Source organism: Emys orbicularis, chromosome 13 (genome assembly GCF_028017835.1).
Source record: "Emys orbicularis isolate rEmyOrb1 chromosome 13, rEmyOrb1.hap1, whole genome shotgun sequence".
Lineage (NCBI taxonomy): Eukaryota > Metazoa > Chordata > Testudines > Emydidae > Emys > Emys orbicularis.
Genome location: NC_088695.1, coordinates 27,674,808 through 27,745,808, shown reverse-complemented (window position 1 = coordinate 27,745,808; position 71,001 = coordinate 27,674,808). Strand labels below are relative to the sequence as shown.

Sequence of the window (71,001 nt, the reverse complement as noted above, 5' to 3'; positions counted from 1 at the left end):
TTGGACTGTGCTTCCTCTTTGATGTGCCACCAAGTCCAGTCGATCTGCTGAGTGTGTGTGTATGCATCTTACAACGTAACACTTTGGAGGATGAAATGAGAGAGCTGCTGTTCCATATGGTTGCCCAGGATTTCTCTGTAAGGGTTACATCTAAGCGCAGGCTAGATTCGCAAGGTGCTGTGCATTGCCTTTGGACAAGTGGGCAGGCAGGTCATGGTATTCAACCCAGATCGTTTTTGCACTATCTGAACTTGATTGCCGTGTTTAACCCGGGAGTGGAATTTCCTTGTAATGGCTGGCTGGTAATTGATCACAATAACAGGCAGAGCCTTTTCTTGCAGCTGAGCGGAGAGGTTAGTTAGGGGTGAAAGAGCAGTAGGAAGCTGAAGGACATATGCAGTAGAGGGCCTTTGTAACAGAGAGGGGTGTGGCACATGGTGAGCATGTTGTGTAGCCTTATAGGGGTTCTTGGGTAAGGTGACACCCACCTGTGCTATTCTTCTGGAAAGCGTGCAGTGTTCCACTAACTTAGATAAGTCAGGCCAGATCCTGGGGCTGGTCTGCAGCCGTTTGATTCCCCGGCCTGCTAGTCTGGTTCTACCAAGGAGCAGCTTAGAGCAGCTTTGGGACTATGCTAAATTGTGCCAGCAGGAGTGGCCCCCATGGGTCTGGAGAGCAAAGGGGCTCTTGTCCTTGCCCCCTTTTCCAGGATTCTCTCTCCTGTGCCAGGGGCTGCAAGGTTGGGGATTGCATAGGCCCGGTTCTGTGCCACTAAAGGACTCCTCTATGCAGGGGGACTCCTTAGCTAGCCATTTACAGGAGCTTTAAATCTGCTCTGCACTATTGGGTTGGCTGAAAGGGGCTGAGGATCAAGCCTATAGGCTGAAATCCGAGACACCCTTAAAGGAGCCTGATTTTCACAGGGTTGGGGCTCAGCACCCATAATCTCTCGACCCTTTTGGAAACTCTTAGAGATAGACCCTAAAATGTGGCCTGGCCTGCTGTTGGGCCAACCAGTCAGGATCTTCCAAGGAAATGACCACTCTGATCATGTCCCCAAGGCTCTGTACGCGGTTTTGCCACTGCAGCAGATGAGGGAATTAGGGTAGTTGCTGTATGCAAGATTATTTATCAATAGTCCCTCTGCCTCTCCCCCCCCCCCAAAAAAAATCCTGTAGTCACATTGTTCCTGCTGCTGAGTCATTTTGAGGCATGTTTCTCTCTTCTCTGGCTGATACCAAGAACAATACCTTTGGTGATTAGAGGATAGTTAAATTTGTACTCGTTAAGGATGACAGATGGGGAAATTCTCCCAGCTGGTACAGTTACTGGAATGAGTTTTGCAGATGAATGGTTAGAAACTTACAAAAGATGTGGCAAAAGAAATTTACATGTAGCATAACATTTGTCCTTTCAGAAAATGAAAGATCAGTTTTCTGCCCTAAGAGTAAATTGCTGTTTGATGCAAACTCTAGGTTCTAAGGAGTTTCTTTGCTAAAAGGATTGGGGATTGTAGTAGCTAATCTCATGCAATCTCATGGTTATTTGAAAAGTAGGGCGTGGTGCACATGAACAACCCCAGGGTGGCTAGCTTTGTCAATTTCATCGAATTTTGTGATATTTGGTGTCTTTCTGGTAGCTCCAGCTCTTATCAGCCACATGAATATGTGAGAATCTGACTTTTTTTTCCTTTTTAATGGACGTTGAGATTCTAACCCTCCTGGTTGCAGAGAAAAGTTGGAAAATGTGACTCCTGAAGGTTCAAACACCAGAAGGCAAATCAAAAGAGTAAATGTTGTTGTTTGGCTTAAAATCTTGTTGGAAGGGGGGAGAGGAGGAAGGCCTTACTTGAGGTTTTTGAATGCTTGGAATTGGTAACACTGCAGGCTCATTCTCTGAGTCTCCTTGATGTTGTGTTACAACAAGACACGGTGGTGCTGGGATGCAGCACCTGAGCTATTTAGCTTCTTTTGAGCACCCAAAAGTGTGTCTAGGCGTGTCACTGAAATAAGAAACAGTCTCTACTCCAAAGAGTGACCAGCTGAATTCAGACATGATCCGAGGAGTGAGGGTCATAGATCAATAAAATACGAGGAGGAGGAGGGGTAAGAGGAAGAACAAGAACCCCAAATCGTGGTTTTATACCCTTATTGAAGCAGGAAGAATAGCCCAATAGGGCGCTAGCCTGGGACGTGATAGCCCCAGGCTCAATTCCTCGCTCTACCACAGACTCCCTGAGTGACCTGGGGCAGTTCCCTAGCTATAAACTGGGGATACTAGCACTCCCTGCCTTTCTACGAGGATAAATATATTAAAGACTGAGAGGTGCTCAGATATTACAGTCTTAAAAAATGTCCAGTGATGGAGAATCCACCACTTTCCTATGTAAGTGGTTCCAATGGCTAATTACCTTCACTATTGAAAATGTGCACCTTATTTCTGTCTGAATTTATCTAACCTCATCTTCCAGCCATTGGTCCTGTTTGTCTGCTAAATTGAAGAGCCCTCTCTTATCGAATACAGGGGAGAGCCCAGAGACACAGGGCCTTGAAAACAAGGGTGAGGAGTTGAAACATGGCTGCAGAAGAGCGACAGTACTGAGGCAATATCTGTGTGTAGCCCCCAATGGTTCTCAGGGTCTGGCACCCAACTGTAAGTTCTCAGAGTCCTGCTCCTCTTCAGCAAGCTCATGTGAGAGACAGCTGGCGCGTAACTTAGCCACATCTGTGTTTGTGGCGTGGTGTTTGTGGAAAGGTTTGCTTTTTCAGCAACTGGGTTACTGCTCTTGACGTGAAGGGCAGGCTCAGTCTGTAGCCCTTATTTGACCTGCCTGGAAAGGATTCTAAATGGTAGTCTCTGTCTGTCTGTCTGTCAGGGTATGGATTGGGTGGTGAGAGGGATGGGACCATGCACAAGGAAGACCTGGGGAAGAACACGAGTGAGCCTTGACCATACAGCATGTCTGTGGGAGTGAATAAAGGAGAAACCCTGCTGAACTGGATCTAACAGGGTGTTTCCAGCTTTCTTCAAACTGCTGGCTGTGCTCTAGGGGTAAGGCCTTTGGCACGGCCGACCTGACTGTGAAGATCCTGCCCCGAGGTGCCAATCAGGGTGTTTGCCTGTGCTCCTGCCGACAGAGGGAAGGTCCCAATGACGGGCCTCCACAAATGGAACAAACAAAGGGCTTTTTGCCAGCAGCATCTTGCTGCAGCCTCTGCACTTGGCTGAAGTAACTGTAGTTTCCACCATTTCAGATCTGCCAAATTAGACACCAGAACTGGTTTGCATGTGTTGTTAGCAGTGCATCACCTGACAGCGCTGCAGTGTTAAACTGAGAGCCTGGTGCAATGGAAGCTCTTGAGACAACAACAGAAGCATGTGATGGGCAAGAACAATAATAGCTGGCTGTTACAGAGCACTTGTCATTAGTAGACCTCACGGTGCGTCACTCACTCTAGTGCATTTCTCTTCGCAGCACCCCTGTGTTGTTATCCACCTTTCACACGATAGCTGCAGTTGTAAGGATGGGTTGCTTTCCAATAATGGGGGTGAAAAATCCTACAAACTCAGACATATGAGAGCTGAACTGGCCCGTCCCCAGTGAGAGCCTCTTGCCTCATTGCTGCTTTAGGGTCATGTTCATCCCTGGTGTAACTTCATGGACTTTTAGTGGAGGCACATCAGAGGTGAATGTGTCCCTTCAAATCCAGACAGTCCAGAGCAGCTGTTGTGTGTTTTTTTTAATGTGTTGGAGCAGACGCCAGTATGGTATTATGGCTTTTAGTTTTGATCTGAACCTGGTTTGTTTGAATGTCAAGGCTTCAGTTCTTTTATTAGTGAAGGGAAGTTAAAAGCCCAAATGCATAACCTCTTCACCCTCCTCCATGCAAACCATGTATCACCATCACAACAATTCAATTTTTGGAACAAAGACAGAGAAAAGAGACAAAGCTAAAAACAGGAACTACTAGATAAACACCACTATGGGCTCTCTGCTTGTGAGACTAGCTTTTTCCTGCCCTGAGACATCTGTCGAGGTAGCAGTAGCTCTCTTGGGACCTAACAGGCTTGCGGAGTTCTGTTCTGCAGGTCGTCTGGTGTTCATTCTTGTAGTTACATCTTTCCCTCCAGCCACAAAGCCAGGTGGTTAAATGACTGAAAAGTTCTTCCATTCATGAGAAGTTTTAGGAGCATGATCTTAAGTATAGGCTTAAATATAACCCTTCAGCCTGTGTACAGGAGATGGTTAGGGTGCTAGTGGGGGACACCAGAGACCCAGGTCAGATCCCTGCTCCTCTGCAGGCTTTCTGTGTGACCTTGAGCAAATCAATTAATCTCTTGCTGCCTCAGTTCCCCATCTGTACAATTGGGATACTGCCCTACCTTGAAGGGATGTGACGAGGATAAATTCATTAAAGACTGTGAGGCTCGCAGGTACTACAGGCATGGAGCGCCAGGTAAATACCAGAGCCAGACATTCAGCTGTGATGTCTTGAATCCACTGTTACAAAAGAATTCTATGAAGTCTTCAGGCTCATGAGCCTGGTTTCTTTGTTAAGAGGAAGATTTAAAAAAACAGTCCTGAGAAGAAAGAAACTTAAGAAACCAAATAGGAAAAAAAAAAGGACAACCATTATTATTTGTGTTACAGTAATGGCTAGAGACCCCAACCAAGATCGGGGTGCAGTGGCGGCTAGGCACAGTACAAACAAAATGTGAGACCGTCTCTGCCCCAAAGAATTTACAAACTAAACAGAGAAAGGAAATATCCCCAGTTTACAGACGGGGGACTTGAGGCACAAAGGGCCTGATGTCAGAGGTATTTAGGCACCTAGTGGGATTTTCAAAAGCACGTAGGGGCCAAAACACCCATTGATTTCATTGCATCTTTAGGTGCCTTTAAAAATCTGGCCCAGAGGCTAGAGTAAAAATTTCAAAAGTGCATGTAGTGTACATACCCATGTAGCCCCCCGGCATGGGTATAAGTAGCAGTGTAGACAGTAAGACATGGTTTAAGTAAGTAAAGACACGCATGAAGGATGTGGGTATGAACCTGAGTACACACCCTAAATGGCTCTCCACTCACCCAAGCTCTGCCTGTGTTTACACCGCTGTTATTAGCAGTGTAGTGTCCCACTGCCTCCCCACTGCTGGAGCCTTTCCCTGCCTCAGGAATAGTCTCCGGCAGCGGGGAAAGGCTGGGGCTCCCTGCTGCTGGAGACTCTCGCAGTCTCCCCTTTGCCAGAGCCTTTCACTGCCACTGTAGCTATACAGCACAGTGTGGATGCAGCGTGCTTTCACTGTGGCGTGTAGCTGCACATATGCTACACGTCTCCGCCAGTTGTGTGTAGGGTAGACGTAGACTGAGTCTCATTGAAAGTCAATGAGATTTAGGCTTCTGTGTCACTTAGGTGCTTTTGAAAATATTACTCTACGTTATTTGCCCACGACACTGATTTGAGGCTCGCATAGCAATGCAGTGTGGACACTCCAGCACAAGCTTGAAAAGAAGGGGCTGCAGGCACAGGTCCCACAGAGCCGGGTTTACTATGCAATGTGGACATACCCGCAGGGAGTCTGTAGCAGAGCTGGGAACTGAACTCAGTCTCTGTTTTATTACCCACCCTGTCTAGTCTCACACAGGGAAACTGGCAAAGTCAGCCACTGAACCTAGATCTTCTGGGTCCCTGGAAGCCACGTCAACTTCTTGGATATTTGATGTTGATAAGTATGTCTAGTTTTGGTTTTGCAAGTTTGTGGTCCCTCCAGTGCACGAACCCTAGCATTAAGCGACTGCTGATGATGCAATTAATCTCCAGGGTGGAATTAGGGAAATCCTGGTAAATAATTCCTATTTTCAGCAGTGTGAAAGGCTTGGAGAGAGGAATTTATGTGGCGATGACATTTCTTAAGCAGCTCTCAGCTTCCTGTTGGCTTTCTCTTTTGATCCCCTTATCTGTAGGCACTTAGTGAAAGCTAAGCAGAAGAAGCTGTACCAGAGGGAGTTGGAGAAACCACACATGACTAACACATTAAAAAGGGCCAGCACTTTGGTATCCAGAGCTGGAAAATTAGTCACCCAGGTTCACTGGTGTGTGTTTTTTAAATATTTATCTCCAGCAGCTGGTAACGCTTCAGGAAGTTGCTCTTTCTTCTATTTCTGCTTAATAGGGAATATTTGCACTATAATGTTCTGGCTCTTTTGCAGGTCAGTGCACTTGGCCAACCTTCTCTTTCATGATCACAATACATGCCCCTCCTTTGGAAGGGCACCGTTGATTTTTACTTCCTGGATACCTAGTGCTGAGCTCCAATACATCCATAATATTGAGTTTGAGACAAATCATAGTCCCTCCCGTGCCTTGTTCTTATGCTGCAGTAATCCACATGGTGGTGCAACTTTCTGCCTTTACATTTCTACAGCACATTTCATCTAGATGGGTAGCAAAGCACTCTGCAGATTGATGTAGAATATTCTACGGGGCTTGACTGTGGCCAGAAAAGTAATATGAAGTAGTAAAATCTAATACACCACTAGCTAAAAAGACATCCCATTGTCAGTGTACATGACAAACTGGAGAAGAGCAGAAGCATGGGTCTCCATTTTGGATAATAGAAAGCAAGCATTATTGCAGGGTTATTCCATACTGGGCATGTGTGTGTTCGCTTTGTCCAGTTCAATCTTAAATGTCCCCAGTGTTGGGACTTGGATTGCTTCCTTGCGGAGTATAATCACTAGCTGAAGAGCCGTTGCTATTGGAAAGTTTTGCTTGTATTCTATAAATGATTCATTTCTTTAAGTTCTGCCCCATTATCCCTATATATATCTATACCTGCGTCTCCTCACCCTGAACTACATAATTTCTTTCCATATTTGGAATGGGATTCTTGTAGATGGCCACCCATGTTCCATATTCTTAGGTGTTGCTTAACCAAGCCGTACATCCTTAGCTCACTAAGGCCTGAGAGTTGCTCAGCAGCCTCAACGCTCAACTGAAGTTAAGATATTATAGGCTTCATGCTCCATTTAGGAAGAAAGCATGAGTGAGTGGCACCTGCTGGCCTAATTGGGATGGAGATAGCGACCTGCTCTTAAAGTCTCCTATGGCCCTTGAAGTATGAAGTAGACTAGTAGTAGGGAGCTGTGTGATGCAGTGTGGTCTTGTGGCTAAGGCACTAGACTCTGGCTCAGGGCAGCTGGATTCAATTCTTGGCTCTACCACAGAGTCCGTGTGTGACCGTGGCCAAGTCTGTTAATCTCTCTGTGCCTCATTTTCCCCATCTGTAAAATGGGGATAATGTTCCTTCCTTTTTGTGTCTCATCCACTTGGATCTTAACCTCTTTGGGGTAGGGGACTGTCTCTTACTATGTGTATGTACAGCATCTAGTGCCATAGGGACCTCCTCTTGGTTGGGGATCTATAGGCACTACCCTGTTCAAATAATCATATCATTCTCGGTGTACAGATAGGAAAAGTGGAGCAGAGATGGTCACACAGTGAGGGCCCAGTACTGCTCCCACTGACTTCAGCAGGAGATGGGTGAAGTCCTGAAGAAGACCCAGGAGCTGTTGATTTTCAGATTTAGGCCCATGCTTCCTCTCTGTGTCTGTGCTATTATTAGGGTTGCCAATTTTGGTTGGATGTATTCTTGGAGATTTCATCACATGACATAATCTTTCATTAAAGATTAATCTTTAATTCCTGGAGACTCCAGGCCAATCCTGGAGGTTTGGCAACCCTAGCTATTATAAACAGACCAACTGGGCCCACACAGCCACTTGTGCACTTGGTTTTTACATGATGAATCAAAACAAGTTCACACTTCTCTTATTTCTAGAGGACCCGTCACATGAGGCCTAGCCATTGGTCTGTGACCACTGCGACCTCACTCCCAGGCTATGTTAAGGGCTCGGTTTGTGACTGAGGCAACCCCTCCCCCTTTGGCTGTGGGGAAAGACCCTCTGATTCTGTGTCAGATGCTGGTTTCCCCTCTGAGGCCAGTGGTGATTCTCAGATCAGTGATGAAATTTGAGTACCCCATGTCATCAGGGGGACTTGGCTTCCAACAGTCTGAGTGGAGAGAGTTGCTCCCAATCACATGCTTGGGCTTATGTGCTGTTGTCTTCCAACAGCCGCGCTGTGCGATCAGCTCACTTCCTACCCCAGTAGGCCAGGAACCGGTGACCCAATAAGGAAATAATGTTTACAGCCTGGGTGTTTGGATGGTTCACTTGCCTTTTGCGAGCGGATGTTTGTCAAACCTGTTGCCTTCTGGATCCTTTGATATGCCACCTTTGCAGGGTTTGAACGAACTTCTTATCTTATTCATCTCCCTGCCCTTTGATGCTCTGTGCGTACTTGAGCATAAACACAGATGATGACTGTGCCTGAGCTGTGAGGATCATAGAAATTGTGGGTTTCTCCCTGCTGTGCCCCGAATCCCACAAGAAACATTCTACGGCTGCTCAGTCTTTCTGCTCCGGGACTCCACCCTTTGACCCTGGTACTTAGGAATTGTGTGCACAGGAGGAGGAGGAGACCCTAGAAGCTGGGATGTTAAGAATGGCAGAAACTAGGACTTCCTCTGTGATCTAAGGAAAAACATGGATTTCATAGAAGGAGTAAGTGCCACCTGTGCGGGGCTGGCTGCTTGAAGCACACATGTACACGCACACATGGGTGCTCTCCTTGCTTTCTAGACCTGTGCTCCTGACACAAGGACTGTGCTTATTCCCAAGAGGCCCACTGGAACTCCTCAGAGTCAGAAGAATCCAGGGCTGAGGTCAATACAGGCTTCAATCAAGGGAGGCTTTAGGGTTTTGTGCCTCTCAAGGAGTGATCACTGGCAATAGCTCCTACTGGGACATGACCTGAGTGAGCTGAGCTCATGACACCTTCCTGTGGACGGCTTGGTTTCTGATCCCTGCAGGCTGGCGTGTGATGCGAGAGATGTGCCAATACAATCACTTGCTTCTCCGCTGGTGCCGAGCTTCCAAATCTCTTTGTGGGAGGGGACTGGGGTGGAGAGGATGCTTTGCATTGCTACTTCAGCTTTCGTACCACTTGGAGTGATTGATCTGCTTGGACCTTTGTTCTGGTGACATTGGTTTATTTCTGCACCTGACCCCTGATTCAGAGTGAAATGGGGAAGGCGGAGAGATGAGATGTTGTCAAAGGAAAAAAACGAATTCACTGTAGGTTCTAAATGACATGTGCATGGGCCTGGGAAACCATTAGATGTGATCTGGATGCTTTTAAGTCCAAATTAAGTGATTGCTGCTGCAGTTCTTCTCCCACCCAGCACACCTGCATGGATTCCTCTGTATCCATGGTTTGGTTTAGTTTAGTTTCCATCCTTTGGCTCAGATGAGCCCTTCCTCTCTCACTTGCGTTAAGGTGAGGGCTGGGTGAGAAGTGACAGCACTGGAGGAGCCGAGTCCATGAATGAGACACAGGGCAGAGTAGCGTTTGTAATCATGCCAGCACTTAGCTCCCTGCCCATCGGACTTCCCAGTGAAAGCGAGTGTGTTTGCAAACCAGGCCTCTGGGCTGAGTGGTTTTTTTCCCATTTCCTACTTTGGCGTTGCAGCCAGCAGCCTCTGAATTAGCAGGGCAGGAAGAGCTACTGTCTTTCCTTGAATGTGCCCTGGGGGCTTTCTTGTATGACCTGAATGCTTGGATTAAAGACCTTGTTCCATGCCGTGGGTTTCCCCTCCACTGAAGGAGATGATTGCAGGCACTCAGCGGGCCAGTTGCTTTTTGCACGTGTGTCTTGGGGAGCTGTCGCTGGGATTGGATGTAATGGAAGGGGAAATCTCAGATTGTGATACAGCTGTCTGGGTTTCTTCTCTTGGCGTTTTGGTGGAAATGGAAGAGAAAGAGTATTCATATAGCCAGGATGCATAGGGCTGTGCCCTCTCCAGATGTCTCGCTGGAGTGGTCTTATTTGAAGAAGTGTGGGGTGGGGAATTGCCCCTTGTGGGACAGAAGTCTCTGTAGCCTGAGCCAAAGCAGCTGTGCTAATGGGTGCAGCTCCATTCGCTGCAGTGGAGTTGTACCCATTCACATCAGCTGAGGATCTGACCCTTAGGCTTGATTCCCTTCTTGTTTACACTTGTCCAGTGGAGCAACTCCTGACCCCCCCCCCCTTCCCCAGTGGAGGAGCTGAATCTGGCCCTATGTTTGTAGGACATGCTGTACATATTAGACCCCTCTGAGTCAGTATAGGCTCTTTTCCTATTGTAAAGCCCACATGCATTTCAGATACATAGCATACCGGGTCCTATTCACGTAGGGTCTATTTTGAAGTGCTAGAGTGAGATTTCCACAGCCTAAGCCTCCTTTCTGTCCTTCCAATTCTGGGCTGCTCCAGGGACCAATGAGGCCCCTGGCATAACTTACACAGCCCTAGGGGAGTGCCCAAGTTATGGCAGCCTGTTCCGACTTCCTCTGGGCAACGGTGCCACGAGAATGCCGACAGTGCTATGCATTGTACCTCTGCCCTGCCCTATACGCTGGGGCCTGAGGCAGCAGCCTGGTAGGGCTGCATGAATTGCCCTTACCCAAAGCCTATGGCAGGGGGACTTCTCCCTTCACTGACCCTTTGACATTGCCACAGTATAAAAGGGCTGTAGCAAAGGGGTGAAGCCCTCACCTAATGTTTAACCTGCGCATTCCCACCTGACTATTTCTGCAGTGCTTTCTGGCCTGGCTAATAGAGATGAAACCCTCTGCTAATAACTGAAAGATGGCCTCAAATTGCATGGTTCAGATCTAGAACTGGGTAGGAAATTGTTTTACTATCCCATGAGAATTTTCAAGATTTTGAGAATTTATCTGCCCTGCACCTGGGACAAAAAGTCGAAATCTCAGATTCTGTTTTGTGAACAGCCAGTCCAAAAAAAAAAAAAAAATTGGAATGGGTCAAAAAGTTTCCTTTCAATTTTGGCCTTTTAAAAAAATTAAACTTTTTGTTACTATAAATTAACTAACATTTTGAAACAAAAAGTCGTTTTGGACCAAAGCTCACAGCTCTTTGGTTTAAAAAGGTTGATTTCCCCCCCCCCCCAAATTGGGAAACTTGGCAGATCCGACTCTTTCCTGCTGACCATTTTGGTGTCGACTAATCAATATTTTCTGATGGGGGAAAAACTCATTTAATCAGAAAATTCCCAACCAGCTCTATTCAAATCCAGACTTCTCCTTAGTGGGGCTCAGCTCTGGCTCTGCTTTGGGCCCATCTCAGCTTGTATCCTCCAGACCCCATCTCTCAAACACCAAACTAAACCTAGCAAACATTGCATAGTTGGTACTCAAAAAAAGTATGCTGCTGTGAGAGGCAACGCGGCTTTATTTTGCTGTTGCCGCTGTTAAAGGCGTTTAAAATGCTGAGCAAAACTTGCTTTCTGTGAACTGATCACGCTACTTCTTTGTAATTCACATAGTTGGGGGACAATGATTCTAAGCTTCCCTGTTGTCCTCTCATTCTCAATCACTTCCCATTGATCAGTAAGAAGCTGCTTCATTAATGAATCTAGTTGTGCGGTGCCACTTATGGGTGGGGAAGAGAGAGGCTGGTTCTTCATTGTAGCATGTATACCGGTAGAAGTCTGTCCTATCTGATCAGCTATCAGTATGTACTATGGTGATGAGTTGCACTAGAAATCTCTGTCTAGCGAGATTATCTGTCTCCTTTCAGAAGACCCAGGCTTCAGAGGGGTAGCCATGTTAGTCTGTATCAGCAAAAACAACAAGGAGTCCTTGTGGCACCTTAGAGACTAACAAATTTATTTGGGCATAAGCTTTCGTGGGCTAAAACCAAGGCTGCCCAGATGGGGGGGCAAGTGGGGCAATTTGCCCCAGGTCCCGGGCCCCGCAGGGGCCCCGCGAGCCCTGGCCCGGCGGTGGTCTGGGTCTTCGGCGGCATTTCGGCGGCGGGGGGCCCTTCAGTGCTGCCGAAGACGCGGAGCGACTGAAGGGCCCCCCGCCACCAAAATGCTGCCGAAGACCCGGACCGCGCCGGGTGAGTACAAGCGCCGCAGCTCCCCCGCTTTGCCCCAGGCCCCCTGAATCCTCTGGGCGGCCCTGGCTAAAACCCACTTCATCAGATGCATGGAGTGGAAAATACAGTAGAGGGGTATACACAGCACATGAAAAGATGGGAGTTGCCTTACCAAGTGAGGGGTCAGTGCTAACGAATCAGTTCAATTAAGGTGGAAGTGGGCTATTCTCAACAGTTGACAAAAAGGGAAGAAAAATCACTTTTGTAGTGCTAATGAGTTCAATATAATCAATCTCCCTGGACACTCAATAACAGACTTAAAAGTGGCAATTCTTCAACAAAAAAACTTCAAAAAGAGACTCCAATGAGAAACTGCAGAACTGGAATTAATTTGCAAACTGGACACCATCAAATTAGGCCTGAATAAAGCCTGGGAGTGGATGGGTCATTACAAAAACTAATTTTCCCCCTGCTGATACTCTCACCTTCTTGTCAACTGTTTGAAATGGGCCACCTTGATTACTGCCCCAGTGGGTGGGCTTGTACAGCCTGGGTCACTGTGGCTTCACTGCTCCAGTACCTGAGCTAAGTAGAAGAAGGCTAGCTCGGATACATCTACCTCCCCCTGCAGTGTAGGCAGACCCTTAGCAAGGCCGCTTGGAAAGTCTGACTTGCACTTTCCAGTACTGTTCCCTGTAACGAAATTTTGCACAAGTTGTGGATCTGTTTTGGGGGGGATGATGTGAGGGGGAATGAAATGTTACTAGTTCACAATTCTGGACACATTCCAAAGTCCTTTTTACATTAAATTTTCAACAGACTTTGTTGAATATGACGAGCCTTGGAGACGTGTGTGGTCACCATAGACACATTAGGAAACAGACAGATGCATCTGTGCTTTGTGGTTTGAAAATTACGGTAACAACTTTCCCTTCAGGTCCCAACGTCAGCTTCCTATTTCAAAATCCAGGGGCATAAGGGAAGGAATTCTGCCGTTCTGGGACAGTGCGTTGCAGGTGGATCAAGCGTTCTCAATGGGCAAGAGACATTTCCTAGTCTTTCTTTGTTGAACACTAGACTAACATTAGCCTTTCTTCAGATGATCCAGATGTGTTCTCGAACAAGCTGACATATAGGATTTTTGTGCCCTGTGGCAATGTGCTGGGTGATACATGAGTCATTGCCTTCTTAGTCACCGCTTTCCTTTTGACGCTTGCCACGAGTCATGAGTGAAATGCCAAGCGGATCGGAAGATGAGCACATACTCTCTGTCTGTTCACTTCAGACACTTTGTAGCAGAATCTCTTCTCCCTACACTGCCATAGCAGAGTCAGTCGGTGGGAGTGTACATGCTCGCTGACAGGAAACCAACCCAGTCCATGGCAGAGTCTGATGCCAGCATGCCGAAGAAGCTCTTCACTTCCCAGTAAAGCAGAGTGCTTTCACCTGCCATGCCTGTGCGTCAGTGCCACTTTTCCCTGGAAGGACCCATGTGTGGATTCTCTGAAGTGTGTATGAGGTAGGAATAGGGGCTTGATTCTCTGACTTGCCAAGTTCATTTTGCCCTGCTTAGGAGCCCAAGGCAGCTAGAGGCCTCCATTAGAGACTTTCCCCTGTGCGGGGCAATCTCCACCAGCATATAGCTGATGGTGTGGCTAGGCCAGCTCTGCCATGCCAGAACCCTCCTCCCTGCCCACTGACGTGAGGGAGGTAGTGGGTGGGCAGGGAGGCATAGGGTGGAGCACAGCCCTGTTACACTGGATTCGCCACTGAATGTAAGCTGCCCACCGTGGCTGTGAATTGAGGAGCCATGATCGCCGAGTTCTGCTTGGATACATTGGAGAATCAAGCCAAGAGAAATGCTGGGATGCCCCAGACTCAAGTTCAACACTTCGAGGCTCTTCTAGGATCCTAGTGTGTGTAGAGAATGAATAGGAGGCTGCTCCTGCCATCCAGAGGCAAAGGCTGCACTGGCTAAACCTTCCTCCCAGGAGAGATGGATTTTAGATTATTTTTTTTTAATCAAGAGGCAAGGAAGCTCTGAGACCCCACTGAGGCCTCCGGCTAGAGAGGGGAAGGTGCACACCCAGCAGTAGCCATCTGGATGTTCAGCTCTGATTGCAGGGGAGGTGGCCTTAACACAGTAGTCTCTTCATTATTTGTAATAGGAGGAGATACATGATCACTGCCATGATGCTTAACTGAAAGGCTAGTTTTCTTACCACCAGTGTGTCACCCGCCACTCCCTTGAATTGGGTGTAATGCTGTAAGAGGGAGGATGCCACGTCACGTGCGACTCATTGTGTGTTGGCCTGCCTAGTGGGTTTGATCCCTAAGTAGTAGGGGTGGAAGGGTATTTTCCATACAGTGAAATCAATGGTGAAATGTGCGTGCAATCTGCTATTTCAACATGGCTCTGACCATCCTGCATGACGAGATACTCTATCCTAGAGCCCAGATTCCATGACCGTGTGTGTCCTGTGTTACCCCAATAGCCTCTTGGCTTTTGCCTTACATTGGCCAGTCAGCAGCAGGGAGTGGCTGGAGAAGGAGCAGACCCAGCTCCCCTTTGCAGTCCCACAGGTTGTCTAAGGCTAGAACTATGATCTGAGCAGAGGCACTGTAGGATGAATCCATAGCCACCAACAATGTCCATCACGGTCACCATTTAAATTACACGCCTGCACTATGGGGTGGAAAGAACTTGGAACCATCTGCTCCCTTTACCATCTAAGCCACGAGACTTCCTTAGCTGTCAGTTATGTTAAGGCTCTTTGCCAGCCTGTAGCCACTAGACTTCATCATCATTGCAAACGCATGAGCCAGTCTTGCTCTCTCCAGCGGAGGGTAGTTGTGAGAAAATGCACGTGCACGTACTGCAGTTCTGGAGGATCTTACGCCCCCTGGTCACGGCAAAGAGACCCTGCAGCTCCTCTTGATTGAGTTGACAATGTCTCTTGCTTTGCTGACAGTTGGGAAGGTAGGGAAGACAGGCGATTGGCAAAGAAGATTACAAGGTAGCAATGATAGTAGCTGAAAAGGTCGGGAAGTGACTCTTAACTGGGTGAAATTTCAAAGCGGATGTCCTTGCTTGTCAAGACTTCGGGGAGTTCTTTTGTGTTCTCTGCTCAGCAGAGTGCTCCTGGGTACGGCCTGGTGATGTTAACTCTCTTCTTTCTTTCTCTCTCTCTCTCTCCATTTAGGAGATGAACTAAAATGCAGCACACAACTTGCACAGAGGACAGGATCCATCATGCACTGGAAAGATGTTTGCATGGGCTGAGCAGAAGTACAGCCTCCTCCACCACATGGACCGGTAGGTGACCCAATATTCATATGCTTCCTGAAGGCCCCGCATATCCTCACCAAACCTTGTGGCATAAATGTCCTGGGATTCTTCCTGCTCTTTCGGTTGATATTTGTACATCTCGTCCTTTGCCTGGTAACATTCTGACCAAGCAGCGGGAAGGTAATGTGGCTAGGAACTACCACCCCATTCCTCTAGCGACTTTGGGGCTCAGAACCACCTTTCCTTCAATACGTGAGTTAGAGATGGGTCCGCTCTACTTACCCACTTGTGCCTTCCCAAGTCCTTCACCTAGCTGGAAAGATGTGCCAAGATGTTGAGAGATTCATGTTAAGTTTAAGGCAGTGAGTAAAAGTACCATGGTGTATGCAAACTGGTCAGAGCACTGGCTGAAAAGGGTAGGAACCTCCATTCACCACAAGGGATGACGTCTGTTCTTTGACTAGCTGGTGTGGTCTTGCTTGGGGCAAACGCAGCTCAAACCTGTATTTCTGGGGGTGGGGGTGGGGTGTTCACTGCAGTTTTGGGACAAGGGGGACAATGAAACATGGTGGATGGCATTTTCCAAAGGACCCAGTGCTGGCCTAGCTCTGTCCCATTAAAGTCAATGGTAAAGTTCCCATAGACTGCAGTGGGAGCAGAGTTAGCTCAGCACTGACTGTTCTGGCAGTCCCACCTAGCATTCAGTGCCGGGGGGTGTGACAACATTCAGTTAACTGGGGGAGTGGGTGTTCTGTTAACCAGAGATTAAACGGTTCCATGGAACTGCAGTTACATCGTCTCATTAAAATATTCCCCCTCCCATGTCTGTCGTTTAGTCACGTCAGGCAGCATCACTGAAGACATGGAGACTGCGTATAGAGTAAGGTATTACTCTGTGAGAGTAAGCACATCAGAAACTGGCCCTGAATTTCTGTCTTGCTACTGGTACCTCTGTGCTTTACTCGCTGGTCACTGCAGTTCAGGGACTGTCTGTCTTTGCTACCCTTATTTTCAGGGTTTTATAACTTGGATATCAGTAACTCTGGATCGAGATCTTAGAGCCAGGTTTCAGCCTGGGATAACTACATCCATTCCTTACCAAACTTCTTCCCGTTCCCCCGAGATGACCAAAGTATACAGCTCTTTTTCAGCCAGCTGGGCCAGCCATCTTTAAATCAGGGAATGGAAAAAGAATGGGTGTGTCCCAGCTTTGGGTGTGCTATGTTGGTGTATGCAACTGTCACGGGTTGTTTTCAGTACCCCGGCACCTTTATGTTTCTAGTTGTGTGCTTGTCTGCAGCTGCTGTTTTGTAAGGCAGAGATGATGCTGCATGCTATCAGGGAGTTGAATGTTGCATTTTTTTGTAGAGACTTTAGATTCATAGGTTTCTAAGACCAGATGGATCGTAATGATTATCTAGTCTGACCTCCTGCAAAACCCAGGCCAAAAATGCTCACCCTGAAACTTTGGCATCAAGCCCATATCTTCGGTTTGAGCTATATCATATCTTTTAGAAAGGTATCTAATTTTGAATTAAAGACTTCAAGTGATGGAGAAACCATAGGTAAATTGGTTAATGACACTTGTGTTTTAAAAAAAAAAAGTGCCTAATTTCTAATCTGAATTTGTCTAGCTTCATCTTCCGGCTATTAGATCTTGTCAAGCCTTTATCTCCTAGATTAAAGATCAGTCTGTCAGAAATCTCTTCCCACATAGATACTTGTAAGCTCTGATCAAGTCACCTTTTAACCTTCTCTTGGATAAACTAAATAGATTGAGCTGCTTTAATCTCACAATGGAAAGCAGGTTTTCCCGACCTTGAATCATTCTTGTACAGGTTGAACCTATACCCCCATAGTCCAGCACCCTTGGAACATGACTGGTGCCGAACCAGAGAATTTGCCGAACCACGGGAGGTCAATGCAGAGTGCCAGCAGGTCTCCATAGGTGCAGGAAGTAGGTTATGGGGGCTGCGGCAGCACCCCCAGGCTTTGCACCCAGCATGGCCTCCTGCTTGGGGGCCCCGCTGCTGCCCCCCCCCCTCCGGGGGGCTCTGATGCCAGCCCCAGGTCCCAGCTGCCAGCCCTTCGCCTGGGGTCCTAGCCACTGGCCCCAGGTCCTCCGCCTTCCTCCCGGAGCTTGAACGCTGTGAATCAGCTGTTCACGGAGCTCCGGAAGCACTGGGAGGGAGGAGGAGGAGTTGGTAAGTGCGGGGCCGCCAGCGCAAGAGAGGCGTGGGGAAAGGGGGGCAGAAGGGGGAGCTTGCCGCCAGTGGATGCTCTGCACCCAGTAATTTTTCCCCGTGGGTGCTTCAGCCCCGGAGCACCCATGGAGTCGGCGCCTATGCCGGGCCATGGATGTTGCTGGACCAGGGAGTGCTGGATTAGAGAGGTTCAACCTGTAGCTCTTTTCTGAACACTTTCCAGTTTTTCAACATTCCTTCTTAAGTTTGGACACAAGAACTGGGATAGCATGAAGTAGTGATCTCGATAATGTTGTATATAGAGGTAATATCACCTCCCTACTTCTATTCAATATTCCCTTGCTTATATATCTAGTGATCGCTTGCAACCTCTTAGCTACAGCATCATGCTGTTAGTTTATGTTCAAATGGTTATTTACCATGGCCGCTAAGTCATTTAGTGTCACTAAATTCCAGGCTATAGACCCTCAGCTTGTAAATGCAGCCTACATTCTGTGTTCCTGGTTGTATGGCCTTGCATTTGGCTGTATCTATTAAAACACGTTGTTCAAATGACCCTGCCTTGCCAAGCAATCCAGGTTGCTCTGTATAACTGACCTGTCCCCATCGTTATTTACCACTCTATCAATTTTTGTGCCCTCAGCAAATTTTACTAGTATTGATTTTATATTTTCTTCCGATTCACAAATAAAGATATTGAACTTAATTGGACCAAGAATAGACCCCCTTAGAAACACCCCCGTTCAATGATGATTCCCCATTTAAAATTACTTTTTGAGATCTATCAGTTAAACTGTTTTTAATCCATTTAATTTGGGCTACATTTTTATCAGAATGTCACACGGGTCTAAAACATCATCCAGAAGTATAAATCTGTTATGTCAACACAGTTACCTTTACCAGCCAAACTTGTGATCCCATTAAAAAAAACCCAATTTGACAAGTCTTGTTTCCATAAAACTATAGAATATCAGGGTTGGAAGGGACCTCAGGAGGTCATCTAGTCCAACCCGCTGCTCAATGCAGGACCAATCCCCAGACAGATTTTTACCCCAGTTCCCTAAATGGCCTCCTCAAGGATTGAACTCACAACCCTGGATTTAGCAGGCCAATGCTCAAACCACTGAGCTATCCCTCCCCCAACTATGTTGAGTGGCATTTAATTTTATTACCATTCCTTAATTCTTTACCAATTTGCATCCCATATCAGTTTTTCCATGATTTTGGCGAACATTAGTATCTGACTAGCTGGCCTATAGTTACCTGGATCCTCCTGTTTACCTTTTTAAAATATTGACACAACATTTGCTTTTTTTCCAGTCCTCTGCAACTTCCCCAGCGTTCCAAGATTTGTTAAAAATTACTATTAATGGTTTCAAAGGCTCGTCAGCCAATTCTTTTGCTACTCCTGGGTGCAACTTCTCTGGTCCTGTCGATTTTAAAAAAAAATTAACTTTAACATCCTCAACTCTTTCACATCCTCTCTAGTTACTGATGGAATAGAAAGCATTTCATTTTCACTGTGGTATATGAATTCACCATCCTGCTTCTTTCCAAATACAGAACAGAAATATTTATTGAATCACTTCTGCTTTTCCTGCATCATGAGTGACAATTTTACCATCCTGGTCTAGTATCAGACCTATACAATTGCAAGGAGTTTGTTTATTCCTAATATATATTTAAAGAATTCCTTCTTAACCTTAACCCTACTGGCCACAGTTTTGCATTGATGCTATTTGCATCCTTTATTAATTGCTTTGCCAATTTACTTTGGCTCTTTCTTGCTTTTGCTGTGTTCCTTAATCTGAAATAAGTAACTGACTTGAAAGGAAAGCAATTGCTGTTTGTGCTGGAAACATAGGTATACCTGATCCTGATTCTATGATCACAGATAATTTTCTGCATGTCTACATATTTAATACTGAATTTTATTTTCCAGTACTATGCTTGCAAGCCTTTGCTCCATAGTGAGTGACTAATCACTTCCAATATTTCACCCTCCCCTACCAAAAAAAGATCCGACTAAAAAGTTGAGATTTGTAAAGTCAGCAAGAAGCAGGCATGTGAATTACAACAGAGCCTATGGTGACCAAATGTCCCAATTTTATAGGGACAGTCCCGATTTTTGGGTCTTTTTCTTATATAGGCTCCTATTACCCCCCATCCCCTGTCCCGATTTTTCACACTTGCTGTCTGGTCACCCTAACAGAGCCCAGCAGGAATCCCAAGTTGGTCAAGGAATAGCTTCCCTGAGGTTGCAGGTTTATTTGCAGGTTTTCTGGAGCAATCAAATTGAAACAAATCGGCAGAGTCTCTGGCTGCATTCCCTCAATGCAGCTAAAGAGGCTTCAAACACAAAACAAAATTAAACCAAGGCAGCTCCCATTTCCTGGCTCCTAGCTGGAAAACCCAAGCTGTTCCCCTAGGGGTCAGAAAAGAGCTGACCTCTGGGAGCCCCTCCCAAGATGGGGCTTTGAACCCTTTTGGGAACCAGTGCTGGGAAGTAGCTTGGCAAGACCCACTCCTAGGGGGGCCACTCAGCAAAGGAATTGAACATCTCATCATCACGCCCAAGTGTCCTCTTAGCTCCACCTATAGCGCATATTAAACTCCCTGGACAGGAGGGACGTTAATACACAGCTATAGATTGTTGGTTAGAGATCTAAGGAGGAAGGGCGGGTTGTGGTGAAAGCCCTGGACTGGAAGACAGGAGATCCAGATTCAATTCTCAGCTCTGCCACAGACTCCCTATGATTTGGGCAAGTCACTTAACTCTGTCTCAGTTGTTATGAGAATAACAAAGCTACTAATGAGAGTGTTGTACGATAGCGATAAAATACCTGGCTAGATTGTAAATAATACCTGTGCATAGCATGAGCTGCCAATATGCTGCACATGCCTGGACTAGACTGTGGGGAAAATGCCGCCTTTTCTCGTGCTTTAAGTGTATTTTCAATGCTAATTGGGGGCGAGGGGATACGAGTCATACACAAATATAAACAAAATGAATAATGGAAACTGCTATCTTCCGCTAGTGTACAGACTGGTCTGCTTTTTGCAAATTTCCTGTGATGTGTCTACTGGCTTAGCATAGGGCTGCCCCGGGATACAGGGTTACTGTTATTCTTTTGTTTAGATCAAAGAAAAAAGCCCATTGAAATATTTGCCTTGTGGGGAGAAGTGGGAGGTGTACCTAGAACTCAGTGGAACAAAAATCAAGGGAGGGGACTAGGACACATTTTAGGGATATGAACCCTGACAATGAGTACAGTCTTCAAAAGCACCTAAGTCCCATTTTCCAAAGTGACTTAGACGCTTGGGAGCCTAAGTCCTATTGACTTTCTTGATTTTTTTTCAGTGGGACTTAGACACGTTTTGAAAATTTTGCCCAATATTCCTTTAACTTACAAGACTTTAAAGATTCACACACACGGGCAAATTATTACAGTGAATTGATTTAGTCACAGTGAGACATCAAGTGCACAATGGAAACAAACTGAAAAAATAGACAAATGTTTTTCACTCTGGCAACCTGTGTCTGTTCTACTGATCCTGGGTGTCACTTGTACCAGCTGGCTCAGAGTCATGTGGCAAGTTTGGTTTATTTTATTTTTTTTGAAGTTGACAGTTGTCCCTTTTAACAAGAAGCAAAGGGGAAGCGTTAACCACAGCTGCAGAATTCAGGAGGTAGCAGCCGCTGGAGGAGGCGTGCTGATGCCAAGTATTGCATTGTAATTCTGAGAAAAGAAACCTTCAAGCCTCATCCTTCCTAGCCACCTCCCCCCTCCCCCGGCCCCGATATTGGCCTGGCTGTTGCTCGATTCGAGGTGTGATGTTGTAATCTTTGTTGACACTGGAGATCAAAGCAGAAACATTTCAAAGTGCTATTCTGCACATGCCTATGTAGTGATTCAGGCGCTAGTCCAAACTCAGTGTTTGTAATATTTAATTGTATTACCCTAGCACCTAGGAGCCCCGGTCGTGGACTGGGACTTGGTTGTGCTAGGTGCTGTACAAACAAACCAAAAATGATGGTCTCTGCCCCAAAGAGCTGCTGGTGAGTCTCTGTTTCCTGGAATAAAGTGAGATTTCTCTGGGACTGGCTATTCAGTCACAAGTTGTTGGACTTCCTTGTTAATTTCTTTGCTGCAAAAAACAGCTCAGCCTATCCTGACATGGTGTTGGAGGCAGCATGGTCTGCTGGTTGGAGCATGGGACAGAGAGTGAGGATCTCTGTGATCTAATCCCACTTCTGCCACTGACTTGCTGTCCTTCAGCAAGTGGCTGATGACTTTGGCTTTTTTCAGAGATTCTGAGCTTGCGAACTACCATGGGACTCAGGAGCGCTTAGCACTTCTGAAGACAAGGCTGTTAACTGATCTGTCTCTGTTTTCTCATATGCAGAGTGAAGATGATACTGACTTATTTACCTGCCTACTAAACTTGCAAGGGTCTTGTGAGGATTAATTAATGTCTGTGAAGTACCGGTAACTTATACGTGTAGCGCACTTTAGAAGTGTCTGGTGGTGATAACCTTTCAAGTCAAGCACCAGTGCTCTGACTGGGCCAATGTAGTTTTCGTGCTCTGGTTCTGAGCCTCTGATTTAGAAATCGTGAATGCAGCTCCCTGTGTGATGTTCCCATTTTACAGACCAGGAAAATTAGGCTGAAAAGTTGACTTGCCCAGTACCCCGTGAGGTTGGTGGGAATGGACCTTGGGAGTCCCTGGATGACACCATGACCTGATGCTACTTTAATTTTGTAAGGAAGCATTTAGGATGCAATAAAGCAGCAGAAGAGGCTAAGATTTGTCAATGATCTTTTCTCCCTGCAGTGCCTGCATCCTGTAGCAGATTATCTCCACTGGAGACAGTCCTAACTGCTATGGGAGCTACTGCATCTGAATTCTCTGGATTTGAGAATAAAATCAGAAAGAGATGCTTTGTAATGGACAGCTCTGTATAGAACCCTGCTGCTGCTCTGCGTTTGTCCCAGCATAGTGTGTCCAAGGAGGGAACATTGCTACTGGGATACTCTTCCAGGCCTCACCACCTTCTTGCCTGTCTTAATTCTTTGTGTATGCCGGAGTGACTGCACTGCAATGCTCCAACTCAGTGTGCATGGGTGATATCACCCTTTAATGACCTGCCCATAGACAGGCTATAGGACATTCCACCATTATTCCAACTTCCCTGTTTTGGGGTCTTCTATAGTTTAGGTGGCAGAGATGTGTGGTTTTGGAGCAGAAGGACTAGTCCTAGGTCACTATGCGAGCTTATATATAGCGTCTGTTCTCTGCAGTGCATTCATCGCTCCTCCACTGAGGTCAGCCCAGAATCAGTGTGCTGTAGAACAATGTAAACGGGCTCTCATTGCTTCAGATTGCACAAAGTCAGTTGTCATCCAACTGAGAGAAATAGTCAGCCCACCTGCATGCCCCAGAAGAAGGAACGTTTTCCTTTAGGATATTAAACAGGTTTTGTATTTAACTTTCCAGTGCCCTCAGCTGGCAAGTGCCTGACCCTGAGCTGGGTCGGCCCTGCCTCGCTAATGGGCTTAGGTTGGTAAGGATGGTAATTTTCACTCTACCAACTCACATTGCCTGGGCTGGTCTTCACCTGAGAACAGCGCTTCATTAAGAATGACTGACTGATTGCAGACATGTATCACCGGCACGCCTCATTTCTAGGGATGTCCCTCATTACAGACCCAAAGTTCAGTACACACTGTGCACATCTGGCCTCCTTCACTTATTATGTTGAGAATTATTTACATCTGAAATCAGGGCCGGCTTTAGGCCGATTCCCCCGATTCCCAGGAATCGGGCCCCGCGCCCATGCCTAAGAGGGCCCCGCGCCTTAGGCGGTTTTTAAATTTTTTTACTCACCCAGCGGCGGTCCGGGTCTTCGGCGACACTTTGGCAGGGGGGTCCTTCACTCGCTCCGGGTCTTCGGCGGCATTTCAGCAGCAGGGGGTCCTTCAGTGCTGAGGAAGCCCGGAGCGAGTGAAGAACCCCCCGCCGCCAAAGTGCCGCCAAAGACTCGGATCACCGCCGGGTATTCGAATTGGGCCCCGCAGTTCCTAAAGCCGGCCCTGTCTGAAATGAAGAACCATGGTGCAAAAGTCAGTTAGATACCCTAAAAGGACGGGTCCCAGAGCATTGTCAGTTTCCTGCATGAATAATTTCTGTGCCCTTCACTATGGGTCTTTTTCATGCATTTGGACCGCAGCAGGCTGAAATTCAAAGATTTTTAAGGCCAGAGGGGACCATTAGATCAGCTAATCCAACCTCCTTTATAACACAGGCTATAGAATTTCACTCAGCTACCCCTGTATTGAGCCCAATAACCGTGAATTAAGGTGTGGTTATAGCATTCGCCACTGGCTGTAAAACATTGTCACTGATAAATTTCTATTCATGCATTTGTGGCTTTGTTGGGAAAATCAGACTTTCAGGTTTGGTCTCCCACCTAAGGTGATTTGCTCCTCTTGGTATATTTCCAGTTGGGTTCCGCAGATCAGTTCTTGGCCTTATGCTATTTAACATTTTTATCAGTGACCTGATAAAATCGTTCCGATAAAGTTTGCAAATGACACACAAACTGTGGGAGTCGTAAATAATGACAAGGACAGGTCACTGATACAGACTGATCTGGATCGCTTGGTAAATTGGGCGTAAGCAAACAATATGCATTTTAATACGGCTAAATGTAAATGTCTCCATCTAGGAACAAAGAATAGAGGCCATGCTTACAGGATGGGGGACTCTATCCTCAAGCAGGGACCCTGAAAAAGATTTGGGGGTTGTGGTGGATAATCAGCTGAACATGAACTCCCAGTGTGATGCTGAGGCCAAAAGAGCTAATGCAATTCTGGGATGCATAAACAGGGGAATCTTGAGTTGTAATAGAGTGGTTTTTACCTTTCTATTTGGCACTGGTGCGACCACTGCTGGAATACTGTGTCCAGTTTTGGTACCCACAATTCAAGAAGGATGTTGATAAATTGGAGAGGGTTCAGAGAAGAGCCACAAGAATAATTATAGGTTTAGAAAACCTGCCTTATAGTGTGAGAGACTTAAGGAACTCAATCTATTTAGCTTAACGAAGAGAAGGTGGAAGGGTGACTTGATCACAGTCTATAAGTAGCTACATGGGGAACAAATGTTTAAAAATGGCTCCTTAATCTAGCAGAGGAAGGTATAACACAATCCAATGGCTGGAAGTTGAAGCTAGGCAAATCGACACTGGAAATAAGGCATAATTTTTTAACAGTGAGAGTAATTAACCATAGGAAGTATTTACCAAGGGTCATGGTGGATTCTCCATCACTGACCATTTTTAAATCAAGATTGGAGGGTTTTTCTAAAAACTCTGCTTTAGGAATTATTTTGGGGGCAGGTCTCTGACCTGTGCTATACAGGAGGTCAGACTAGAGCAGGGGTAGGTAACCTATGGCACGGGTGCCGAAGGCGGCACGTGAGCTGATTTTCAGTGGCACTCACACTGCACCCGGGTCCTGGCCACCGGTCCGGGGGGCTCTGCATTTTAATGTAATTTTAAATGAAGCTTCTTAAACATTTTAAAAACCTTATTTACTTTACATACAACAATAGTTTAGTTAAACCTTATTTACTTTACATACAACAATAGTTTAGTTATATATTATAGACTTATAGAAAGAGACCTAAAAACATTAAAATGTATGACTGGCACGCGAAACCTTAAATGAGAGTGAATAAATGAAGACTCAGCACACCACTTCTGAAAGGTTGCCGACCCCTGGATTAGATGATCACAATGGTCCTTTCTGGCCTTGGAGTCTATGACTGGAGTGGCCTCTGCTTTTAGGTCCAGAGCCCCCAAGTTCAATCCCCAAAGAAAACCCTTGGGACTTGTTTTGTTACACCAGGAAAGGCAAAAAGCTGACTGAGAAGAGTGGGTCATAATGGGGGGATGTGAGGGCAAGAATTCAGCCTTAGCTTTAGCCAACAAGTTCATTAATTATGTGGTGATGGTGCAATGGTCACATGTGCTATGTGCTTGTGGCCTTACTTTAAAGGCTTGTTCACAAGAATTGCAGAAAGGGGCTGCTATTGGCATGACTGGGATGTGTTGGCTACATGTTACAGCGGATACATCTCAAATTACAGGACACTGAATTGCTTTATGCTGTATTTCATAAAAATACCCTCTTGTCGCAGCAGAGCTGAGGTGTGCTCCGCTCTCCCTTCTCGGCAGACTGCATTGCACCCCTCGATGACACCTGCAGAAGGAAGGGGAGTTTGTGACTAAATGTCCTGTTTGCTTTAAAGGTAGTGTCAAGGCTGTATCCCCACTTTGAACTTTAGGGTACAAATGTAGGGGCCTGCATGAAAACTGCTAAGCTTATCTACCAGCTTAGCTCTGGTCCGCTACCACCATCTTAAGAATTCCCTCCCTGGGAAGCCTTGAGAAACCTTTCACCAATTCCCTGGTGAATACAGATCCAAACTGCTTGGATCTTAAACAAGGAGAAATTGACCCTTCCCCCCTCCTTCCTTTCACCAACTCCTGGTGAATACAGATCCAAACCCCCTTTGGATTTTAAAACAAGGAGAAATCAATCAGGTTCTTAAAAAGAAGGCTTTTAATTAAAGCAAAAGGTAAAAATCATCTCTGCAAAATCAGTATGGAAAATAACTTTACAGGGTAATCAAACTTAAAGAGCTCAGAGGAATCCCCTCTGTCTTAGGTTCAAAGTATAGCAAACAAGATAAGCACTCTGGTAAAAGGTACATTTACAAGTTGAGAAAACAAAGTAAATCTAAGACGCCTTGCCTGGCTTTTACTTACAATTTTGAAATAAGAGAGACTTGTTTAGAAAGATGGGGAGAACCTGGATTGATGTCTGGTCCCTCTCAGTCCCAAGAGCGAACAACCCCTTAAACAAAGGACACACACAAAAGCCTTTCCCCCCCCAAGATTTGAAAGTATCTTGTCCCCTTATTGGTCCTCTGGGTCAGGTGTCAGCCAGGTTACCCGAGCTTCTTAACCCTTTACAGGTAAAAGGATTTTAGAGTCTCTGACCAGGAGGGACTTTAGTACTGTACACAGTATGGCTGTCACCCTTCCCTTTATAGTTATGACAGGTAGCCTATGATCTTCTGACCAATCCTCATAGGCAGCATGTTCATGTCTAAATGTAGCCGTAGGGTGGGGTGACAGGGTTAGGGATCCAGGACTCTCCAGCACTCAAGTCAAGGTCCTGGATACTCATGATGCAAAGCTGGTGTGGAAGTAACATGGTGATGGTGGTCGGAGTCCAGAATTCCTGCAGAGGCCTGGAACCCTGAATCCATGGTGATCACTGCTAGCACAGTACTGCTTCACTGGGCCACGTGTTCCTGGCTTCCCGTGTCTGCGGATTTCAGAGCCAGAATGCTTTCGCTTCAATATATTTTTAACAGGGACACAGCACTGCCCTGGCTTACCGAACTCTGGTAACTGAAGGCTGCGGATGTCCCATGGAGTTATGGTGGCCTAAGCTCTGCAGCAGCTGTCCCCTCTGCCCGAGTCATCTGCGTTCCTGCTGTAACAAGGAAAGTTTGATTATCCAACCCCCTGTATCAAACAGGTTCCACTCTACCTCATGGGGTGGGATTTAAATATTGCTTTGCCGCATCATCGTTGGGTTGGCCCTACGTTCTGGGAGACCCTGTGATTACAAGAGTGGCCCATGTGATCTCAAACCAGCTCTGCATCTGTGATACTTGCCTTAGCCCCCACCCTCGTCCCTCCTTCCTCACCTTCCCTGTTGTCCATTTTCTAAGAGCTTGTCCTCTCTCTCCCTTTGGAAGGAATCCAGCCCCCTGTCCCCCATCTCATTCAGTCCAGCATAAAGCAGCCAGACAGCACTGTGACTTCCTTCTCTCTTGCTAGTGATGAGAGGAAGGAAAGAGCATGCACCTTGTTGAGCTATTTGTACTTGTGGCTGTGCTTGCACAGGAAATGGAGTTCTCTTCATCCGGCAATTTACCGAGGTGTATTTCAGTCCCCGCCACTTTTGCAAATTCCACTTTGTTGCCTTGGACTTTTCCCTTCTCCACAGTGAGGCAGCTGGTCTCGAAGGCATCTGTTCCAAACAGCCTGATTTGCTTTAGCAATAGGCAAACCCGCCTGACCCCCACTGCCCAAATCCGTCTAGCTGAAGGCAGGGGTGGTTTGCATCCATATCAGTCGAGATCATGCCCAGCCCTTGCCCCGACCTGTCCCCTGATCCCAACATCCTTCTTGCTTTGCCAAAATCAGCCAGGTTCCCAGCAGCTCTGGGCCTCCGTGTTTGGACAGCTACTTTCTTGAAAATCTTTTGTGTCCTGGGACTTTCCCAGGAAGGTACTGCAGTCTAGGGTGACGCTGACAGAGGGAAACCCCACTGTGTGAAAGATTTGATTACAGCGACTTACCAAAGCCCAGCAAAGAGAGTAGTAAAGTTCAGGAAATGTGTACTTCAAATCACATTGGCTTCTGAGACAAAAGCCGGTCAGAGGTACTGTTGAATGAAAAACTGAAACATTGTTGAATTAACTATTGAGTTGCTAGCCATGCCTCCTATAGCACACAGATCAGATAATAAACAGTACCACATTAAGAGCACTAATGTTGTAAGCAAACCAGGCAGAAGTCGGGAAATGTCAAAGGTAAGGTTACAAGTGCAACTTTATTTATCTTCTTAGTGGGTAGGGCTTTTGCCCTGAAATCCGATGTTGTTTCTGCAGCCCCTTGCCTGATTCAGTGCTCGCTGCATGAGGCAGCTGTTCGGTATTTATTTGTCAATCACCTCTTAGATCAGAAGAGGGAAGTTGCGCATGCTGTCAATCTCTCTGTCAGCCTTAAAGCAGATCTAAATGGATTGGAGCTGATCAGAAAGTTGGGGTTTTGCAAAATGCTTTTTCTTGACCCAATCTTCCCCCCGCCCCTAAATCTTGGGCCTTCACAGTGTGGTGTCCTGCCCACCCAAAAGATGAAGCAACCTCCCTGAAATCCGCAGCCTGGGGTGTCTTATCACTGTTCTCACATGGAATTTGTGCCTAAAAGCAGGACAAACCTGTCTGGATCCTGCAGTTATGGAACTTCACTGACATAAGCATAACTGGGATACTGTATATTATAATCAAGTATCAGGGGGTAGCCGTGTTACTCTGTATCCACAAAAACAACAAGGAAGAAGTGAGGTTTTTTACCCACGAAAGCTTATCCCCAAATAAATCTGTTAGTCTTTAAGGTGCTACCAGACTCCTTGTTGTATATTATAATGTGATTGTGCAGCCACATTAGTTAATGCATAATTGTCTTCCTTACTGGATATGCAGAACAACTCTCTTCCCCAGAATCAGCTTTATTATTTATTAAATGTGTTTAACCACTAAAGGCTGTGAAGAAAACCTTCAAAATGTGACCCATGGGTAATGATGTAGTGCTGCCTGTGCAAATCTTCTGAAACAACAGAGCTAAGAGGTGGGAACTGCCCCAATAATCTCAGTTTAGGGACATTAACTCTGAAGGCTAATGTTGGCATTAATGAAAGATAATGTTGGCATTTCAAGTATTTCACTGTAGATCATTTTATTTAAAAGGTTAAGCTAATATATTTGTCTGCCAGTTGTTGGAAGTGGCAGCAGATATTGCAGTGGGGAGCAATGTGACGACTGGTTGCTATTCAGCTTTGTTGGGGGTGGAAAACAAGGAATTCAGACCCTCCCCCCTCCAAATTTGGAGTAACCTCTACCCAGAAAGAGGAGGGAAAGAGGAGCTGCATCTACCTCTCCAGTACCAAGAAACTTCCATCCTCCGCCCGCATTACCCAGCAACCTCTACAAAGCAGTCCAGTGTGTTCAGTGCAAAAATCTGCAGCCGCTGACAATCTAGAGGCAATGTCCAACTGAACTTGAATTGCAAATTAAATTAGTATTGAGGGAGAAAGGGGTATTGGAGACTTAGCAAAGCAGTAAGGAGGAGAGGGCTTAGTGGAGCAAACGGTGGCATAATTCAGGGGTTTCTGCCACATAGGTTCCTACTGCATAATGTGCTGCATAGGACTTTGACTGTAACTTCATTGACAGCCAGACAGTCAGAATCCAGTAACACCCAGCATGCCAGTCTAAAACCTTCTTGTGCTGTCACATGTCACTTAGGGCATAAACCACTATCCCTGTCTATCCTGGGCTGCTCTTTGCTTGTCCTCCATGTTGTTAAGTCCCTGAAGTTTTTCCTCTCTGTCTGACACCGGGATTCTCTCAGGGCTTGTCTTCACAGGCGGGTAGAAATCGATCTCTCGGGGATCGATTTATCGCGTCTCGTTGGGACGCGATAATCAATCCCCGAATCGACGCGCGTACTCCACCAGCCCAGGTAGGAGTAAGCGCCGTCGACGGGGGAGCCGCGGCGGTCGATTTGCTGCCGTCCTCACAGAGGGGTCAGTATCGGATCAGATACGCCGAATTCAGCTACGCTATTTGCGTAGCTGAATTTGCATATCTTAAATTGACCCCCCCCCTTAGTGTAGACCTAGCCTCAGTCGGCCTGTTTTGCACATTCCCTACCCAATGGCAGACGCCATTCATTCTTAACATGAGATATTTCCATCTTTTCTGGGTAACTTTAGAGATAAGGGGTTGTTGAACACTCTGATGGATCTCGACATTTGTTATAAATTCATTCAAGTGAATACCTAGTATTTGTATTTAATACCTAAGGCATTTGCCTTCTAAGGCACTGAGATGTCGGTACCTTTGGGAGGATTTCTAGCTTGCACATCTGTATGTTAAGATGGCAGCGACATTGGAGTTGAAGATTTGTAGTTTCGTCTTTAAGTGGTAGATTTTTGATGATCAAATCTTGTTTAAACTGGTGAAGTGCGAGGTTGTGACATTATTTCTTCCTGGACATACCCACTGGCTTGCATGTTACTGCCAAAACATGTGAACTCTTACCTTCCTTTGCCTTCTAATGTAACACGGGAGTTGGGAGTTGCTGGGGTTCTCATTAGATTTAAATCCGTCATCCTTGCGCTGCTGGGCATTCTTTGCTTATATATTGGTGGAGCTGTCATTTAGAAGAGCTATGTCGCCAGCAAAACCTAAATTTTCGAACATACTGTAGTTAAACCACATGAGGCTCGTATTGTATTCATCCACGCCTCTCGTCATGAAGTTAGTGGCAATGACAAACAGGAGAGGAGAGAGAATGCATCCTTGTTCGACACCAGTGTTTATATTAAACCATTTATTCAAGCTCTTTTCATAATTAAGACAAGAGGGTCTGGTTTGGGCATCTAGACTAGTTCTGAAACAACAGGCTATTGAAGCATTATGATCGAGCTTTTCAAATTAAAATTAATAGGAACTGGACACCCTTTGGTGGCTTTAAAAATCTCAGCCTCTGAGTCCTGTAGCAACTTGCAAAGGTTTTAGTTAGAACAATGACTGTGGGGGCTCTTTTATTCTGCACACCTGTTCTCTTGCTGTGTTCAGAATCCTGCTGCTGACATTAGAGCCCATAATACGGTTTACTGCCGTTTACATTTTAAAGCCAGTGCAGCTATTGGGGAGGGAGCTGCAGTTTTGTTTGGTTTGCACATTATTTACACAATTGTTAATTCAGTTCCTATGGCAGCATCTTTCCTTCTAGGGGCAGACATGCATAGCTTAACCAGAGTAATAATATACCACAGCTGGGTCAAGGTGCCTGCCAATGATGCATGACATAGAAAGAACCAGACTTGACCCAGACTTGCAGGGTGAGCTGGCAGTAGGGTGACCAGATGTCCCGATTTTATAGGGACAGTCCCGATTTTTGGGTCTTTTTCTTATATAGGCTCCTATTAGCCCCCACCCCCTGTCCCAATTTTTCACATTTGCTGTTTGGTAACCCTAGCTGGCAGTTAGGAAAAAATATCTTTTTCTTGCCAGCTGATCATACTTGATCCAGAGTCTCAGAGATCCAGTAAATAAGGAGCCTGACTGTACCCCTTTTCAGAATAACTTTTCAGAGCAAGACTGCACTTTGAAATTCCACGAGTGTTTCTCAGTGAAATAGCTTTGCTAGTAACAACAGCTCCACTGCTCAGTGGCCCAGGTAGCGAAGCCAACTGAATCTTAATGTTTGATGGTACGAGCAGGAGTGGGGAGGACTGGCAATGAAAGGGTTCCCGCAGGCTGTTCCAGTGTATGGTGTTTCCGTTCCCCAGGCGGCTTTGCTCTATGGTGCTGTGTAAATGATACACCGGTCCTTGTAGGTCACAGGGCAGGCGTCCTGCAGTAGTTCTCGTGCAGCAGTTTTGCTGCACCAGTCGCTTTCTTTGGAATCATCTTTGCTTGGCTGAAATACAAAACCAGCCGAGCCAACAAGTGAATCTCTTAGCCCCTGATCCCCTCCTGCACTCCTATCTTAGCACAGAGCATTTCCTCAGCAACCGCCTGGGAGGAGTTGGGGACTGGGTGACCACCTGATTGGTTGCTGACACAGGAAGAACTAAGGAACTGGGAAATGCCCTGCGCCATTGTCAGCGCTAGGGCTGTGAATTGATAACGAAGGAAGCAAGTGTCAGGAGATGTATTCTACTGGTGATGCAGTTTCAATTGGTCTGGATAGAGGCTTCTTTATCCTCCCTCTGTGACCTTTCTCCGCTCCCTCAGCATCTCATAAATCTCCTTCAGAAATCATTTAATACCAGGGCAGAAATAAGTTGTGTACAGGCCTCTGTGAAGGTAGTTATCTGAGACCTGAGATGGCTTTCTAGGTCTCTTGGGTAAGATTAGTGGCAGTATCCATGTATTGGAGGCATTCTCTGTCTGAGGACTTTATCCTCAGCTCGCTCTCCAGGTCTTTTCTCTCTCTAACGTCTCTGCTCTCCTACCTGCTAGCTGCATGGGTGGGAAGGTGAGTGGTGATAACGGTGTGAGACTTGGAACTGAGGGATATTAAATACCTGGGTGGCCACAATAGGAGTTACTTGCCTCATGACCTTCGTACCACGTACATACCATCGCAATCAGGCCAAGTTCAAGTCCTTCAAGGTGCTCAGGGGCCAGGGCCCGGAGCATTTAAAAGAGCCTAAAGCTTCTGGATGAGGAGTGTGGGTGATACCGCCGCTGCTGTGGTACAATGGAGCTCTCTACCGCAAAGGTAAAGCTCATCTGTGCAGGAGATGGAGATTTTGCGGGGCCGGTCCCAGGCTGTGGAACAGACTCCCCCAGGAACTGAGGACCATCCCAAACCTCCCAACCGTCCGCTCCAAGTGCCAGGTGCACTTCCCTGACTTGCCTTCCCTGATACCACCACAGAGTAGCGTGGACACTGCCAAAACAATTCCCAATGAATCTCACGTGACAGACATTAGTCACGTCACTTGATGGTGAGTGGAAGCTACTCAGATACTGTGTCAATGAGGGCAGGATAAGAACCTTGTAGAACAGAATAGAATGAACACGATGGGTTTCTAGCTCTCACTGACACAAAGTGCTAGCCCCGTACTCCATGTGTTAGCGGTTCCTTCTGCGCACCCCCACTGCCACCTCTGGAGTTCCTGGTGCATTTGAAATGTGGTTTTCCTTTCTCTCTCTGATAGCTGGGCTATGTCTGAACTGCTGGAGCCTGCAGGAGCTGGTCAGCCGAGATGCAGGAAACTACCTCATCCTCCTGGAGAAAATCCTGCAGAAAACCAAAGAGGTAAGGCCCTGCCAGCGAGAATGAAGGATGCCCCAGCAGGGAGGAGGCTGAGGGCTTCTGCGAAGGGGGCAATGAGTGCTTTGTTGTCATTAGGGTGGAGACTGGCAAGGGGTCCTGCTCTGAAGTCTGTAAAGAAGCCTCTTCCCCCAGGTACTTTATAATTTGGATGCATGCATGAAGGGTTTTAGGCTAGGGTTATCTGAAATGCTAGGGTAACCCACTGGCGAGTATGTTACAAGATTCCCTCTGTGCCCAGTCTGCAGGGGATCTGAGTCTGTTACAGGCCACACAAGGGAGCCCTGGCTCTGTAGCTCCAGATGTAGCAGCTGGTGCTTTTAGAGCTGGATGGCCCAGGTTCAAGGTGGGGGCTGTTGTACTAGCATTGGGACTATTGCACTAGCATGGAGCTCCCTGCCATCACTTTGGAACCTGATCCAAATCCCACTGAAATCAATGGAAACATTCCAGTTGGATTTGAGTGGGTTTTGGGAAAGGCACTTTACTTATATCTTGTATCCTCTTCCCCCACACTTTGTCTTTTTGTCTTTAACAGTAAGCTCCTCAAAACAGGGACTCTGTGTGTGTGTGTGTGTGTGTGTGTGTGTGTGTGTGTGTGTGTGTGTGTGTGTGTGTGTGTGTGTGTGTGTGAGTGCACATGTGCATGCATGTATAGCACCTAACACAATGGGGGCCCTGAGCCTGACTGGAGTCTTTGGGCACTATTGTGATATCGATGATAATCTCAGTGAGCACTTGAAGTCTAGGAATTTGAGGGCATTTGCATCATTTCTGGAACTAGTTCTTTCCCGTACTATAGTCCTGTTGGTGCTAGGTTATTTCACAGAAATGAGAGGCGACTGTGTTAGTGAAACCCCTTCCAAACCAGCTTGAGTGCACTTACCTTCTTCCTTAGACAAGAGGCTGGGCCCAGATCCTCACAGGTATCCAGGTGCCTAACTCCCCTTGAAGTTAGGTGCCTAAATCCCTTTGAGAACCTGGGCCTTAGGGCTTTCAGCATAGTGCCTAGAGGGGCAGAAGCAAACAGTGTTAGAACCATGTTCACAGATCCCTTCCTGCCTTTAGTAGGAACAAGTTGGTAGCATGGCTTGAGACTGGAGCTGGGTGGTTGATGCTGCAAAAAAAAAAAAAAAAAGAACCAAAGGTTCTGATAAATCCCTTTGAAGGCCTTTGTGTCCTTCTTGTGGTGTCTCTCCGTGAATGTTCTCCCAAACAGTCGCTGGTAGGAAAGTTCCTGGAAACGGGGAATTTTAAGTGAATGTCGGAAAACGTTTGCAGAATATGAACGTTGAATTCCTAATAAATCCTGGCAGCTGATTCTAAGAATTATGCACATGCAGCCAGGCAATGGAAACATACCATGTGACTTGTGCCCAATCAGAATTAACCAACACAGCTTGAATTTCAAATATCACACACGAGTGGTGAGGCCTTAGTAAGGCGCGTGTGAGCAAGCTCCAGGTGACTGTGGAGATGAAGGCGGAATGAAAACTGAAATATGACTAAGTACTCTCGGGCCTGGTGCGCCTCGGTCCCTCCTGTTCTCTGTGTGTGTCACGGAATAGTCTAGTCTCCTGTAAGATTTTGGTCAGATTTCAGTTGTTGGGCATAGTGTGCGGGTGCATGTGGTGTTGATGGCCTGCAGTATACAGGAGATCGGAGTAGGTGGTCTGGTCATCCCACCTGGCCTGAAACTCTATGACTACACTAAGAATTACTGGCAGGAACTGGCAAATAATTCAAACAACAAATTCAATCACATCATAAGCTGTTTACAGAGGCAGATGCTTGTCAATTAAATAAATTAATCCACCTGAGCTGAGAGGTTTGCCCCATCTCTACTTGTGGACTGCACAGAGTGCATAATGCCACATGTGCTACCAAATGCCAAGCAGCATCGCGTTCCTCCAGCAAGGTCAGTCACAGTAGCATGAGCAGGGTGTCAGTGCTTGGGAAGAATGGAACCTGTAGCTCAAACTGACACCTTTCCCATGAGCCCTCACAGCTAAGTTTCTTGCTTTCCATGGAGGAAGGAAGCCTTTGAGCAGGAGGAAGTCAGAGCGTTATGCCCAGTGAAAGAGAAGCTGGTGTCTGGCCTGCAGGCTTGCTGATCAGTTGGCCGTGTTCTCTCTCTCAGCACCGGAGACACCCAACTCTGCGTGCGGACCCCCAAATGTGAATCTGATTTGCCGTGAATTGGCCCCATTCCGGCTTGCCCCACTCTAGTCAGCGTGCAAAGGTGTCCGCCTCTGTGCCCAAAACTATTTGAATTTTGCAGTTTTTAGCAGATGTTGTAATAGCACATGACTGAGCATGAGCGCCTGGAGATAGTCGAGCTGGCCTGAGGTCAGACCTCTGGAGAGCAGCTTCTGGCATGTGGGAACTGCAGAGAAAAGGGATGTGGTAGTGCACTGGGAAAAAGAGCAAGCCTGAACATCTGCACTTTGAATAGCATCACAAGACACAAGGAGAGGTTTCCTACTTCCTGAAGTGCTGCTATGTGCATGACCTCCAATCCCACAATAGCAACCCCCCTCCTATGCACTTGGGGAGCAGCCCAGATTCCAGTCTCATTCTCCATTGTGTGCTGGCCATTGTGCAGGGGGAAGCCGGGGAAGGGAGATCCCAGCCATACGGTTCCAGGAGTCCTGGGCATGCATGTTTCTAGGGGCAGAGCTGCAGTTGGTTTGGTGCGCTAGGATTTATGAGGCTTGGCTTCCTGAGACCCTCCCCTGTTGCAAGCTTTTCTTTTTTAGCCTGTCCAATTCAGAATGAATTGATGGCTTCCTGCTATTTTAATGGAAGCTTTGCCTGGGCTATTCTGGTTTGCTTTGCAACCAAAAATACATTTGGAACTTAGGGACTGAGCAAATGCTAGCAGCTGTAGTAAGCAGCAGGCTGCTAGGGTTTGCTATGTCCAGCTAAGTATGGTAAGTGAAGGATCAGAGGTGCTGAACTGTTAACCTTCAACAAGTCCATCTTCTGATGTGAGGCCATCAGCTCTCCCAAGTTAAGTAGCCTCAAGACTTGGATGGGAGACCTTAGCCTGGCAGGAGGTGGTGCTAGGGACTCTGGAGTTCAAGCGAGCAAATAATTCACATTGCAGTGTTGCCAACCCTCACAATTTTATCATGAGTCTGGCAATATTTGATGTTTTTCTTACAGCCCCAGCTCCTAGTCGCATGTGAGTAAGTGAGAATCTCAGCTTTCATTTTTGTAACAGGTTTCTAGCCTTTCTAGTTAAGGAGAAAATCTTGAAAACGTGACCCAAATGTACCTACCCTAAAGACTCAAACCAAAAGAACTAAAATGAACCAAAAATGTCTTTTTTTTTTTTTTTTAGGCCTGATTCATGATTTTTAAATGGTTGGGGTTGGCAATGTGGCAACTAATAAATTGATTATTTTTAATCTTTACTCTTTCCCCCCCTTTTCTCCAATTGTTCAGGAACACCTCATGCTATTCCTGTATGGATTCATAATTATTGGTGAATTTCCTCTGTGAATAATTCTTAGTCTGCAGATTGCCCATAATTGGTTTTGTTACAAACTTCCGCAGTGTTGCCTAGTGACATAAGTCAGCTGGTGTTGTTTCTGTTATCTGGTTGCATGATTTACATTCAATGCACAGCACACATTGCAACAAGTGTGAATAAAGTTTCCTCACACGGAAAATGTAAAGGGTCACAAACTTGGCTGAATATAAATTCCCTTTTGAATTTGAATAGTTGCAAAAATATTTTCCATTATTCACTCATGTGGTGCTCATTCCTCCCAGGGGAAATCTAGGATTGACTGGCACCAGCTAATGTACATTTTTAAACATGACTATATTTGTCCTCGTTGGGCGCTAAGTAGCATTTAACAGAGTGTTAATTTAAAGATTGCAGTTAACACATTTTCTAATGTTCCTCACTTTCCTGGAGTAGACAAAGATGGGATGTGCTGTGCCAATGGTCTAGTCTGTACTTACATAGCTAGGTTGATATAGCTGCATTGGTTAGGGATGTAAAAAAATCCATGCTCCTGACCAGCATAGGTACGGCAACCTAATCCCTAGTGTAGACGCGGCGTAGTTAAGCCAACCTAAGGCCAGGTCTACACTACAGACATATATCAGTATAACTATGTCACTCAGGGGTGTGAAAAGTCCTGTTATACCTGTGCAGTGCCTGTTGAAGTCAATGGGAATCTTAGCATTGTTGTCGTTGGGTGGGGTGCTGGACAGGAGCAATTCTTGCAATCGGATGGTATCCTACAAAGCTTCCTTCCATCTCCTGATAGCTTTTGGGTATTTTTGTAACCAATAGCACAGCTGATCCTCCTCTTCTCGTGTGTATTTCCTGCAGGTCCAAGAGACATGCAACTATGATCTCCTCACTCCATTGGCTCTGCTCTTCTATTCTGCAGCTCTGTGTGTAAGTCCTAAAGTTTTTAAATAAATAAATAAATAAATAAATTAATGGAGATATCCTAGCTCCTAGAACTGGAAGGGACCTTGAAAGGTCATTGAGTCCAGCCCCCTGCCTTCATTAGCAGGACCAAGTACTGATTTTGCCCCAGATCCCTAAGTGGCCCCCGCAAGGATTGAACTCACAACCCTGGGTTTAGCAGGCCAATGCTCAAACCACTGAGCTATCCCTCCCCCAATTTTAACTGATTGTAACTTCAGCTTCAGGGACAGGCTGAGGATTGGCGCACTGCCCTAGCTGAAAGCAGAATAATGTTGTTATGTAAGACATAAGAACTGCCATACTGGGTCCATCTAGCCCAGTTTCCTGCATCCGACATTGGCCAGTCCCAGGTTTTCAGGGGAGTGTACAGAACAGGTCAGTTTTGGATAGATCCACTCCGGCTTCTTGTCCCAGCTTCTGGCAGTCAGAGGTTTAGGGTTGCCCTGAGCATGGGGTTCCATCCCTGACCATCGTGGCTAATAGCCATTGATGGACCTATCCTCCAGGAACTTATCTAATTCTTTTTATAACCCAGTTATATTTTTGGGATATCCTCACCTGAAGTACTGTCCTCTGCCCTGGTCTTCTCATCTGGAAAAAGATCTAGCAGAAGTGGAAAGGGATCAGAAACAAGCTACCAAATAGCATAAGTCGGAGAAACTGAGAAGTTTGGGTCCATTTATGTTTAGAGAGGGGACGTGATAGAAGTGTACAAAATAAGGTGTGTATAGAAGGTGAATCGGCCCCATTTGCTCTGTCTCATAATAAATCAAACCAAGGGAACTTCTAATGAAACCCAAAGGCAACACACTTAAAACAGATAAAAGGAAATACTTTTTTTTCACACAACATATAATTATCCTGTGCAGTTCATTGCTCCAAGAGCTCATGGAGGCCAAGACTAAGCAGGATTCATAAAAGGGTTAGGCATCTGAAAGGACGAGAACATTCATGGTTGCTAAGAATGTTTTCTTTAGTAAGAGGGAAACTCTCCTGCTTTGGAGTATAAGCCACTTAACTGATGGCACTTAGGAAGAAATGACCCCAACAGGCAGGTTATTCTGTAGTTGTCCAGAGAAGGGTTTCTTGAACCTTCCTCGGAAGCATCCAGTGCTAGCTACAGTCAGGGAGTGGACTGTACGACCTCTGGTCTGATCTAGACTGAGAGGTTTTTTTTATTATCCTCCCAGCGCCAGCCCACATACCTGTTTTCCCATGATGCTAATGGCCGCTGAAACCTCCTCCTCTTTTACTTGGGCTATCGAGCAGCTCAGTTTGGGAGCCTAGTTTGGGACCTGGGAGGATCTGAATCTGTCTAAGTGGTGTCGGGGGGCAAGGCCGAAGAGGAAGGACAGGCCTCCATGACTGTGTCCTTGGCCCGCCTTGGATTGTAATCCTCATGCTATTTCTATTTCCCCTATAGACTCCTCACTTCCCACCAGACTCTGACCTGCTTCTGAAGGCCATTAGCACCTACCACACCTTCCTTACCTGGCCTATGCCCTACTGCAACATCTACCGGGAGCTACTGACCTTCATCAGCGATGAACTCAAGGCCCCAGGTAGGAATCCAAACGGTCCATCGTTTTACAGATCCCTCTGACCCGTAGTTTTTGTGGTGTTGGGTGCAGCTAACTTAGCCTCAGAGGGTCTGAGTGAAAGTGACTGTTGTTCTTGCCAGAAACACTCACCACAGTGGCCAGGTATGCACAATGTTCTCTCTGAAATTCTCCCAGTGTTGCTCTCATACACACACGCTGCGTTTAAATAAGTCATGCAAAGCTCAGGACCAGCAGCCATGCAGCAAACTGTGGGTCCATTTGCTACCATCTGCTCTGTGTTTTCCAATACAATTGTAAATGGGCTTTTGTCATCTGGGAGGAGCGGGCTGAGACCGCTGAACTCATTTCACTGGTGCCCTAACACAGATTGGAAGCCAACTCTCCTCCAGAGGTGAAAAGCTGAATTGACACAGTTATGTTTCCAGGGGCATGTGTTTAGCATTAATGCTGTCATGTAGAGGAACCGTATTGCATGGCACCGGACATGTCTCCATGAATGTTAAATTCAGACAGACATGCTGATCTCGGTGGATTAACTAAGCGGATGAGCATTTCCACTGCAGCCTCTTTGTTCTGGGGGTATCTTTTGCATGGCAAACCAGCTCTGGTTGCTCCGTGCTGCTATTCCAGCTAGCCCTGAACTTTGCTTTGAGAAGGAAAGTGACTCAGCGGCACAATTTGGTTATAACAGTGAATCCATTCATTCCCATCAAGGTGGCGTTAGTCTTTGAGTGTGCTGCTTTGTAAAAAATTTTCATACAGTTCCCTGGAACTCGCAGCCACTGCTTTGTGGCTGAGGTGCCATCTCTGTGTAATTGGACTTTGGGCTCAGCTGTAGCCGAGACCTGCAGCATGTAATCGTATCTGTCTTTATGCAGTAGAATCATCTTAATTAGACTATGCTGGTGGATGGCCTATTGAGTCCAATTAAGCAGCTATTCCAATTAAAAGAAGAGGTCATTTAAAAAGAGTCTTACGCATTAGGATGGGACACAGAGAATCATTTTTCTTCAGTACTGTATTAGAACAGATTGTAGAATTTCACACCCATTTAACATCTGGTTAATCGCCACGTTACCCCTTGGCACCGTTTGATTGCTGATGCAGGATTAAGTGAGCTCCAAGCAGGGTTAGGGGACATGCTGTTGAAAACCTGTGTTGGCAACGCTCAGGCCTTGTCTACACTAGAGACCTTACAGTGGCACAGCTGTCCCGATGCAGCTGCGCCGCTGTAAGATTTCCCGTGTAGCCAGTCTATGCCGACGGGAGAGAGCTCTTCCGTCGACATAAGTAAACCACCCCCAACGAGCGGTGGTAGCGATGTCAGCAGGAGAAGCTCTCCCACTGACATAGTTCTGTGCACACTACCACTTAGGTCGCTCAGGGAGGTGTTTTTTTCCCTGAGCGACATAAATTTTGCCCACATAAGTGGTAGTGTGGACACGGCCTTAGTCTGCACAGCAAAGTTTTACTGGCATAGCTATGAATAAATCACACCCAGCGTAGCTATGCTGGCAAAACCCCCAGTATAGAGAAGACAGATGAGTGCATCTGTCGGTTTAGCTAATGTTGTTTGGGGAAGCGGTGTAGCTATTGTCGGCAGAAGAACTCCTTCTGTTTGCCTCTGCTGCGTCTCCACTTGGTGTCTCTGCCATCCTAGGTGTACTGGCAAAGGTTCTGTAGTGTAGACGAGCCCTGAGGCACCCATCATTGCTAATTACTAGCGCAGACAGGGTCAAGAGGAGGCCCCATACACCAGAGCTGAAGCTCTCTGGGAGGGCAGTGGGGGAATACACTGTGTGCTTCTTAACTGTGACGTTACCCAGGGATCCAATTTCTGCTGGTGATAGTGACTGGCAACAACTGCAGGCTAATTATCAGCAAATTATCAGTATCAGCAAAGATTCTTCAGCCAGTGCCAAGGGGTTAAGTAGAGATTAACCAGGTGTTAAGTGGGGGTGAAATTTGAGGTACCAGAAATGAGGGTGGAGAGAAGATGCTTTCGAGGGAAGCAAAAGGATAAAAAAAATCTTTGTAACTGCCATCTAAACCACATCCCAGCTCAGAGCTGCCCTGGGGCCCTATGATGTTAAGAATAGTGCACTGATTGTATTAAGTGAGGTGGCAAATGAGGCCCAGCCAGCAAGCGGGTCTGGATACGTTTCACCGGTTGGAGCTCTCAGGCCCTCCCAAACAGGGTTCCCAGTGAAGCAGCCCAGTGGCTGGGGTTGGCCCTGGTCTACACTACAGAGTCAGGTCGATGCAAAACAGCTTATGTCCGTTTACCTTAAATGGGCAACCAGCTCCAGTAGGTTCAGCCCCTCCTGGGTACCGCTGCGATGGTAAACCTGGCCAAGCATCCCCCACCTTTCCAAGGGGTCTCCGGCCCTTCCCTCTCATCTGGCTGGGCCTGGTCTCTGGAACGGCAAAGCCACACAGAGCTGGGCTGCAATTCTGCAATGTCAGAACCAGGGATGATTCAGAACTGGGTCCCATTTTATCCAGACCCCTAAAGTGAGGGCGAGCAGGTGGGAAATTGCTCTGGATTTGGCCAGAGAGAGACTGTGAAGGTCCCCAAAGAAAGCTGCCTGGCTCCGGCGTTCTCATCTTGATCAATCCGCCTAGGCCCCCTCTGCTGTGCACATCTCTGTGGCCATGGTGTTTCCCACACTGCCTGTAATGAGAACCAAACCCAACAGAGCAGGCTGCACTGGCCAGGAGACCTGCTGGTCCCCATAATGGGCACTGCTCCCATGAAAGCAAGTGATTGAGGACTCCGGAGGGATAAAAGGAAAAAGCATGAGGCCAGACAGTGACAGCTGGGGAATGGCACCAGCAAAACAGGGAAGTCTTCTGTAACTCAGTGCAGGCTGTTGGCCAGTTCCTGTTTGCTGCGGTGTGACGCTCGGTTGCATGGGAGCAGTGATGGGATGCATTGCTCAATGCTAAATTTCTGGCAAGGTAGGAAACTGCAGTATTCTCCAGGGGGCAGTGTGCTTTGGGAATGCCTTTTTCTGATTGACAGCCGGGCTGGGCTACATGCTCCTGTCCGGAGATGGTGTATTCTGACCCCGTTTAACGGCAGCACAAGTTCCAGTATCCTGTCGCGAAAGCTGTGGTGTTGGGATGGAGATTATGCTGATTTCACAGGGCTGTCTTTGCGGGGGAGTGTGTAGGGGAACAAAGACGTGCAGGAAGGCAGGGCTTAGTGATAACCTCCTCCTCGAAATGACAAGTCTGTTTTAAAATGTCAGTTTGACGTGCCCTCCCCCACCAATCGCTTCCTTCATCTTCTGGGCTCTGGAGTTAACCCTTCAAAGCCTGCCTCTTCCACGCCGCCAGACTGATGAAAGCTGCCGAGTGGTGTGTGCAGTATCCAGAGGGTTAATGTTTCCCCCTCTGAACTGTGCGGTGCCCACCGGGAAACTGGGTTTGCTGTGATGACAAATCTAGTTTCTTTCATTCACGGGGGTCTCTCCTGCACCCTGGACCGGCAGGCGCGGGGGACATGGTGCCAGTGAGAGGCAGACTGCAGAGTGAGGTTCAGACTGGGACGTTTGTCCTGCAGACCTGACCCCCAGGCTGGGGGAGGAGATGTTGGGGTGGCTTATGTTCCTACTGCTATGGCAGCTCCATGCACTCATGCAGCCGCAGGATCACAGGGGAATGTGGCAGTGCAATATGGAATAGGAGAAGGTGGTTGGAAGTTAGTCCCAGTCCTGATAAAGTCTCCCATCTGAACCAGGTTTGGGTGCACTTTGTCCTCTGGACAATTTTGTGCTGAAACCAGGAAAGGAATTATGTCTACACAACAGTTGGGAACCGTCCAGTATCTGTAGTGTGGATGGGCTCTAGAAGTACCGTGTGGCTGGTCTGGTGATGCCATTGATGATGCTGTCCCTGAACTTCTGTGGAATCTCCCAGCCTCATCTCTGTGGTCCGTTATCGCTGTGACACCAGTTCAGGAAGCCTGTTTTAAACACAACTGCAACCCCCTGGGAGATCCCCAGGAGCCTTCAGTGCATCCTGCTCTCATCATTACACCACTGATGCCCAAGAATAACTTGGCTGGGGGCTTGGAGCCAAATTGCTCTTTACACCCTACAAGAAGGCAGATGGTTCGACAGCCATGGAAACAGATAAAGCACAGGGCAGTGCCGATGTGCCCCGATCGTGAGCTGGAAGGACCGCCTTCAGGGACCAGAGCCTCGTTCTCTCTCCATGGCACATCCGATCCATGGCCTTTCCACTTCCAGTTCGCACCAGTAACAGTGATGGCTTTGTGGAGATGACACTTGTCCATTGGAAATCCAGTCAAGACCTTATAGGCTCATTCTGTTTGCCAGGCACTTCCGGAGCTGTTTGTGGTACAGTATCACCAGATACTGTCCAAATGCTTCAGTTTTCCTGGGAATCTTATGAGGTCAAAGCCAAGAGGTAAAGATTAACCAAGACAAAGGCGCTGTCGATATTTGCCAAGAGTTCAATAAACTTTGGTATTGTCTGAGAGCCTGGGTCGGTGTGGATTGTTCTGCAAAGCACGATCATTGAATGAATCGATGAACAAAACATCAGCTTGGATCGCACAGGCCGCCCCAGGAAATTGCATGGGAAGGCACCACTCAATCAGGGGACGCTGCTGCAGGGGCTTTATGAGGCCCATGTCTGGTAGCTGCTTGGTGTCCTGGCTGAAATGGATTTGGTAGGTCTCAGCCCACTTCCCAGGAGCCACAAATCCAGATCGACAAAGCTGTCGGCACACTTGAGACTCATTGAGGGTGGCCGGGCATGCCACATGGACTGAGTGCCCGTCTGGTGCTCCTGGTTCAGGGGGGAAGCTGTGTGGGGGAGGGGAAGCTTGCACGACTGCTGCCTGCATGGCAACTTGTTCTATGGACAAATAAAAAGCCTATGCCCAGGGCTGAGAACGCAGGCGGGTAGGTGCTGAATTTGCACATACAACCTGAGAAGATTTTAGAAGTCATGTTGGGGAAGGGGGGAATGGGATGCAGGTAAGAGAGAGAATTTTGTCCCCTCTCCTCCCCCCCAGCACCTGGGACCCCTAGTTCCTAAAGCACGTTACAGACGCTGAATGAAATAAATGAGAGAAAATCATTGCAAAGTCTTCTCCGTCTAGTGAGGCCTCGTGGATGTCCTGGGGAAGCGAGTGGAAGCTGCGAGTGGTTGCTGGTTGCAGTTCAATAGTGCGAATCTTAGTGGCGTAGGAAAACTTTCCCTGCTTATTTTCCCCCATGACTGGTCCTATTAAACCAATGGGATTGCCTCACTGGAATGGACAACGTCCTGCCCGCAGCAGTGACCCATGTCAGAGGCGTCAGAGACAGAACTGTACCCTGGTGTAAAGCCCCTTATTTTATCCTGGTTCCCTGCTGCTGATCAGCTGGTGTCCTGAAGATCAAGAGCTCGTCTCCTTTAATTCTCCCTCGCCTGACTGTGGAGGTTGCTTTTGGGAGTCATGTGGCCAAGTCCCTCCATGGCACTTCAGAGAACAGTGATTCCCACTGACCTTGGTACCTGACTGTTCTCCACCAGCCTAGAGACTGTTCTTGACACTGATATGCGGAGCTGCTCAGCACTGCTGGGCCGAACGTGGCTTCTCGTGGACTGGTGCAGGCTAGAGCATAGACCGTGCAATGGGGTGAGATTGGTCAACTGCATGGTCATGTGATCCTGATGGCCTCGGCAGCCACCCGGCTGAGGCCACACATCTTACGCCTTAGCAGTGACTCACCTTCCTGGTCCCCGTCTGCTCAGTTGAAGGGGATCCTGGGGCACTGTAAATGAAGATTGGACAGAACAGTAGAAAACGTAGCGCAGGGCATGGTCTGGCACTGGCAGAGGGATGCGACCTACTGGGTTTTCTCTGTTGTGTGCCCCAGCTCTCCATCGCATTACCTTGCTTTCTCTCGTTAGCTGAACGTAGTTTAGACTTGCCTTCAAATCTCCCTGGAGTTGCTCCAGCTTCATAGCTATCTGCTCCCGGCTCTTCTGCTTGCCAACCTGCCTTTCAGATTTTTTGTCCTCATCTTTTACCAACACGCCCTTGCACTCTGCTCCTGTGATTTCTCCCTCAGCCTCCTGCTTGCCACCTCCGTCTCTCCTGTCTCATACTCACCTCACACCCAGCCCACTGCTCTGACTGCCATACGCCTCACACTTCTCCTCCTTGCTCTGTGTGAGCTCCCCAACCTGCTCCATGCTTACGGTTGACGTTGTCTCCATCTCCTTTGGTTTCTATCCCATCACTCCAGCCTCTTGCCCATATTCATCCTTGTCTGGTCCTGACCACCCCTCCATTCCCTCTCCATAGCTCTCGCACAGTTGAAGTAGGGCCGGTAACTCACCGCCAGCATGACATCTCCTATCACTTCGCCATAGGCTTTGTTCCCACCCCACCCCACACCTACCCAGGTACGATCGGTTCCACCTGGAGAGTTGGGTGAGCCTCTGAATGCAAGTTACCTCTCAGGCCTTGTCTAGATGAGGACTGAAGATGTGAAGTTAGCGTATGATAGCTAATGCGTTTTAAAAGATCAGGCGCCCTCCTGGTCTTTACCTCGGCCAGTTCAGCAAATGTTAAAAAGACACGCTTGATGCCAGCAGTTTACTGGCTTCTCTTGCTCCCGTGTGATCCAAGTTGCTGCCATCAGTGAATTGCTTTTCTCTTTCCCCACAGGGATTTCGTACCAAAGGCTGGTGAGGGCGGAGCAGGGACTGTCCATGAAGAGCTGCCAGAGCTCCACCATGTGAGTGCTGCTGTGGGGAGATGGAGGGGATCGATGGGGGTGGCTCAATGTGGTCTAGTAGCAGGTCTCCCTGGAACCACCACTGCTCTTTCCCATGTGCTCATAATCAAGGGGCAGATGCCGAGCTAGGGCAAGTGGCCCCTAGAACGTCACCCTAGATGCAACTGCGGCTGGGTAGGGTTCAGGGGGAGAAGGGGCAGTGGAGAACAACGCCGAACTAATGGTCAAGGCATTTGGATAAAGTGGAAATCACAGCATTCCCGTAGCGGCCGTCCTGGGCCCTCTCCAAGTCCGGTGTGTGTGTATGTGTTTGCTGACGCCCCATGGTGGGAAGTGCGTGGTCTTGACGAGAACAGGATGGGGAAAAGAAGGGGCTGATCCGTGCCTCTCGCCCAGAGAATGCTTGGTCTGATTTCCATGCGTTGGAGAGCAGAGAAGATCCAAGGTGACGTGCATTAGCCCGAAGGGATGTGGGGCAAAGGTCAGAGGGAGGGGAACAGCTTCGCCCCATCCCGGGCAGGAAGTTTGACAGGGTTCATGCTTGATCAATAAAAGCGCCGTCTCTTGACAAATAAACAAGCCAGCACATAGCCAGAAGTATGTGACTGTGACAGACAGGGAAGGAAGGGGGGGGGCTTATCTGGGCCTTCGATCCCTTCCTCCCCGCGCTATCACCCTCATCTGTAAATATGAAAGTGTGAACACAGAGCTGATCTCTCCCTAGCTTGCTATTAGCAACAGCCGCTGGCTCATGTGCCCTTACTGTGCGCATTTTTTATTACGGGCTTGTCGGCATGCAAGTTGTACTGCTTTAAATATACCCGTGTGGTTAAAATGGTACAGCAGCATGCCTCCCAGTAAGGATGCAGTGATAAAAGCATAAAGGTGCTTTCTACCAGGCTAGCTATCCCTGTATGGGAAAGGGACTAAGTTATACTGGTATTTGGTGTGTTAATACCAGTGTAACCACATTCACACTAGCAGTTATACCAGTATAACTGTGTAGGTAAAAAAAAAAAAAAATCATACCCCCTAACCCACATATTTCTACCAGTACAAAATCTGTGTATAGACCAGGCCTGGGCGTTATACAAAACCTGTGCCCATTGCCTGAGGCTGTGGGCCTGTTGAGGCCCCGATCCTGCAAACCCTGCAGCATGTGCTCAGCTTTAAGCAAGTCCTGTTGAGTACATCGGGACTGCCCACCTGCTTAAAGTTAATCACCTGCTTAAGCACTTTGCTGGACCAGGGCCTTAGCAATTAACATGCAATTAGAGGCTGCTGTTAGTATGGAGAAGAAACTCCATTGCCGTGCTTAAGGAGTGCCTCTGTTCCCCACCGCTGTGTCCTGAAGGTTAACGACCTCTGCCTCTGATGTAATAGCTGGGAGCCCAGGGGCCTTCCTCTGAGACCATCCACCCCAGGTGTTTAAATCTAGGGACTCTTAGTTTGAGCACCTTGGTCAATCTCTGCAGCAGCAACTGCACATTAGGAGAAAGACGGGTCTTGTATGGTCTATACCCTCTCATGCCATGGATACGTTCAATCACACCTGGAAGCTACCAAGGATCTGGTGCATCTGTCAAGATCTCATGTGGGCCCGGTAGCCAACCCCATTAACCAAGATGCTCTCCCAAGGGCAAGTTTTGTTTTCCTTCTCTTACTCCATTGCCCTTTCTGTCCTTCCCCAATCGTGTGTGATCTGTCTCATTCAGACTGCAGGCTGTTTGGGGGAGGGACCTGGTGTCTGTCTGATGAAAGGGCCGTAGCGCTGTGTGCAATCACAACGGTCTAGATTTGGGCCACTGTCAACATACACTTCCTGCTCTGTGCCCAGCCTGTGCTTTGGTAAAACAGCCTGTGGCCTGGCACAGTTGGCAGCTTGTGCTGATGGGAAGCCCAGGAACCAGAGTGCTGGGGCCCATCTGCCAAGCACTGACAGGGCAAAGCTGGTCTGTAGATGCCATTGCTGACAGTGCATAAGGGTGCAGAGAGGGAGAGCTTGGCAGTGCTGTGTGTGTACAGTAAACTGGGATAATGAGGTGAAGGGCTTCTCTCAGGCTCCATGTTCTTGTAATGTGGAAGGATTTCACCATCTGGTGAGTGGAATAGTTTGGAATTGATCAAATCCAACACAAAGCTCCCAAGTTCCTCTTGCTAACAGTGCAACTATTATTTATTACATCTATTCCCATGTCAGGGTCCAGTTTGCAAGGGGCTGTTTAATTAACCCTGGAGCTGCAGTGAGTTGATTTTATCTTATGCTCACTAACCACCATCCCATGTTGCCCTTAGCACGGTTCTGCTACTCAACCCCTCTGAGGTTCAGAGCGAATACCTGTCTGTCGCCAAGAAGATGAGCACCACGGAGCACACCCAGCACAGCACCTTCGTCATGCTAATTGGACATATCTACCAGGCCACTTTTGGGACCAAGTGCGATATGGGCAGCTTACAGAACATCCTGAAGGTAGAGTGAGTCCTGCGTTCTGCATGGAGGCCTTTAAACAAGAGCAATTCTATCCCCGGCACACAGGGTGATTTTTCTGTGTGCTTTTAAGCAGTGGTCTCCATCCCAGAGATAGCTGCATTTCCATGCTGACCCTTGTGCAATTCACGGATCAGTTTGGTTGCACAGTGCTTCTGGGGATGCTGCATGAATGTAAATTGTCTCGTGAGTTGCAAGGGGGAGGTGAGATCTCGCAGCAGTTCAATTCAGAAGGTAGAAACAACTATTCATTCCCATTATTTTACAATGAAACAATGGGAAACAGTGATGAATAGAGCTGGTTGAGTTGTCAATCAAAATTTAAAACAAAACAAAACGTGGTTTCAACGACGATTTCTCAAGGAAAAAAATGTGTTGTCATACTTTCTTTTGTTTAATTAAATTTAGAATGAAACTTTTAAAAGTACTTTTTGAAACTTTTTTGTGGTGCGGGGTGGGGGAGTCCCACTTTTTTCTCACTACTTTACTACTTTGCCCTGCCCTGCCCTGCCTTTTCATTTTTTTAACCCACTGGAAAAAAAAAAAAAGGGGGCAGAAGGCAAAGAAGGAGGGAGGGAAGAGAAGAGACCTAAAATTCAAAGTGAACAAAAATTCCCATTTTATTTTTTTAAAATAGTTCAAATTTCCCCCCCAAACAAAAAAAAAAGGATTTATTTGAATGAAATTAAAACATTTCCCCCCCAAAATGTTCATGGGGGTTGGGGGGAGAAGGGGGATTCACTTAGCTCTGGCCAGGAGTCTTTCTAGAAGAAGTGGGTTATGCTTCATGGAGAGAGATCCATATGTTGACAAGCTGTCTCTGAATCTCTATGCTCTCTTTAGTCCAAGACCTTAGAGGAGCTCTCAGAGATCCATTCTCACACCACAGAAGCTCAGGAGCTGGCAGCTGTTACCAGCGACCCTGCCGCAGCCAGGGAACAGCTGCAGTCCATGCTGCAGGACATTGGGGCTGAAGCAGGCTTTCCTAAGACCACAGGTATGAGAGTGAGTGGGGTTGTTCTAATTTATACAATGTTCTACTTTTCTTTCTCTAGCCTGGTCTGTCATGTACGTTAGCTGCTCTATTTTGAGAGATAAGGAGTGAATGCTATGAAGCATGAAATCCTTGATTGGACTACGTTTCAAAAGTAGAACAAAAAATCTGCTCTGGCTCACTCCCTCATGATGAGCTGGTCTTTGGGGGTTTTTTCTTGCTTGTTTCTTTTTCTGCACCAGAATCTCAGCTTTTATTTAAAAAAAAAAAAAAAAAAGTCTCTAACCCTTATGGTTAGGAAGAAAACTTTCAAAACACAAACCGATTGTAACAATGACCACTGCCTGGGTCTGCAGACAGCCTGAAATTATAGCTCTGAGAGCTCTGAACTGCCCCATTCATCTCAGAGTATCAACACTCATGCCTAGCAAGGATTGCTTTAAACGTCGATGTTGTGAACTTTTTCACTGCTGCTGAAAGCACTCTCACAAGGAGAATGCCTGGCTGTATGGTGAAGGTCTGCGTGATCGGCTGTGAGCGATGGCTCATTGTGGTGTCATGATGGAGTGTGGCATGGGTTGTGGGCGGAATTTGAGAGTACCATTCCAACCTGATCTCTGGTCCCAGCAAGGCAGAGGGGTGGAATGGAGCACAAAGCGGCATCTTAGCCCCATTGAGGGCGGACAGAGTCCAAGGAGCCCTCCAGCTGAGCTTGGCAGAGGCTGTTTTGTTTAACACTTGCACTGTCTGTGGTGAGAAGCTTCTCACGTTGCTGTCCTACATGGGTGGAGCTCACTTTGTGGGAGGAGCTAGTGAGAATTCACTACTTTCTTTCCTCCACACATTCATCCCTGGCTGTTAGGATGAATGGCTGGTGGCATCACTTGCTGGAGGGGGGGGGGGGGGTCACAAGTGGAAGAGGGGCCTTGATGTTGGGACTTTTCACTTTAGTTGACACTTGCTTGTGCTGACTTAAACTGGCCCTGAATAAATTTAGGCTGGACATGAAAGACGGTTTCTAACCATCAGAGGAGAGAGGTTCTGTAATGGCCCTTCCAATAGGAGGGGAGGCGAACAATCTAAATGGTTTTGAGATGGAGCTAGATAAATGTATGAATGGGATTATGAGATGGAGGGGCCTGCAATAGCAGGGGACTGGACTCAGTCACGCAGGAGGTGCCTTCTCACTCTATGTTCCTAACTTGCCACTTGCTCTTCTCTCTTCTCAGGGGTGGCCCAGTCGTGTAAACTCCACACTGTCCCCATCCCCGTTGCTCGATGCTACACTTACAGCTGGGACAAGGATAATTTCGGTAAGGCTAAAACTCACCCACAGCGGATTGCCAGCTTGGCTGAGGAAGAACTCCCCTGGCCCCCATGGCACAGGCGTGCAAAGAGAGCTGTATTGTGGGGAGTTTGACCTCCTCAGAAGCACGGGGCCAGTGGCGGAGGCAGGATCCTAGACCAGAGAGGCTCTCGAGGCCCAATCTTGCAAACACACACGTGCTTAATTTGAAATGTGTTGAAGTCATTGGTGCTCCTCTCAGGATTAAAGTTAAGCATGTATGTGGGTGTTTGCAGGACTGAGGCCTGGCTCTGTGCTGATCTGGTACCTTCCTGTGTTCCTAGAATGTAGATAATGTCATGAGAAATAATGGCCCTTGATACTGAAAATGTACGTTACTGGAACCTACCCAGTACTTCGATGGGACGTTCTCTGGGGCAGGGGCTGCCTTTCGGTTCTGTCTCTGTACAGTGCCCAGTACAATGGGGACCTGGTCCTAGGTACTACCACTATACAGACAATTAATAATAATGCAACTGTAATAGGGTGGTGTGCCCCTTTAAGGGTCAGGGAGCCTGTGGCCAGCCAGCCCTGGCTCCTTATCAGACACAGCTGGGGAGAGGTCAGTGATTGCCATAAAGGGCTGAAAGGGCTCAGTTGAGGAGGGGGGCTGCAGGAAGAAAGTTGGCTCCTAGCAGGTCCTGGAGCAGTGGGGAGAGACACAAGGGGAAAGGCCCCTGGGTCCCTGCCGCCTGCTTGGGTCTGGGAAATAACTCTGTGTTACTTGGCGAGTTTTGTGTTCAAATGAATAAACCACACCACAAAGCACGGGTCTGAAAGAGACTTGGGGCGCTGCCTCGGCCCTTCCAGGGCTGGGCAGACAGGCCAGCTGCCCTACAGCAACTTTGCCAAATTGTAGTGGCCCGCTTGGGGGCAAGTTTAGCTCCCTTGGCGGAAGGCCACACCGGAGCTGGAGGTGTGAGTCCCAGTTTGAGGACTGTGCTAAAAATAGACGTTCAGCCGCCACAGCAGGAGGGCTAGCCCCGCTGAGTCGGTGCCTATGGTCTAGGATGGTGTGACGGTGCGGGACTCACCGCTGCGCCGCCTCCTGCTGGTGGTCTCAGGGAATTAGCTCTCCAGCCCTCGGAGCGCCCTCTGCAGGCCAGTGTCCCGCTGCCGCTGGCCCCCGTGTCCCTCCTGGACCTGGTCGAGGGCTGCCCCCTGGCAATACCCCCACCAGTCTCTGTGGGTCTCCCCTCTCTGGGAACCCCCAACCCTCTAATCCCCACCTTGCCTCAGTCTGGGCTACTGCCAGTCATCACCAAGCCCCTGCTCCCTGGGGCAGACTGCAGTGTAAAAGCCACTCATCATAGGCAAGGGGGTTCGGACCTGCTGCCTTCCTCTGCCTCCCAGTACCTCTATGGGCCTTGGACCAGGCCCTGCAGCCTGGGGATTTGCCAGCCTAGAGCTCCCCTGCTCCTCTGGCCTTTCCCCAGCCCTGCTTCACTCCCAGTACCCTTTCTGCAGACAGCCAGGCCCTGCTCTCTCCCAGCCTGGAAAGAGACTTCTTTTAGGCCTCTGGCTCACAGCTTTTTTATACAGGCCAGCTGTAGCCTGATTGGGGCGTGGCCCAGCTGCGGCTGCTTCCCCAATCAGCCATCCCCAGGCACAGCCCTCTCCAGGGCTGCTTTTAACCCCTTTTATTTTAGGAGCGGGGTAGCCACCCCACTACAGATGGGTACATACTCGGGGTGGCTAGCCCCTCGCACAGCAGTGGCCATGCTCTGTTTTTAGCACACTAGCTCAATGAAAGCTAGTGTGGGTATGTCTACCTGAGCTGGGAATTTCACCTCCAGCTCCAGTGTGGGGCGTACCCTTTGGGCACCAAAATACTGGGGTTTTCCATTGTCCTCAGGGTAGGGTCAGGTGAGCAGGGTTTTTTGTGCCTAGCCTGGTAATTTCCTCTCCCCCTCCCCCCCCCCCCCCATGGCAATTTTGCAAGCGAAGCTGCTACTTCTCTTTTACTCCCAGTCCCTGCTTATGGCAAATCTCTGTGTTTCTGTGCAGTCAATGCCAGCAGGCCCCAATAAGCTACATCGATTCTGTCGCTCTCGAAAATTGTTGGCCCACCTTCTCCTCCCCTGGGCTTGTCTGTTTCATTCTTCTCACTGAGTACATTTTTGTCAGGGAGCCAGTCACCTTTAGGTGGCATTATCGCTTTCCGACCTGGCTGGTTAAATAAATTTTTTAATGGGGTGTGGCCATAAGTAGAAGAACAAGCTAACAATCCAAGTTGAAAGGAAGCGAAACAAATGTTAGTTTACTTTTGTGTTTGAAAACAAATGAAACAAAAACTTCCATTTGAAAGAAAACAGACTTTTGTTTCAAACTTTTTTTGCATAACAAATTTTATTGAAATCAAACAGTTTTCATTAAAGTGTTTAGATTTTGACAAAACTGCTTCCCCCCCCCCGCCCCCCACCAAAAACACTTTTTTGGTCAAAAAACATTGACAACCTCTGACAAGACGACTTCTGGGCACAAGTGCATTTGGTATTAGTGTGGGACAGCCTCAGACAGGAAGTGATGGAAGTTCCACCACTGGGGTCATATGAGGCTGGACAAAGTACTGGAGAAAACACTGTAGAGGACCGTTCTTCACTGGCCCTAAGGTGGTTGGGCTGGGAGGCCCGATATACCCCTCCCATCTTGTGTTGTTTAGGATTCTGTGCTGACTCTGATTCTTTCAGATATCCTCAGAGACATACTCGACAAGGAGTGTGATGTTCTCAAGCCGGTGCTCTTGGAGGATGAGGAGGAAGAGGAGACGGAAACTGATGGCTGTTCTCCACAAAGAGACTCGTTCCTTTCCTCCATTTCAGCGGTTTCCAAGGACTCTGTGTACTCAGAGTTATCAGAGGAGGCATCGAAGCATTCGCGGATGTCTCTCTTCACCACTTCCAAGGACTCCATTTCGGAGCTGTCGGTGGTCTCCAGAAGGTCCTTGAAGTCCTTTGTGTCTAGCCTCAAGGACTGCATGGACAGTGGCTATGCCGAAGACAGCGACGAGAGCTCTCTCGATCTGGTGGTGAGGCCAGACCTGAAAGAGGAGACGACACTTCACAAGCAGAGGCAGAGACTGACCAGCAAAATCTACAAGCTGTTCAAGAGCAAAAGCCAGTTGGTCTTGCGGAGAGACGTAAGGGACTATCCCGACACTGGTTCGCTCTCCCTGCCTCTGCGCCGGGCCGAGAGCCTGTGCAACCCGGAGGCCAAGCACCGCATCCCAGCGCGCTCCCGGAGGGCTCTTTCCTTGCCCCAGCATGTGCTGAGTCAGCGGCTCCCGCAGCGCCATGCAGCGCAGAACGTGTGCATCCAGCGCAGGCCCTTCCTGAGCTACGACGAGGACACCAAGGTCTCCACGCTGCGTGTCGTGGTCTTCGGGTCGGACCGCATCTCAGGGAAAGTGGCCCGGGCATACAGGAACCTTAGGTGTGTGGGACGGCGCCAGAGGAACCTAGCTCCCATTCCTCGTGCATATTTACCCAGCCCTCCCACTACATGTCACCTTACGGAGTCCAAGGGCCAGAGCCTCCACTGGTGTCAATGGATGTAGCTCTGTTACTGTCCATGAAAGGTGGGCCCAGATCCCCTGGCTGTGCCCCAGTGCAGACTGTGCTGTGAGGCGATGATGGGGGATTGGGGTCCCACTGTTAGCCTCCAGGACTGAGGCCCGGTGATGTACCCTTCACCACACTCAGTGCTGTCCCTTCGTGGTGCACGTGGCAGTGCCTTGTGCTGTGGTGTTGTGCAGATCCCCTTGTGTGACACACTGTGCGAACATCCGACAGAAGGACAGTCCCTGCCCCAGAGAGCTTACAAGCTAAGTAAAGAGTGTTGGGCCGCTCCTGCGCTGTTTCCCTCACCGTGCACACGACTGTTTGTGTGTGGGCAGGGACCGCGCGCGTGCCTTATGTACCTGACACTAGCCACACCTCATTCGTGCTGACACAATGGCCTCTCTCCCTCCCCCTGTTCTAGACTACAAGAAATCGATTGCCCATTACTGACAAGGTACTTCAAGCTGCAGTTTTTCTACATCCCAGTGAAGAGGAGCTGCCTTACCTCATCTGCACCACTGACACATCCGCCTCCTTCTCCAGGAGATCCTCACCTGAGAGCCTCAGGGCAAACGGTACGTGCTGTGCCTGCCGTCAGACCAGCTCCTAGCGTAGAGACCTGCCTGCATCGCACAAGCAGCGCCACACTTGGCCCTCACTGATTCCCCTCGCGGCTGGCTCAGCAGAGGCCAAGTACTGAATAGGCCAAGGGTTGTCCTGTCCCTGTCTGTTCTGCAGGCAGCCTGCCCTCTCGGCCATTAGTGCAATACCTTCTGCCAGCTCAAAATTCACGTGCAGTAAGAAAAATAAATGAAATAAACTGGTCCAGGAGGGTATGTCTACACTACAACTGGACACCCGCGGCTGGCTCGTGTCCGCTGACTTGGGCTTGGGCTACAGGGCTGTTTAACTGCAATGTGGAAGTTCAGGCCTGAGCTCTGGGACCATCCCGCCTCCCAAGGTCCCAGAACCTGGGCTCCAACCTGAGCCTGAATGTCTACACCACAGTTAAACAGCCACGTAGCCTGAGCCCTGCGCACCCGAGTCAGCTGACGTGGGCCAGCCGCAGGTGTTTATTTGCAGTGTAGACATCCCCTGAGTGACTCTGTCTGTTTGGTTTCAGGAGTCCAGCTCAGCTGGGGCACAAAGCAGCACCAACGATATCTCCCACTACATTGGGATGTTGGACCCATGGTACGAGCGCAACGTTTTCGGGCTGATTAACTTGCCCACGGACGTCCTGTGTCAGGTATGTCCAGGAGCTCAGGAGGAAGTGAGTTTGGCTTTGGGTCCTTACCCCACTGCCCCTTTCCATGTGTTGACATGGGGCGAGGGGGGGGGTGTCTCTCCCCTTCATTTGGAGTATCCACCATCAGCTGCTAGTGTTGGACCAGCTGGGCCAATGGTCTGCTCCAGGATGGGTCTAGTTTTGAGCTGTCCTGCGAGATCCAGGTTGGGAGCCAGCTTGAGGCTCTCCTGGGGGTGAACATTGCCTGCCTCTGGGGAGCGGCTGGTTCCAGCCTGACCCACCCTGTTGCTCTGCCTCTTCTGTGAGTCTGTTCACAGGACAATGCACTGGAGGCCAGCATCCCCATCACCCCTGCTGTGCATTAGGAGACTAACTGGCCAATAGGGAGACATTGGGGGAAACTCCAGGGCGCAAATTGTGTTCTCGCTGTTACGCCCCACATTGGTCACCCCCTGGGCGACAGTCTCAGCAGAGCGGCCGAGGAGGCTGACCCGGTCCCAGCAAGATGGGGTGGAGGTATGTCTGTGAGGGAACTCGCCTGGCCGCTGCACCTGTTCAAAGGGTTTTAGTCTCCAGGGCTGCGACTCCAGCACCTTTCCCCAGCACCCACGGCCTCCCAGCCCTGTGCTGAACAGCAGGTGCAGAGCGGGTTTTCATTTCACCTCCTTGTGCCTATGCCAGCAATCTGCCAAACCCGAGGTGGAGCCTACGGAGGAGTCCAGGGAGCAGCTACCCATCTTGGCTGACATGGTGCTTTACTACTGCCGATTCGCTACTCGCCCGGTGCTGCTGCAGCTCTACCAAACAGAGGTACGCAGGACTGGGCCTTTCCATCCCACCTTGCACTGGGGTTTGTGAGCACTTCTGTCTCTGCATAGATCAACTAAGGACTCCAGTACCAACCTCTACGAGGCAAAGGTCTCTTCAGGACTGATACGACCATGGTGCTCAAGGGTTCAGCCAGTTCCTCCCCGCACCTGGCTATTGTGGGCCGGTGAGGCTGTGCTTCCAGGGGCATGCACAGGAATTTAAATTTGAATGCTTTTGGAGGGGCACGTTAAACACACACAAATGAAAGGTTTGCGTGACCCCCCACCACCATCATTTCTCGGGACGCCTCTGGTAGGGATGCCCAGCAGAGATTACGTGGCAGCAGCTCCCCCTGCAGGAGGCACTCTCCATGTCCCTCCAACCCTGACAAGGAGGAAGCAGCCAGGCAGCTGGCTGCAGGGTCCTTCCCCCCACCCCTACAGCTGCAGCCTGCTGCTTCTCCTTCCCTGCTGCTGGAGTCCCAGCGCTGCTGCCTGCTCTGCAGATGCCCACTGAGGTGAGTCAGGGGCTGGAGGCAGAGGCAACACATGGGACTCCAACAGCAGGGAAGCAGAAGCAGCAGGCTGCAGCTATAGGGGTGGGGGGAGGAGGAGCTCAGCCAGCAGCCGCCCTGTTGCTTCCTCCCTCACCGGGCTTCAGGAACACACAGAGATTTTTTTGGGGGGGGCAGCGGTGCACCTGCTTGCCCCTCCTTGTGCATGCCCCTGTGTGCTTCCATTAGTCAAATCCATCTCCTTCTGCTTTATCACCATGGTAGAGCCTGGTATGCAATTGCCCCTTCCTGCATTAGCTAATGGCTCATGATGGACTGATGCCCCTGCAGATCCTGGTGATGGAGTGGGTGTAGGAGGCTCCTGGGTGATAAAGCTCTGCAGGAGCGCCTATTAACCAACAGCGACCTCCACAGAAACCGATCTGCTGCTGTTGTAGAATGCAGTGGTTCCCAGCTCCCTGGGGATGGTTGAAGTATAGTTCAGATCACACCATAAAGTCTCCAACCTCCCCACTCTGCTCTCTCCTGATACCCTGGTCCCTAAGAGAGATTGGGTGTCCCATGGACAACTTCTCAGCTAACTTGTCTTCCTTTCCCCTTATACGTGTGGCTCTCACCAGTGCTAACAATTACACACATGCTTTGCTTTCTGAAATCCCTGCCAGGAGCCTGTTCCCCAAAGCCTGCTCTGTCCGGCATGCAGAGATTGAGAGGAAGGTTCTTGTCATCCTGTTGCTCTGATAACCAGGTGATGGGCGTGGGATGAATACGTAGGTAGTAATGATAGCAGGCATTTCTCAGAGTAGGAATGCTGCTGTCGGGTTGCTGTGACGTGCACTGCTAGGATTTTCTAGCTTGAGGGGTTCTCTCTCCTTGCACTGCTTCATTTGAAGGCATTGTGCTATTAGGAATATGCCTGGCTCGCTCATTGTGCAGCGCATTCATAGCGCATCTCTCTCTTCTCCCCCTCCCCCAACAGCTAACCTTCATTGGTGGTGAGAAGAAGACTGAGGTCTTCATTCACTCCCTCGAACTGGGCCACTCGGCTGCCACACGGGCCATCAGGGCGTCGGGTAGGTATCAGATCTGGACACGCATGTTTCCTTGCTTTCCTAAAGCCTCATGCTTCACAGGTTCTGTAGTGATACAATAGCAGCTTTAGAAATCTGGGCACAAATAGATTTGATGGTGAACGCTTAATAACCAGCTCCTTAGGGGAGCTAGAAAAACCCAGATGAACTGCACAGAGAAATCGGATTCACATTTAGGTTGGATTGCAGATGGCTGGGGAGAGTGTTGCTCCAATAAACTCTGCGGTCAGTGAGCTGGGATATAGAAAGCGATTTTTACAAACCTGGAAACTAAAGCATCATGAAACCTACATTTTCCCTTCTGTAACAGCCTTTACGATTTCTGCTTCTCAAAGACGTTTTTTGTTACTTTTCCCTTGATCCAAAGTTAATTTATTTTAGCATAACTAAAAACAGGTCCTTTCCCCTTCATCGGGTCCTGGCACAGTACAGTGTCTTGGAAGCCAGCACTTCCTTTTTCTTTCTTTCTTTTTTTCTTTTTTTGTTTTTGTTTGGCCTTTACTCACAGTTTCTCTTTCTCTCTTGATACTTCAGTTATAAAATCTCTTGGTTATACTCTTGTAAGCCTTAATTAGGCAAAGGAAAGAAACGGATAGATTCATAGAACTTTTAAAACAGGAAATATTGTTTAGTAGAAAACAGCTTCAACCACATACACACAAGCAGGCATCCACACAGCTTCAGTTCCAATTTTGTCTCACTTGTTTACCAGAGACCGCGTTCTGTTTGGAGCTCTGTGCAGCACACAGAGACTCTAGCAAACACATTATTAATTTGTTTTTTCTTTTGACACTGATTCCTTTTCTGTGCCCTAACTTCCTCTTACTGTCTCCAAGCAGAACTTACAAAGTGCTCTCCATTTAACTAGTTGGCCATATCCCCATAACTATGGACTTAACCAGGTTATGCTTCAATAGTGAAACCCATCAACCATTTTCATCTTTAAACAGTTAGGGCATGATTTTGAACTGGGTTTTGATGATGCAGTTTTGCACCCACCCTTTTGCACCTGCAATAATTTTGTCTGGAAAAAGCATCAGTGAACTTCAGGCACAAAATTTAAAGCCCAATTTATGATGGGTACAAATATGCAACAACAACAAAAAAGGAAGCCCAGCTGGTAAACCAGCCCTTTACAGCTTTGTATTTTCCCCAAGACCCAACACTTACCCAACAGCTCCTGCCAATTTAATTTATTTTTTTTTCATTCTGTGGTGAGGTCTCCAGCTACTTATTGTGTTTTATGCTGAAAATCCCCCATTAGCTTATTCATGTGAGGCCACTTTTAAGCGAACTATAATTTTCCTTTTTGCTCCTCTGTCACATTCCAATAAAACAAGTGGGAGGCGTTTGATACAATGTAACAGGTTAACACTGATCCCCTTTACATTGCTTGGCTATAATGGGTATACTGAACAGCATGTTTTGACAAAGAAATGATTTCTGGAAGTGGGAATGGGTGTCTGGCCTGGGATGGAATAGTAGAGCCCCATAAGACCAGGGTTCGAGTCCTGAGGATGGTCTGAAGTAAAGTATTTGGTGGTGTTAGCTCTGTCCTTAATAGGCAGCAGTCTTTATCAGCCAAACCACCACACGCAACGGGAGGGGTGACTGATCTTTCCTCTGAACTTGTTCGCCCATCTGTAGTGATGCCCCATTCTGCTTTGTAGCAAGCCGACTTACTCTAAGGCCACTTGTTCTGCGGTCACCATGACTTGAGAGAGAGCGAGAAGCTGAACTCCTCAGAAACGGGGCAGCTTTTCCTAAGGGGAGAGGGACTGGTGTGAACATGTATTGAAGGGCGGGGAGAGAAAAGGCTGGTGTGTGACTTTAGCTTCTGTTTGTATTACAAAGGTCCAGGCAGCAAAAGGCTGGGAATAGACGGCGACAGAGAAGCAATCCCTCTAACACTACAAATCGTCCATAGCAAGGTAACTGGGTGATAGTCCCATGATTGGTGTCGTTTGCAGCAAGGGAGATTTAGGTTAGATATTAACCTAAAGCACTGGAGCAGGTTCCCAAAGGAGGCTGTGGAATCCTCGTCATTGGAGGTTTTTAAAACAGGTTGGACAAACACCTGTCAGGGATGGTCTAGCTTTGGTCCTGCCTCAGCATTGGAGGATGGACGAGATGACCTCTTGAGGTCCCTTCCAGCCCTACATTTCTGTGATTAGGAGAGTGTGTTAATATCAGTTGATGGGGGATGGGGGAGAATATCTTGTGATTCAGGATGGAAGCTGATCTTTCCTCTCTGCAGAGTAGGGAAGGAATCCCTCATACTATATTGCCGAACAACCAAGTGCATCGTGGGGGGTTTTTGCCTTCGGATATAGGTCGTGCATGGAGAGGGAGATCTGACAGGCTATCATGTCTGGGAACCTGGTTACAACATGAATATGTTTTGAAGTGTAGACAGGACTTTAAACTTAATACTGAGCTGTGGTACAGCCCTGGAGAGTCTGTGCTGTAACCAGGTCTCCACATATTCTTCCACTTGCAATGCAGAGAGGTTCTTTATAGCCATGTTGCCTGATAAGGGGGATTCTTTGAGTTAATTGATTCTCCCTGTTGGGGCAACCCTGGGTTTAGCAGGCCAATGCTCAAACCACTGAGCTATCTCTCCCCCCCCCCCCCCCACTCATCTCCTCCATGTGTTTGTTTCTGGAACATGAAGGGAACCTCATCTGAGACCAAAAGAAACCAAAATGAGGTGATGTGTGAGGCTCTGAATTTCTGAAGGATAGTGGCAATTTGCACTCTTCTGGCACTTGACAAACCCTAACAGTGTTTGCTGCATTTCAATAGATCCAGCAAATTACTTTGACCCGTGCTTGACATTAAGCCCATGAGTTGGCTTCAATGATCTAGTCTAGTGCTTACAGTTAAATGTGGACTTAAATGCCTTGCTGGATCACAGCCTAAATGAGCTGAAACCACTTTGACTCCCTGTCCTTTACTTTTTGCTTCATTTATTGGCATAACCAATGGTGGCCTCCAAGTGAGCAGGAAGTGTGGTAGGCCCTATATAAATACTGGCTCTTATTTCATGCTGGTGGATTTCCTTACTAAAGTAGTAAAAATCCTGAGAACAATCTCCACCTGCCTATACCAATCCTGTTGTTGCCGATTCAGCACCCTGTTTGGCTATCGAGCTTTAACCTACTATTGGAATGAATGGGCAGCTTGAGTGCACAGCAAGTACATTTAACTGCTGCTAAAGGTACCAGGACCATCCAGCTCAGTGTAAGTCCAGTTCTGAGCTATATCAGCAAGAAGGTCAGAGATGAGCAGAGCAGTATCAGGGTGGAATGTGACCCGTCTCTCTGACTTTTGCCTCGTCTCTGTAGACAGCAATCAGTGGAAGGAGCCGCTGGAACAATGTTGAAAAGGTCTGCACCTCCGTCAACCTCAGCAAGGCCTGTAAAAAGTACGAAGAGCTAGGTGAGTGCTGGTGCCCTTAAACCTTTACGCGGGGCAGTGGGAGAGGATGGAAAGTGGACAGCGGTGGTGCTTCTGGCATGGTGAAGAGTGTGTGTGTGTGTGTGTGTGTGTGTGTGTGTGTGTGTGTGTGTGTGTGAGAGAGAGAGGGGCAGGAGAAGATATTAGAGATGCCCTATGTGCTTCGGGGCAAAACAAGCCATACCATCCTGATTCAGGTCCCCTCCACCTTTAAGGCCGTCTTCAGGGATGAAAGGGCACTGCACTCTGTTCATTCCACTGAGCCTTCCCCCAAAGGGTGCCATATGTGGCTCTGAGATATGAATGTCTCTCCATTGGGAACTGGATTGAGACCAGCAACTCCTCTCGTGCAGGCAGCGGAACAGCCATCAGAGGGTGGCGACCTTCAGTCTGTGCTGACCCGATCTGGGATGAAATGGGTCACAGAGGTGAAAGCTTCTGTGTCCCATTAACAAACCTCAGAGCCAGGGCTTAAATATTGTTTCCAAAACTATTCTGCATGGTGGACAGGTGCACATGGGATAAACATACTGCACGCCTAGGACAGGCAACAAAGGCCAGGAATGGGATGGTGCATAGGATCGGGGCATAGATTTTCCTAAGCAGTTTTTTTTTCTGCATGTTTTGTTGGTTGAAATGTTGTGCTGAGAATAGTTACATTTGTCCCTTAGTAAGAGGCCTGGATTCGGACCCTCCACCCGGCTGGCAGGAAGAGCCTGTGGAAACCTGGGGAGAGGTTGCAGGCCTGTTGGCTAAAGCACTTGACCCAAAGCTCTGCCTGGCCCTGGAATAACTTTGTATAGGGTCCTTGGAATGAACTAGACCTCTGCTGTGTCCCGAGGGAGGCCCAGGGCTGGCTGAGGGACTGCCGGGCGGAGATGTTCCAGGGGTGAAATCTGCCTAGTAGCCATCTCCTCGCCATCCCTGCCTCGCTCGATCTGAAGGGACCTGACCCATATCTGAGAAGGAGCAATTCAGTGACACAGTCCAGAGCCTGCCACACTGCCTGTCACTTAGGTGGGCTGCCAGAGGGGAAAATGGGACCATCATGGGAACTGCCAAATTAGCAGAGGGGCGCGGTGTCCCTGAATGCATAGTCGTTTGTTATTTTACTGTGCAGATTAACATTCCTCCCCTTCATGGCAGCAGCCCTACAGCAATGGGGGGGCCTGGGCCTATTTCGCTTTACTTCTGGGTGTCCCAGCTCACATCTCAGCCCACCGCTGTGGCTGGTGCGGCCAGGCCCATTCCAAGGAGAACGTGCTCTTGGTGTTGCCGTTCAGTTCCTCTTGTGTGGCTGTTCATCCCAGCCCACTTAAGGGACGGCCAACCTAGCAGCCTTGGTGCTGTGTTGCTGAACTGCTCCTCCGATATGGGTCAGGTCCCTTCAGGCCAAGGCTCAGACTCCATGTTACTGAAGCAGCTTTTTTGCCCTGGGAACATGAAAGTGTTGCTGAAGCAGGGGGGAAAAATATAGACCACACCAAGCTTGGGATCTGCCCCGCTGGTTATGGCAGCTAATTAGGGGGTTGAGCAGTATCGCTTCCACAAGAGCTGTAGCGGAAACTCACTATGTCAGGACCATTGGACAGCCTGTCTGGCCTGTTCAGTGCAGGGTACGAAATGTAACGTACTGGGGATTATAACACTCAGCTCTCCTGTTTTCAAAGCCAGACGGAACGGTAAATCCATCTGTACCTTACGCTGACAGTAGCTAGCCTGTAAAACTCACTGCCAGAGGATGCTGAAGCCAGAGTTTAGCAGGATTCAAACTGTATCAGACCGGGATCTCTCCAATAAATAATATGAATAGTAACCTCATGGCTATAGAAGCAACAGCCTGCTGTCTGGGGTTAGGGAGAACTTCCCCTGTGGAAGTTTGCATAATGTTCTCCACTCCAGAATTTCTTGTGCCATCCTTTGAAGCAGCTGGCACGAGCCACTGTTGAAGGCAGCACATTGGACTCGGACCAGTAGTCTGACCTAGGCTAGCAATTCCCATTAGGCAGAGCTGTGCTCTGGTTCACCAAAGGTGGAGGTGGGGCTTGGTCCAATCAACCCAGAGCTTTGGGAGATGTTTGAAATCCAGAGCTTCTCTGATCTTTTGCCAAGAGCTGGGCTCGTGACCCTGGGTGAACCCAGCCTGAGTTTTGGGGTTGTACCAAACATGAGTCCTGGTGGGTTTGCCCTGGTTTGGGGTTTCTTCGCCAAAGATGACCAGAGCAGGAATTGGCTGCGGTAGAGAGGTGGCCATTGGAGGCTGCACAGCACCTAAGTAGAAGCACCAAAGAAAATAATGCTCTTGTAGGTGCAATGTAAGAACCAGGGAGACGTGCGCTTAGGCTTTTATCTGTCTGTCCTGCCGTCCTTAGCAGCTGAGGCTCCCCAGTAGCGTTAATAACTGAACTCCCAGTAGGCCAGTGCTCTCATTTCCTCGCTGCTCCCCCATGGCAGTTGGGTCTGTGTGTTTGTTTTGTTGGTTAAATTTCTTCCTTTCTTTAGACCCCCGGTAGTACAATGTGCCCTGAGCCACCATGTTAAATGTTTCAGCACTGTAGCCTTCATAATGAGAGGTTATGGCTCTTCTTTTGCTTGAACGCAGAGCTGCTTCAGCAGATTCGCTTGAGAAGATCGTGTATTATTCTGTTTCACTAAAATGCTCCATGTGATGTGCCTGGCACATGTAAATTTGCTATAGAGGCAGCAATTGGGACCAACCATTCAGATGGAGCAATAGCCAATGAACTGGCACTTCTCGGAGCCGCTCTATCTAAAACTCTCCCATCAGCTCAGACACCTCCCTCCCTCCCCCTGGAAAAGCTGAAGCGTTGCTATCACTTATTTTTTGTTCACCACCACCACGTAGCAGGCTGCAAATATTACAAAGCTGTATATTTCTGTTCTATTTCTGGAGCTTAACTTGCTCATCTGCCTGCAAGCTGAGTTCATTCTGGGTGTCTTTCTGCAGGCTATGAGATGTCTAGGGAGAGCTTTTCCCATCGCACTTGAATTCCCTACATGCCACAGAAATCTGGGATTATCTTTCACATTCACTGCTCTGGCCACAGGATGTCACTGCAGCTCCAGACACCAGCTGCTCACAAAATAGCTGAAAGGTGTCAGGCCTTCAGTGAAGACATGAAAGTTTTTAGGTCATTTGGCCTGCACCAGCTATGGAGGGAGCTAGAATTTGTTCCAGCCAATGTTGCAATTGTCTCTTTTGTAGATCCAATTTTTTTTAGCCCTTAATGAAGTCAGTTGGTTTTCGGGGTAATGTTTGTAAAGCTGGATCATGTTTGAGGCTGGATAATGCTAAGTATTTCTGCCTGCTTTTCTGGTTTTCTCTCTCTGTCTGTCTGGGGGGAGGGGGGAGGGAAGGAAGGCTGGAAGGAATGGAAGGAACATCTGTTTGATTTAGCTCAGGCTGTATAGCGGGAGGCTGTTGTAGGTGGCAGCAGAGCAATCTCTTGTTTTGTGCCCTTTATTCAAAGATAGCTAATTAACTCTGTAGAGCTGGGATTTGGGATCTTGTGGCTCACAACTGTCCTGGAATGCTGTGGTGTCTAGCTGGGGATTTCCAATACAAACAAACAATAATAATAATACTAAGCTCCTGTAATAATCTCCCTTTCCAACAGTCAGGTGGCATTTTAAGGCTCCATGGTTGTATGGGGACCTCTGGACTGGCCCATTCAAAGGGGTTATCAGACTGAGGGTAGCCCTCCGACTATCTGGTATGGGCTAACTTCTACACTGCTTTGAGTTGCAGGTGTATTTTGGATATTGTCCTCGTGCAATATCCATCCTGACAGCATGACGGATCCTTGTTAGAGATACTTGGTGGAGAATGTGGTCAAGAGATCCCTTCTTGACTTTCTCCCGCCCACCCCCATCCCTTCAGAGACTCTGAACTTTGCCACCTGCCACTGGCCAAGCAAAGCTGGAGGCGTGGCAGTTCTATGCCTTGGGTGCCAGAGAGACCATTTCAATTAAAATCCAAATCCTTTCGAATAACCCAAGCAAACCCCCCTCTCCTGTGTTCCAGACTCGAAAACGGAGTGTCTGACTTTAACCATAACCGAGGTCGTCAAGAGGCAAAACTCCAAGTCAAAGAAAAGCTTCAATCAGGTAAGTTGGATTTGCCATATTTGTATCCTCGTCTAGGCTGGCAAGGAGGGAGTAACTGTGGCTCGTTCGCTGTTGGGGGAGGAGAAGGTTTGAGAGCTTCGGAGAGGCCAGTAACTTGCACCCGGATCCCATCACAGTTGCCATCTCCATGAACTCTGGAGCCCTCACTTCCAGATTGGCAGAAAGGCCCTGCGTGTGCCTAGCCATGGCCTGTATTTGCTGTGCCAAGCAAGCCTGTGCAGCCGCAGCTGAGTCTCGTGGCTTAGGGAGTCCTGCTTGTGGTAGCACCAGCACAATGAGAACTAGGATGCCAGGTGGCAGAGGGAAAACCCCAGGCAAAGCTGCAGCTGGAAGAGTTCCCTGTTGTGTACCCAGGGCCGTATCAGCACCTGGAAGTCAGGCTGGCAGGTGCGTCCTGCCAGCACAGCAGGTGTTCAGGGAGCAATGCACTGCTGGCTCCGGCCAGCACTGGTACCTGAGCTTGTTGGGAAGCTGTAGGGAATAACTGCTCCGTGTGATGGCTGACGACTTGGTCTGGGGGCCTGGGATTTGGTGCTGTCTCTTGCAGATGTGGCCTGAGCACCTCACAGCTCCTGTGGAAGTCCATGGAAGCTATCGAGTGTTCAGCACATTTGAGAACAGATCACGTACGCAGGTGCCTAAATATGACCGAGGGGCCTTATTATGGGGCCCCTTCTCAAAAAATCTTGGCCACTGTATTTTAAACCCATCAGTTACTTTAACGGCCTGGAAGGGAGAATCTGAGCCCTCTCTGCCTCTAGCACCCAAATGCAGCTGTGTAAATAGATAGCTGTGTAAATCCTGCTTTCAGAGCGTGTTCCAAGGCTGGGTAGGTTCCTCTGTGTTAGTGTGTGAGGCCAGCAGTTTAAATCCCAGAAGAGGCCCTTGCTCGTAACTGGGGACTCTAGAGCTAAGAGAATGAGCTGCTACAGCTTGAGCTAAAGGACGACGTCCCCAAGCAGGCAACTTAACAGACTTGTATCCTCAATGGACTGGACGCCCCCCCGCAGTGATGGGTTACACCAACATGGACACCCAGTCTAGTGTATTATTTTAGAGTAAGGCAGACAAATGTCTCCATGCATACGTGAAAGTCCAGGGTGAGTCTCTTACCCCGTGAAATCCTCCCTCTTGAATTGCCTCATAGCCCTGCCCCTCCGGGGCCAAGCCCTGACATTAAGGCCATGTCTACATTTGGAGCTGGGGCTGTGAGTCCCAACTTGCATAGACGTACTCGGGTTGAGTCAAGGGAGAGAATTATTGAGTCAAGGGAGAGAATTATTCCAGGAGTGGGTGGGTCAGCTTTTGTGGCCTGCATCATGCGGGAGGTCAGACTAGATGATCATAATGGTCCCTTCTGACCTTAAAGTCTATGAGTCTATGAGTTAGCTCTCATTGTGGTGCAGCTGGGGTAGCAGGGGCCAAAGTGAGCAGTGGCACGGGCTAGCCACCGCAGTGCATACCTACTGGTTTCAGGCGGGTTTGTGTTTGGCACAGCAAGCCTGTGACACGCTGCTGCCTGAACTACCGCGGCTACACTACTAGCTTGAGGAGAGCTAGCCCGAGTATGTCTAGGCAAACTCTGAGTGTAGACATACCCTAGAAGGCGCAACATACAGTGAATGGGATCCTGGCCCCTGGCTGCACATGCCACAAGGCCAAGCTGTGCTGGCTGGAGAGCATTCCAAGCCTGACTCGCGGTGTTTCTCTCTGTCTCTCGCAGCAGATCAGCGTGTCCCAGATAAAAGCAGACAAGGTCCAGATCATTGGGGTCAACTGTTCCTTCGCCGTGTGCCTGGATCAGGATGAGCAGAAAATCCTGCAGAGCGTCACAAGGTAGGAAATGGCCAGCATGTCTCTCTGCGGCTGTGGCCAGCCTTCCTCTGGGGACATGTGCTGTAGGTAAGGCGCCCCCAACGAGTCATGTGAGCCCTGAGGGGACTAACCCCCCAGGCTTCCCAGACCCAAATGTGCTGCTTACGCTTCTGAACCTGTGTGGACTGTCTGTGGCCAACGCTCCAGTAAACATGCATTCGAGGGGCTAGGTGGCCTAAATGGGGCTCTGCACTGCATAGCAACGCTGCAGATCATGAGCCCTGGCAGGAGCCACAGTGTCATTCAGATCACGACAGCCACGTGCAGACGTGGGTACAACTAATACAGCCAAGCAGGAATGGAACCTCAGTCCTCTGTCCCAGGATGGATTCAGCACCAAGGCGCCCTGCTGTTACCAACAGGTCTCAGTCCTTATGCTGCCCCTCTCCAATTCTGCTCCAGGCTGGAAACGCTGAGAAACTGAACTTTTACCAAGAGGTTGAAGGTTTGAAATAAGATCTCCAGTTCCTAACATTCAGTCACCCACCTAGGGGTACAATGCAGTCAAGGATCTCCAAGCAGAAAGAGATCTTCCAGCAGGACTAATCAGTCAACCAGGGAAATTCAAGGCACAATAAATACTGTGACTAGTGACTGTGCTGAGCATATAAACAGCGCAGACAGCTTCCAAACCTTGCATGGATTCTGCCCTGGTATTGGGATACCCATCCCAGATAGTCCACATGACCTTCAGTGGGGAGATTGTGGGGGAAAGGGGAAAAGACAAATGCCTGTCTGTCCATGAGTATAGCCTAGGGTAGGGGTCAGCAACCTTTCAGAAGTGGTGTACCGAGTCTTCATTTATTCACTCTAATTTAAGGTTTTGCGTGCCAGTAATACATTTTAATGTTTTTAGAAGGTCTCTTTCTATAAGTCTATAATATATAACTAAACTATTGTTGTAAACAAAGTTTTTAAAATGTTTAGGAAGCTTCATTTAAAATTAAATTAAAATGCAGAGCCCCCCGGATCGGTGGCCAGGACCCGGGCAGTGAGAGTGCCACTGAAAATCAGCTCGTTCCATAGGTTGCCTACCCCTGGCCTAGGGTATCATCTCCAGTGGGGTATTTCTCCTCCTCAGAGAGGACCAAGCTGTATTACCAAGGATGAGATCAGATGACATGACACAGAGCAGTGCATTTTCACTTGAGCTCAATACAGGGGTAACTGGGTGAAATTCTCTGGCCTGTGTTAGGCAGGAGGTCAGCCTAGATGATTGAATGGAATCTATGAACATTTAAATTGACTGTAAGCAGTGTTGTAGCCATGTCAGTCCCAGGATATTAGAGAGACAAGGTGATTGAAATAATATCTTTTACTGCACCAATTTCTGTTGCTGAGAGACAAGCTTTGAGCTACTCAAAGCTCTTCCTCAACTACTTATGCCCCAGCTCTTCTCTTAATTCCTTTATTGCTGCAAGATCCAAAGGCAATCTTTTAAAACTTTGATACAGAGAATGCAAAAGAAAAAGTGTTCCACACTTAAATTCAGAGAATGCAAAAGTTTTGTGTTGTATTTTTTTTTAGGGTGTACATTTTCAGAAGTGCCTGTTGATTTTGGATGCCTCTGCTTCTGGGTCCCCAGTCTGAACAACCTTAAAGGGGTTGGTTGGGCAGGTGCTCAGCACTTCTGCCAATCAGGCCCCTCTCTGAGGGTGCACGTGGTCCCTGTAACTTGAATTCCATGGCATACGTTTTTATTGCACTCCCAGCCTGTCCCAGCTGTGATTTCCATTGCTCATTTTATCTGCAGGTGCGAGGTCTCCGCGTGCTACAAACCCAGGGATGGTGAACCCTGCACACTGAGGACATCCCCTTTGGATCACCTCCCCCAAGACCAGCCTGAGTTTTGTTCTCTTCTGTGCTTGCCCATTGCCACCTTCAGCGGAGCACTGCCATAGAAGAACCAGCAAGGCCAGGGTAACCTCCCAGGCCCCATGCCACCTCAGACCAGACATGCCTCCAGCCAATCCTGATAGTTGTAAAAGCAGCCCCTGGAAGAGGAAATGTATTGCACTCCCTTGGGTCAGGGAACTAGAGCTTCCTGCACCCAACCATCTTGCAACATGAAGCATTAGTACAATGGATGAGCTACCCCTGGCATGTGTTTAGCATGCCCTTGAGAAATGGAGGAGTCACTTCAAAGCTCTGGTAGCTGTCACAGTTCATGGCCTCTGGGAGGGAAGTGGGTTCCTTGTCATCTCCAGATGGCGCTGCCGTTAGCGGGGTGGGGCAAGGAGAGGAGTGCCACTTTCCTAATCAGCTGTACTTGGAGTGAACTTGCAACCAGTGTAGATACTGGAGAGACTGTGATGGACGGTTTTGGGGACACACAAAGATAACGAGTCTCCTTAAACAGCTGGAGAGTTTCAAACTAACCTCCAGACAATGTCCTGATGATGCTTCACCCAAAGCAAATTTGAAGATCTCTGTTAATGTTACAAATTCTTTGGAGTCAGGGGACAAGTTTACTCTGAATTATTTTGGGGCTTATTTGTCCTACAGGCACAAAGATGAGGGCTGCATTTAGGGCAAGGAGGAGTTGAATGCGGCTTGCAGACCATGGCTTGGGTGCCAGTGATCTAGTACAATAGGCAATTTCTGGGCATACATTGGTCTATGCACCGTGTTACAGTTACTGTAAAGCTAGGTCACCAGAGTGATCAACCTCTGTGTCCTGCTAAGTCTCTGAAAGCACAAATTCTGGGGGAGACACAAGCTCCCTTGTTCAGTTAATGCTCCCGTGGCCAGCTTACCTGCACTGAATGCTGGGTTAGAAACACCCTGGAGAAGTGAATGTATAGTGCCAATGGAATTGCACTCACAGTTCGGGGGGAGGGGGGAGGCAAGTACTGGGGAGGCCACAGTATTGAGGGGGGTCAAGTTTAAATATACCAGAGAGACAGCTTTGCTGCAGAAGGCCCTGGAGCCAAAAACACTAGGGACACAGCGGTTATAGGTTGCCGAGCCCCCTGGGAGAACCCCTCTCCCAGCAGGAGACAGTTAACTCCCTTCTTTCTTGTTAAAAGGCTCTAGGTGCAAGGTGCCAGGAAGATGCAATGGCTGTGGGTGCAATCTGACCACAGAAGCAATGGGAGGTGGAACAGCCTTGTTTGCTACTCTTCATCGCAAAGCTATTTATTAGCGTTGGTTGGCTTACTGCCCTGTTACTAACACGCCAAAGCACGCATGCTTCTGCTGCCTCACATGGGTGCAGGCAGTTCCGAACACCAGGGTGGGCTCAGTCACCGGCTAAAACGCCCTTTTACCAGTCCAGAAGGGGATCACTGCACCTTATCCTGTCACAACAGTGTAATATGTGATCTTGGCATCCATGGCTAAGTAGATCTTGCCCCATTAACATTGTAAACACTGATGCTTTGACGGGCCACACAAAAATATTGGAGAGCAGAATTTCTCTGTGATAAAAACAAGCACAAAACTCTAGGAATATATAACCC

General features: G+C 48.3%; 1 protein-coding gene across 1 annotated transcript; it reads left to right on the top strand.

Annotated features, from left to right (window-relative positions):
• Positions 1-15,219: 15,219 nt before the first annotated feature.
• Positions 15,220-69,441, top strand: PIK3R5 (phosphoinositide-3-kinase regulatory subunit 5). The gene is made up of 19 exons (XM_065415950.1): positions 15,220-15,319; positions 33,106-33,206; positions 37,573-37,641; positions 39,101-39,239; positions 45,937-46,006; positions 48,302-48,476; positions 49,338-49,491; positions 50,718-50,801; positions 53,524-53,706; positions 53,758-54,265; positions 54,815-54,972; positions 55,530-55,642; positions 56,324-56,452; positions 57,946-58,039; positions 59,912-59,988; positions 61,405-61,498; positions 65,562-65,644; positions 67,392-67,501; positions 69,294-69,441. Exons 1-19 carry the CDS (start codon positions 15,220-15,222, stop codon positions 69,439-69,441), a joined length of 2,589 nt encoding a protein of 862 aa, XP_065272022.1.
• Positions 69,442-71,001: the final 1,560 nt, after the last annotated feature.

Excerpts from the sequence above, each read along its gene's own strand:
- PIK3R5 (XM_065415950.1), top strand. The coding sequence starts at position 15,220 with ATGCAGCACACAACTTGCACAGAGGACAGGATCCATCATGCACTGGAA. Across the intron at positions 48,477-49,337 it reads GCTTACAGAACATCCTGAAG|TCCAAGACCTTAGAGGAGCT; the intron begins GTAGAGTGAGTC and ends TGCTCTCTTTAG. Across the intron at positions 55,643-56,323 it reads CCACGGACGTCCTGTGTCAG|CAATCTGCCAAACCCGAGGT; the intron begins GTATGTCCAGGA and ends TGCCTATGCCAG.